Source organism: Numenius arquata, chromosome Z (genome assembly GCF_964106895.1).
Source record: "Numenius arquata chromosome Z, bNumArq3.hap1.1, whole genome shotgun sequence".
Taxonomy (NCBI): domain Eukaryota; kingdom Metazoa; phylum Chordata; class Aves; order Charadriiformes; family Scolopacidae; genus Numenius; species Numenius arquata.
Genome location: NC_133616.1, coordinates 71,436,960 through 71,509,048, shown reverse-complemented (window position 1 = coordinate 71,509,048; position 72,089 = coordinate 71,436,960). Strand labels below are relative to the sequence as shown.

At 41.6% G+C, this 72,089-nt stretch overlaps 1 protein-coding gene across 1 annotated transcript; it reads left to right on the top strand.

The window, feature by feature from the left end:
- Nucleotides 1-31,668: 31,668 nt before the first annotated feature.
- MTAP (methylthioadenosine phosphorylase) lies at nucleotides 31,669-66,686 on the top strand. The gene is made up of 8 exons (XM_074166267.1): nucleotides 31,669-31,715; nucleotides 37,578-37,664; nucleotides 43,764-43,822; nucleotides 47,020-47,187; nucleotides 54,741-54,843; nucleotides 58,348-58,587; nucleotides 59,126-59,248; nucleotides 65,730-66,686. Exons 1-8 carry the CDS (start codon nucleotides 31,689-31,691, stop codon nucleotides 65,766-65,768), a joined length of 846 nt encoding a protein of 281 aa, XP_074022368.1. The 5' UTR covers nucleotides 31,669-31,688; the 3' UTR covers nucleotides 65,769-66,686.
- The last annotated feature ends 5,403 nt before the right edge of the window (nucleotides 66,687-72,089 follow it).

Here is a 72,089-nt window from a genome sequence, read left to right as displayed (position 1 = left end):
ATTTGTCTTTGGAAAATGTTAGATTTTAAATCAGCTTCCAGCATTTTCCTGAATTTCCAGGAAATATACTGATTTCCATGTGGGTATGACCACATGAAAAGAACCAATACCAAAACTCCTTCTAAAGTATTCAAAGCTGCAAATCAGGCTGAGTGTAGTACATGATTCTTAATAATAAGGAATATTGATAAATTCAAAACATAAGTTCTTGTAAAAACAAAATGTAATTCTATTTTTAGAGCAGTTTTTAAGGAGTTTCTCTCAGGCTTTCTATTTTACTTAAGAACAGACCTGGATTTCTTGTTTAAATGGGATAAGTTCCCTGGATTTAATTCACTGTTTTTCTGCTTGAATGTTGCAAATTTTTTGCAGGTTTCTAGTGTTATTATCATTAAAGAAAATCAATAATTCTGACAGATGTTATGTGACATATCTTTTGTGACACCACTGGGGTACTAATAAGAAGAGAAAAAAAAATCAACATGGCTCACATTTGAGCTAAAATTGAATTTTCATTACAGAAATATTTTTACATGTCCGAATACAGATCGGTGTGTTGTCTGCTGGTTCCTACCATCCAGTTTCCCAGTTAGCTGATGGAAAAGCTAAGAACAGGTAGCACAGAGAATATACAGTTTCTGTAGTTTCCCAGAAACTTTCTCTTTGCTCTAGTGCTTTGGCTTCATAGTTCCTTTGTCTGATTTGTGGCTGACTCCTTGAACACTCGGGCTGTTCAGAAATTGCCTAGGTAGCCACAGTTGGAGCTTAACACATCCTTAGAAATGTGACTAGAATTTCAGTTGTATTTATTTAGCTTCCAGTTGGTAGCATGCTCCTCGATGAGTTGCTGAACATGGGCTAAGCAGTCTTTATGTTAATAAATACTTGTGAAAAAATGTTGCCTCCTTTTTTTACGGGGTATTAAATAATTTGAATTAAAAAGCAGACAAACCAGGTCTAGAGTGAGTGCATGCTTGAAATGCTTAAGAGCCCACCTTTTCCATGGGGACTTCAGTCAGTTAACCTTTTCCCAGCAGTGGGATTTCAGTTCTGTGGGAGGGGGTTTCTGCAGATTTTTCAGTTTTCAGAAAAGTTTTTCAGAGGCAATACTGCTACGGGCTGTAGAGGTTCGAGGCTGACAGATCCTCAGCCTTGCAGCTGTTGGGGTGCTGCGTTGATTTTCACACCCTGCTCAGAGACATTTAGCACCTCCCCTTCACAACTATGTTAGGTCAGGGTCCTTAACCCTATTTCTCTAGTCTGGAGAGAAGTTAAAGTGAGCGTTTTCATACCTGTGTTTCTGTGTTGTATTGGGGCTGCTCTTATTTGGCTGCTCTAACATGTCTCGATGGCATCAATGACCAGCTGAAGCTCAGGAGTAATGGGTTAGCAGTGCCTGGATATGCCTCTCCTCCATGCCTGTTCCCCTGGCAGTCTATACCTGTGGTACCCAAGCTGAATTAAGTATGGTGCAGAGACCTTAGACTGGAAGCCCATGTGTTATGATTGAGAAAGCCACAACAATTTATTATTATTCTATCAGTTATTCTATCGCCCCATGACCCCTCCCCACTTGGGAAGTGGAGTTGGGAAAAAACAAGGAAACTTGGGGGTTGAAATATAAACAGATTTAATAGAATAAGACTAAATAATTAACACTAATAACAATAAAGAACCACTATCAACCCTGATACCAATATAATATACACAAGGATTATACTTAGCCCATTCTATCAGTAGAAGCTGTGCACTCACAGCAGTGGACAGCAAACGTGGAACACTGCAAGCACTACGGCTTTAGGAAGAAGGGAAGGGCTCAGGGGTCTGGCACTAAGGCAAGAAGTTCTCAGGATCGCAGCTGTCAAGGGAGAGAGAGAGAGCTCCTCAGCAAACTTTCTAATTTATATTGAATGTGACATTCACGGTATGAAATAAAGCCATTGGCCAGCCTGGGTTGAGTCTCTGGGTCTCATTCCTCCTCATCCCTGCACCTGGCAAGGCTTAAAACACCGAGACCTTGAAACCTGCACACCATAGCTGGCTATAAAGTAAATATTTTCACAAAATCAGACACTAGAGTCTTCTAAAAGTGTGGTTTTCCCAAACATTAGAAGAGAAATTAATCCTGTGGTGCTCAGACTAGGTTAGCTTCAATAGCCATTCTGAAGGCTTTACAGCTTTGCATTCTCTTTATGCTTCCTCTACTGGAGGTAAATGACAAGGATAAAATCTGCAACACTGACTTCATGTCTCAATGTCTCCAGTAAGTTTACAAGAAAGGTGACATGAAGACATGCCAGCAAGAAGTCGTTAAGATATCGCCATCATGGAAAACCCCAAGAACCTTGAATCATGACAGAATTATGAGTATACAAGGCTTTGCATAAGACATAACACTTTATTATCCATTTTCAAACTTGTCTTATCTGAAAGTGTTCAAGTGTGGTACCATGCCCTGAAAAAAAATCTCTCCCAACTATCTCTGAAATTGGTAGGGTTAATATGAAGATGGCAGGATTAACTACATCAAACAATCTCCTGTTTTGTATGAACAGTGATAACTCCTAAGTTCTACTGTACTAAGTACCACATCTTTATTAGACATGACCTGACCAGACTTGCTCTCCTATTGTAGCTCAAGATTAAAGCATTTCTTACCACCACATTTTTTTAACTAATCCTCTCTCTGGCGGACTCATAACAGCTGTTAAATAACTAGATATTTAGCTAAAGATGAACTGAACCTATAAATTTAAACATGATATAATAACCAACTCCTCTATGCATAGCAAACTGCTTCTGTCACCATTTGAATACTTTGTGCTGACCTCACTGTCTGCATCTGATTGAACTGATCTAATGTCGTGACAAAGGATGATAACAATGGTGACTAGATATTTCTGATGCATTATGGAGGAGGAGAGAGACCACATAGGAGTGCGAAGCTTTGCGTGGGGGGAGACGGAAAGGTTGACATAACGTTTTTGAAACATCTGAAAGGTTGGTTGGAGTTTGTTCCTGACTTTTTCAACAGTAGCATGTGCAAAAGTTCATATGCCTTGTTTTTACTTATTTTCTTTACCCCTTTGCCAGTTATCTGGTAGTCTCTTTTTCCTCCCACATGACCGTGCAATGAAGTCATAGCCTTGTTATGGATGTAACGGTACATTCAACATTTTTCTCTGCCTTCTTCTTCTGCCTTATTAACTGTAACACTCACTGGTGCTCCTGCAGCAGTCCATCCTCTGTAGACTGTAGTGTCTCACAAGCATTTACTTTTTCTGATGGGAGAGGCTGAGACAAAGAGAAGCAAAAGGACTTGTCCAAACTCATGTAGGACAAATCCAGTCTTTATACTCACAGCTCCCTCCTGCCTTATATCACATGGACCCCCCATGCCTCTTTTTCACAGTGAAGAGACAACACATGCACATAAAGCTTTTATTAAAAGAAGCCTTTTTTCCCCTCGTGTTGGCAAAAGTAACTTGCTTCTTTTTTTACATTCTTTCTTTGTTCAATTTGCATTGGTCCTAAAGTCCCCATTTAAATAAAACCTTTGTAGTGATGTTTTAAAATAAATCATCTATTGTTAGAATTAAGGAAATGTGAATTTGTTCCATGTGAACAAGTTTCACAAAAACCAAAGTACAGTGGCAATTTTAAAGATTACAGGCACATTCCTGAAACCTTTTAAATACACGCTCAGCTTTAAGCTTGTGAAAAATGCCTTAGGACTTAAGGTTAGTGATGTGAGTAATGTGTCGTCTTGGTGCAGACCTGAATTCATAATATAGTAATTCATACCCAGAAGTGAAAATGCTTGTTTTTGTTCTTCCTGAAGTAAACACGGGAGCACCAGTGCTTGTGAGCACTAGTGGTTAAAACTTCAGGAGATCTGGGTTCCTTCTGTTCTGAGTTACATTTGTACTGTCAGGGAGCCTAAGCAAGCTTAGTTGTTCTGTACTCTGTGCAAATATGGGATCAAATAATAACCTTTTTAAGAGATAATAAAGCAAGGCAATTACACAGAAGCAGCTATCATATAACTAGTGTGAGACAGGTGACAGTACATCTTATTGATGTGGTTTGCTGATCTCCCCTGAGTATAAAAGGCAATGAAAGAGAAAGTCTGAAGATGTTCACCTGAAAATGAAATGGAGCAAACTCTGGCACCGTGAACTGCAGTATGACAGATACTCTGCAATATCAATCACCTTATCAATACAAAAAGAGAGAGAAAATGTAGAGACTGGAACATGAAGAAGTGACAAGACAGTGACAAGACAGTGACAAGAAGTCACCTGTATTTGATGAGAAAGAAGAAGAGAGAAGCAGTGCTGTGGGACCAAAATTGAGGTTGTCTAAGCTGCCATGTAAGAAAGCAGAAGCAAATAGGAATAGAAAGGGTTGATCTAAGGCCCTGCTTGCCAAAGTCAGGGATGATAATGTTGTGATGAAGGTGTGGGAATTGGAGAGTGGAAGAAATGAAATATGTCATTTGGAATGGCTGTATCTTTGAGAAACAGAAAACATTGCACGTGCCCAAGACTTAAAAGAGCAGACACCGAGTCTGTCAATTCAGTATTACAGACTGAGTCTGTGTGGCAAGTAAGTGTGAAGAAAGGAAAGTGAGGAAAGCCTGCCAAGACAGAAGGATGGCTCAAAAACCATGTTGAACTTAAGCCAACAGCCAGTCATACAGAAAGAGATGTGAGAGAGAGAGGACAAGACTTCATTTTTGAGAATGAAACTGACCTGGAGTTGTCTGTGGTTGCCTTGTCTCTCTCATGTAGCCTTGTCTTTGTATAACCTTGAGGGTTAAATAGGAAAACCTCTTATAAGATTAAAAAAAAAAAAAAAAAAATCTACAGACTGCTAATCAGCCCAAGTGGTCCCAATCAGACATAGCAACCTTTTACTCATTTGAGGACATATGTGTGAAGTAACCCAATCCAGGAACCCAGTGACAACAAGCATAAGGTGCTCAGTGACGTTTTAACCAGGGAAAGATTAACCTGAAGTGCTACTGGAAGCAAAACTGCTTAACATGAGATGTGGTCTCATGCTGATACCAGTGGGGCAGTGACCATACATGGGGTCTTCTATTAGCCATCAGGAGAAATGAGTAGCCCATACAGTATGGTGTTCAAGGGCTTCTGGAAGAAGCAGAACAGTTTTCTTACAGTCATAAGTCTTCCCATCTTTTGCCCTCTCCCTCTCCACTCCTTCATGTACTGCCAAGTATTCCCTCTTTAAACAGATCCACATCTCTGCCCCAGACTCAGTTCCTGTCATCAGCTTTACTTATCTGCAATCATCATGCTATTGAAATCACACTCTCAGGGGCACCAGGTAAAATGTACAAACAAGGTTTTGTTCAAAATAAGTTTTACAGCCAGATACACATCCAGATGGCTTATAAACACAGGCTTGAAAAGAGGTATTTTTCAGCCCATTAGTGCCTCACACTTTTGCTGTACACAGCAGCTGTGCTGTGTATTATGGACACTTGTGGTTTTGGAAGATCTAATGTAGCTAGGTTATTGACATCAGAAACACAGGAGCATGGACTGCCTCAGTGGTCTCAGCCAAGCTCCACACTGCCCCCCACTCGCCTCCAGGCGAGTGACCACCATGCAGGAGGTGGTGTTTCCTCTGGCTCCTGGTCTCCCCTCCACCCTCCATTTGGAGAATTCAGGACCCTGCCCCAGACATAAAGCCATGGAAAAACAAATGCAAGTTTTTTATTTTAAACTTCGTTATAGATCAAATTCACACAGATTTGAGAGGTCGGGACTACCTCCAGTCTCCCTTCTCCAAGCCATGCCCCTTTGTGCACCCACCAAACTGCATTTTCTACCTGTTCCCAGCAGACACACAGGAGCATTATACACTATGGACATACATCTGCTGATGAGAGAGCCAGGTAAGTGGACAGAGGCAGGAGCAACCTGGGCACATGCATGAACTTGTTGTGAAGGTGAAGTGCTGTTAATTTTTCTTCAGAAAAGAAAATCTAACACTCATCTTCCTTCTCCCTGGAGGACTTCCTCCCAAGAGAGCCAGTAAATATTGGCAGGCAGCAAGGTGGGAAGGGAATACGTCATGGGCTGAAGAAACCAGAGGACATTGATGGACATCAGTAGACAGCAAACCACAGCACAAGCTGCACCCCTGTAGCATGTCCAGCTCCCAGAAGTGTTTCTAGCCCTTTCTCTGTGTTAAGCTAGTGTCCAGAAGGTCCAGTACTGGAGAATAAGAAAAGGAAAGAAATACACTTCAATTCCTGGCTCCTGCCCTAGGCTATGCCAGTGGCTGAGAAATATCGTTATTGGGGAGTGGGTGGTTTTGAGGAAGAAAATGTCTGTGGATGTGCCATGCATGATACTGCAAACCAGCTGATCACGACATAGTTTTTGAGCCCATGCATACAGACATAACCCCGCACATACAGATGATTGTTTTGGTCTGTGTGCATTGACACAGACACACATATATACCGATGTGTGTACACGTGGCTATGAGGTACTCTTAGGAGGAATATGAAGCAAACTTTTTAAATGCAGGAGGATATATATTTTGGCCTCTGCTCCTGTCGCCCACTCTACTTATCTGTACCTATCATTCTATTGGTATAATTCACTCCAAAGTAGCCCTGATACTTCCTCTGAACTGGAAATACGTATATGTCCAGGATAAGCAGGATATAGAATTTAAGTCAATTCCAGTTACTAAATCTAATCCAGCTGATAAATGCAATTACTGATGGTTTTAATTTATGATATACAATGGTGATGAACTGCTGCATAAATAAAGATCACAGAAATTTAGACATACCTGGAACAAGACACTTGGCAAACGTGCAGTCGTATTGGGTTTTATGTGATGTACGTTTTGTAAAGTCAGAGGAGACTTTCTAATGCTTTCAATATTCAAGAGAAGAACCCAGTATCACCAATTCATAGACCCTCAACCATTTCAATTTGAAAATAACCTTTTTACAAATCAGAAGGCCCTTACCGCTGCTTTTAAATACTTTGGCTTAGCTTCTCTTTATGGTATGCCCTAGCTACTTTTGCTACTCTTGCAGTGCCAAGCACCACTGAAGTTGATGGTTTCCTGGAAGGAAGAAGATATGGCCATAGTATTGCTGTGCCCTAGCAGTGCTTGGCTGGGCAACTGGGACATCCCTTGGAAAGTCAGATGTAGAGAGGTGAAGCCACCCTCTGTTTTGTAGCTGCTGTTGGTAATGCCAAGCCTCCTTTCCCTTGCTGTAGACGGAGCTTGGATATGGGTGAGGAGCCAGGCCTTTTCTTAAGGTTGCCAGGGTTCATAATAAAGACTAAATGAGTTCTATACATGCAAAAATATTTGCAAGATGAAACAGTAATTATACCTAAATGTTTGTGGTTTGATTAACTTTTTAATCTGTCTGGCAGGGATAGACATAATATCCAGCTCCATATGGCTCGAAACCTTTCTTTCTCTGGTTTGATGGGGGGTTTTCCCTCCTTTTTTTTTCTTCTGTAGGCAGACTGCTGTTCTGTTTTATATTTTCTAGATTCCTGTGTATTTGTTTTCAGCTTCCTTTGTCTCTGGGTGAGAATTCTTCAGATGGGATTTTCTACAATTGCAGCATCTGGTGCGTTTTTATTTTTGTCTTAATTTTTGTATTGTTTACATGAAGAGTAAAAGCCATAAGCACGTGCAGCTTAACTGAGTGTTCTCTGAGGAACTGATGGGACTATCTAACTGTTAATAGGACATCTTCTGCATCCAGGAGAAGTGCAAAGGAACACTTTCTAAGTCAATGGTTTCCATGTTTGCCATGAAATAGACTTTTCTCAAACACTTAAAACTGTCAGGAAATTTTGCCTCCTCCTTATTTTATCATTTAAGAGGAGACGACAACATCCTCAAATGTCAGATTGCCTCTTCTGTATGAAAGGCAGAGAATGAGGGGTTACTCATATTTTCAGCACCTCACCACAGTATGATTATGTTGAAGATGGAGCCAAAATTTCATGCCAAGTCTCAGAGATTTGGTTGTGGAACAAATCAAATGCTGGCATTACTCTATGAAACAGTCTGTGGTTAGCCTTGCCAATCCCTTTCCTTCTGATCTGTGTCAGTACTGGAATGGAAATGGTTTCATCCAGATGTCTTCGACCTTTAATATCTCTCAGGGAAGTGGAAAACTCAGAAAAAGCAGTGCTGTTGCTGGAGTCAGAACTGCACATTGGCATTAAAAAGTCTCAGTCTGCTACCTGGTGAGCTATGCTACAAGGCTAATGTATCAGCCCCCAGATAGCTACCCCAGAAAGTGGTTGGGTTAAGAGTCATTTAGTCAAGCCACTGGGACTGCTAAAACTTCTACCTGGCACAGAGAAAATTTTCCGTATCATTGCAAATTTTTAAGTTATCTTTATGCATCAAGAGGCTCTCTTCATAGATTAGAGCAAATAACACACCTGTCCAGAGAAGAGGTATTTGAGCATTGTGTTCACTTCAGTATTTGCAACTCCTCCACCAAAACAGGTTTCTCTAGTTACTTAGAATTAATTCATAAATTTAACATGCCATGAAACAAAACAGTAGGTCCATCCCTGGTATTAATAGCACACCTTCTTCTATTAGTCTTTTCACTTCATAATTATTATTTTTTTCTAGTTTGATGATTTTACATCTCCCTTCTTAGAACACCTGGGGCATTTTGGAAAGACAGACCTTGTTTACAAACCATCTGCCCATCCTGATATGTTGAAATGTCACTGTGAATGCTGACACAGTAAAGGGGATATGATTTACAGATGCCTCTGGGGGTGGGTGGAGAAGGCACAGGCAGAAATTTTTACACAACTTGTCCTGGAAATTAACTATGTAGTAGGGGTAGCAAGAGGAGGTCTGGTGGCAGGAAGCCAGGAGAATGCAGAATTATTACCCAGCAAGAAAAGAGACTGTGACTATGTCAGATCTATAAAATGATGTTTAATAGCATGTGTAGTGTGATAGTTTATAAAACTGTAATATATAAACATAATAACGCAAGCATAACAATAGTGGTTACAGTTATGGTTTAACAGTATTCAGCTGTAAGATACCTATAAGATAGCTATGATGATGGCAGTGGCTAACTACAACAAGCTTAGCAGCATGCAGTCATGGAAGAGTTAGCAGTACACTGCTATGGTTATGATGGCTGCTCCCAAATCCCTGGATTCGTCAGGCACTGCAAGGTCTGCAAGGCACTTCTTTTGTTCCTGAGCATTCACATTGACAGCACGGGGCCTCAAGCTGTCGCACATGGTCAGGGTGATCTGAAGAAAAGGATGGCCACCATAGCAGCTGAAGCTCATGACCCAGTGTCATCAATGCCAGTGCCCTTCTGCTGACCCCACCCTTGTCATCCTTGGGTTGTTCATTTAGCTGCTTAGGACACCATGACCTATAGCCCTCTAGGCTTCATTTCCTCCATTTTCTGGACAGATTCATCATTCCTGAGTCACTTACTGAGCTGATCCAAGAGTGACCAGTCACAGCACCCTTCCTATTACTGTGTCTTCATCCTGCAGCTCTTCCCCAGGGGAGTTCATTCCCTGAAACCAACTCAGAGGTGAAAGCTGCTTTCCTCATTGCCCTAGGTGTCTTAACCATGCCATTATTGCACTTTTTGTCCTATGTTCTACAAATAATGTTAAATTAGCAGAATGCTAAATCTCTTCATAACAATGCATGTCAGTGATTTCATTGTAGTCTTACAAATACGTTAAGGCTTTATAGTTAGGTTGGGCCAATGGTACATTGGTATATTAGTCTTTCACCATGAACAGTGCTAAATCTATTTGTGATGTTTGTTATGTAATATAGAGGAAGTTACATTAAGGCCTTATGGTGGCTCAGTGGTCCCCTCTCCCTGCTTTGGAGTGAGATGCCTACCGCCATTGGGTTTCCTCTTACAAATTCATACAAGGATTGTTCCTTTGCTTTGTTTCTTCATCTGTATCATTTGCAATTTACAAAGTTTGTATCATCTTATGTGCTATGTTCATTTATGCATGGTTCATTTAAAGTGGGCTGAGTTTCTTCTTTCCTAAGTAAGACACAGACCTGATCCCCCTTAAGTGGTAGCTGCAGAATTTCTTAGTCTGTACTTCAGTCTCTTCATCACAATGTATTTTTGTCCCATTACACTGCCCATCAAATGCTGAAAATTATTTTCAGCAGGTCTGAAGGAAGAAGAGGGCCTGTCTTAGGACTCTTGAGGAAAACATACTTTGAATAAGTTTTGTTACAGAGTGTTATCCCAGTGATATGATTTATAAAACACTCAAAGCTTTGGGAGATTTTCAAATCAACCATAATATTTGCATGTGCAAATTCACCAGTCAAGGTTGGAAGCATGAAAAGATGACTAAGTAGGTTACCTCTGCCCTAATGTGTGCACTATACAGAGCTGGGCACATGTCCAAGCCACTCATTTGTTCCTGTTGTTCTTATGCAAGCTAACAGTGTATTTGCTATAAATTGCCATCAGTTGGGATTTGCTGAGTTGTGGCTAAACAGGGCAAAACATCTACAACAGAGTCATGACACACCAGCTGGGTTTTGTTATGACAGGAAACGATTATTATTGAAGGTTGTGGGAAGGAGGGCCCAGGATGCAGGACCCCTGTCCCTGTCACCCCTTCAGGACACAGCTTGATTGAATTCACTGGTGTTTATCTTCCCCCTCACTCTACCTGAACCCAGCAAAGCCCATGGGACTTCAGGACTCATTTCACCTACTTTTAGGTGGTGTCTTGTATGCACATATTAATGTTCTGTAACAAGAGAACATGTATATGGTAGCACTCAGGTATTACATCATGTCTTATTGCTCTGAGATTTGTTGTACCTGACCATCCAGCATTCCCATATTATTTTTCTTGTTCTTCCCAGACTCTGGAAATTAGTATTTTTCCGAGTTGTAGTTAATAACTATCACTGTGTGAAGCTAAATACAATTTCTAGGAGACTAGCTGCATATTTGGTACCTACTAAAATTTATGGCATACATTGTATCTAATATGGCATTCCTAGATATATGCATATAAAGACATTTGGTGGCTGTTTGGGGTTTTTTTCTCACTAGTATTTCTAATGAATCTGTAAGATAAAGAACTGTGAGTTTCCCCCAAAACGAACTGCTTTCTTTCCCACCCCATTTCTCCAGAAACTGGAAATTGCATGTTTGGTCCATACAGAAGCTGTAATTTAGCTGCCCCATAGCTGCCATCACCTCTGAGCCACGTTCCCAGTGTAGGAGTACAGCTTGGATGACTGCCTCCCTCTGTTGCCTAGCTGTTTTTTGATTATCTCTCCTATCCCTTATTACACAAACTTTCCCCCCCACACCTCTGGGAAGTTGACTCATTAAAAAAATTTGGTTAAAAAGAATGATCAGACGAAAAATAAAATTATAAGAAAAAGGAAAGTAAACTTAACATACAGAAGAGTAGATTGTTAATCTTATCCTGAAATATTTTCTTGATTAGATTTTGAACTGCACATAAGCTTCAAACATTTGTTGGTTTAATAAGGTGCATTTAACGGAAGTAGAAACTTTTTTCCAAAATAATGGATTTTGAGCTTCTTTTTTTTTTTTTCCTTTTCAGTTATAGAGTATCATAACATAACTGTGTTTTATTTACACTTTTGTAGAAATGTCTCCCTGCCACAATAATTTCTTCTTGGGTACACTGGCAATTCCATAGTGTTGAGTACGTAAGTTAATACATGAGTTATGTGTCCACTTGGCACAAAAGACATTAGCAGGTTATCAATCATTTGCAGGCACGTACTGCTACGTACTGTTGTTTTGGTCACAACAACCCCAAGCAACGCTACAGGCTTGAGGCTGAGTGGCTGGAAAGCTGCCCGGCAGAAAAGGACCTGGGAGTGTTAGTGGACAGCCGGCTTAACATGAGCCAGCAGTGTGCCCAGGTGGCCAAGAAGGCCAACGGCATCCTGGCCTGTATCAGGAATAGCGCGGCCAGCAGGAGCAGGGAAGTCATCGTGCCTCTGTACTCGGCACTGGTGAGGCCTCACCTCGAGTACTGTGTTCAGTTTTGGGCCCCTCACTACAGGAAAGACATTGAAGTGCTGGAGCGTGTCCAGAGGAGAGCCACCAAGCTGGTGAGGGCTCTAGAGAACAAGTCCTATGAGGAGAGGCTGAGGGAACTGGGCATGTTTAGTTTGGAGAAGAGGAGGCTGAGGGGGGACCTCATTGCCCTCTACAACTACCTGAAAGGAAACTGTAGAGAGGCAGGGGTTGGCCTCTTCTCCCAAGGGAATAATGACAGGACCAGAGGAAATGGTATGAAGCTGCAGCAAGGGAGGTTTAGATTAGATATTAGGAAGAATTACTTTACTGAAAGAGTGGTCAAGCACTGGAACGGCCTGCCCAGGGAGGTGGTGGAGTCACCATCCCTGGAGGTATTTAAGAAACATGTAGACATGGCTCTTCAGGGCATGCTCTAGTGCCCGGGATTGTTGGTTTGTGGTGGGGTGTTGTGTGTGAGATTATGGGTGTGGGGTTTAGTTGGTGGGTGCTGCTTTTTTTTTTTTTTTTTTTTTTTTTTCTGGTGTGGGGTTTTTTTTTCTTTTTTGTTGTTGTTGCGTTTTTGTTTTGTTTTGTTTTTGTGTGGGTTTGTGTGTGTGGTTTTTTTTCTTTTTTTTTTTTTTTTTTTTTTTAATGTGGTTGGACTCGATGATCTCAAAGGTCCCTTCCAACCACTAAGATTCTGTGATTCTGTGATTCTGTGATTCTGTAATTTAGTCTTAACATTTATGCCAGCATTACCAGAATGAGCTGTCACAGAGCATTGGTCACTTTTTTTGCATTACTTTGGTGGTAGAGGAAGTGGAACTTCTGGGAACTATAGAAAATCCAAAGCCATGTTAGTGGTCATGTCAGTTCAAATTCTGTAGCATGCCTCTTCACAACTGCACTCCTCCTGGATAACAACCTTTTTCTTTTGGTGCCTTAGAGAAGACATGACCAATTTAGTGTACTGGCTCTCACACCTGAATTGACTGGGTTTTTTTAAAAGGTTTTCTACTGGTGTTTTTTATCCAGTCATTTACCAGACTCAATAACCTGACCTCCAAGCTGTCAATAAACTGGATATCAACAGTAGACTGTCTCCCTTTTACCAATTTGTAAATAGGTCTTCACCTATAATTTTAAGACTTCAGTCATAAAGTCCTGTTAACAAATCTCAGTAGTAACAACCATTTAGCTGTGTCACGTATGAAGAATTCCAACTCCTTCATATTTTCTTGAGCTTTATGCATTAATACAGAGGTAATTTATATTAATAGCACATTTTGCTTGCATTAGTTTTGCAGTTCAGTTATGATGATATTCTTATTTTTCCTTCACAGATCTCAGGCTCCAATGATGCAATGAAATGTTTGCTGCCTGGAAGATCCCTTCCAGATTTGAACACAAAAGTGATCAGAGTACCAATTGGTAATTATTGGGTGAATGTTTCAAGAAATGTTTTCCAGATACATAGGATCATATAGGAACTTGTGTTAAGTGTTAAATAATAGTTCTTTCTTATGGTGGATAGCTTAGTTACAGGTAATAATTCATATTTAAAAGTAGTGTGACTTGCTGTAATCCAACTATGTTCTTCCTGTATATAAGCAGGATTTCAACAGGTAATCCTGAATAATATACTGCTCTTTTTTCTGCAGGTTTGGTTCTTATTATACAATACAATACAATACCAGTTTAGGGCTGTTACAAGAGTGTAAGTACTTTCTGTAAAAAATCAAAAAGGTATGGGTCAGACTACTTTGAGGAAAAGCCAGGTTAGGGCAGCAAATGAGTCCATACGATACCACTGGCACTGTACTAATTCCTTAAAGGCATTTTTTCCAATTGTAAAGCATGCTGCCAGTTACTGATTCCCCTCCAGTGTACAAAGGCACTAATTACATGTGCAGTACTTGTCAAACTTCCCACTCTGCATTAGCCAAATGCATTTCATCAGGAGTTTCCCAGTGAAATCCAAAAAAAGAATCTGTGAAATTACAGAATCAAAAGCAATTTTTTGGAATTGGCCTGTAAGGAGAGAAAACAAGTACATAATGTTGGACCTGAGCGGTTGGTGTTTTTCAGCTTGTGCTTTGGTAATCAAAGCAAACGCTCAGATCAATAAAACATCATGTAATACATGAGTACCACCAAGCTCTATCACTCGCAATTCATAGCAGTGCTTTGAAGCTATTTAGGAAGTTAATTTATACATTTCTAAGCACAAGAACAGTTATAACCAACTCATTTAACAGGGTTTAGGCCTTTCCCCCCCCCCCCCCCATTTTAAAGGTCTAAAACCCTTAAGATCCCATTAATTCACACGCTAAGCCTAACAGAGTCAGCAGCCTATTGCTATGGCAATATATCAAGATCCTGGTTTTGGAGAGCTTATAGTGGGATGAGAAGTTGTTTGTCTTATTGCTAGAAGTGGCAGCTGACAAAGGAGAGGTGACTTTGTAGTGTGGTCTCTGTCTGCTTGACAGTGAACTTCCAGTTGCCAAACCATTTTACATGTGCTTCACCTTATTTTTCCACTAACGCAGCAGGACTCAAACCACCAACTTAAAGAGTTGAAAAGGTCTTTCTGCCACTCTCTCAAGTACTGTGTTTCAGTAAGGAATGCCATTACTTTTGTAAAGTGAGAGAGGATTTTTCAAATGTCTTCATCCTTGCCCATTCTCCCCATTCATTTTGTTTGCTGACTATCACGCTTGAGTGTGGACACCAAATCCTTAATCTGCTTGACAATTTGCATTGAATGTTTGGTTCTCAAGTAGTTCTGAATGATATTCATCAACGACAAAAGGGTTTATTTTAAGTTCAGGCATTTTATAGTTTTTGGGGGGAGGGAGAGGGGAGTTATATAGGGATTTTTTTCTCCAATTTTGCATGAATACATATTGCTTGAACTGGGGCTGTTTGATTCCACACATAACTTTGAGTGCTGAAGCTAATGCAACTATATCCATACCTAAAGATCAATATGGATGTAATACTCATGCTGACTCAGTCATATAAAACAATCATCTGGACAAGGAGGCAAAAAATAATTTATTTCCCATGTTTGTTACCAGTCTTATTTCAAAATCCTTGACAAGTGCCAAACATTTCAGAAAAAAACTAGCACATCTAATCTGAATCTTGTAGGTGTTCATTATTTCAGAGATTTCAAGAATAATTTTTACAGTGACTAGGCTTGAAGAAAAGTAATGTAAGGCATATGTGTGCAATTTAAGCTGCACAAGAGGTCAATGAAGAAATGATTCAGCTTCTAATTTGAAGTAATAACATTCGCATCCGCTGCTTATGATATCAAATCAAAGGAACTCACAAGAAGTGATGATTGTTTTCAGTAATACAGCATTTTTAAATTAATACTACTAATGGATGCTTAGCAAATCTGGTGGGTTGAGCTCAGTGCCAAAAGACTGGGAAGGAGAAGTACTTCCAAGTTACAGAAATTATTAAGATTTGGAGAAGCAGATCCTGAATGATTTTGCTAATCATTCCTCTTGTAGTAAAATTTTCTTCGATGTTGGATATCTTCAGCTCAAAGGCAAAAAAGCGTGGTTCTTCTTCACACCAACTTTCCATTCTACAAGCAGTTGATGGACCGTATTAAAAAGCTTCATGTAATATTGTTGCTCTTTGCCCACACAAATCTAGTCTATTATTAAGAATGGTCTCTCTGTCTCCATTATACATGCATGAGACCAAATTATGCACTAAAGAAATAGCCTGAAACCTCTTTACCACAAGTCTTTACCATGGCATTTATACTGTGTTTATGTGGACAGAAGTCTGTTTTAAGTTCTTTACACCACCTATTTCCCTTAATGCATCATTTGATTCTTCGCATATGGGAATTGAGCTGCAGATGTTTATAGCCCAATCGTGTTTCTTAAAAGAATGGAAGTTACATGCTATATTTGTTTGAATAAATGAGAAATTAATTATATTTATTGGGAGGATTTGGGGTTTGTGTCTGTTTGATAAACTATCATACTAGCATAAAGAATAGAGTCAAGCAATAGCAGCCTTCTAATATCTGAAGGGAGCCTACAGGAGAGCTGGAGATGGACTCTTTGTCAGGAAATGTAGTGACAGGACAAAGAGTAATGGTTTTAAATTGGAAGAGGGGAGATTAGATATTAGGAGGAAATTCTTTACTGTGAGGGTGGTGAGGCACTGGAACAGGTTGCCCAGGGAAGCTGTGGCTGTGGCTGTGGCTGCCCCATCCCTGGAAGTGTTTAAGGCCAGGCTGGATGGGGCTTTGAGCAACCTGCTCTAGTGGAGATGTCTCTGCCCATGGCAGGAGGGTTGGAACTAGATGATCTTTAAGGTCCCTTCCAACTCTAACCATTCTATGATTCTGTGATTCTATGACACCAAGCTGTGTGGTGCAGTCAACATGTTGGAGGGAAGGGATGCCATCCAGAGGGACCAGGACAGGCTTGAGAGGTGGTCCCGTGCAAACTTCATGAAGTTCAGCCAAGCCAAGTGCAGGGTCCTGCACCTGGGACATGGCAATCCCAGGCACAAATACAGGTTGGGCAGAAAATGGCTGGAGAGCAGCCCTGAGGAGAAGGACTTGGGAGTGCTCATGGATGAGACACTCAATATGAGCCAGCAATGCACACCCACAGCCCAGAAAGCCAACCGCATCCTGGGCTGCATCAAGAGAAGTGTGGCCAGCAGGTTGAGGGAGGTGATTCTGCCCCTCTTCTGTGCTCTTGTGAGACCTCACCTGGAGTACTGTGTCCAGTTCTGGAGCCCTCAACACAGGAAGGATGTGGACCTCTTGGAACAGGTCCAGCGAAGGGCCATGAAAATGATCAGAGGACTGGAGCACCTCTCCTATGCCAACAGCGTGAGAGAGTTGGGGTTGTTCAGCCTGGAGAACAGAAGTCTCCCGGTGGACCTTATAATGGCCTTCCGGTACCTGAAGGGGGCTTACAGGAGAGATGGGGAGGGACTCTTTATCAGGGAGTGGAGCAATAGGACAAGCGGTAATGGTTTCAAACTGAAAGAGGGGAGATTTGGATTAGACATTAGGAAGAAATTCTTTACTGTGAGGGTGGTCTCACAGTTGCCCAGGGAAGTTGTGGATGCCCCATCCCTGGAGGTGTTGATGACCAGGCTGGATGGGGCTTTGGGCAACCTGGTCTAGTGGGAGGTGTCCCTGCCCATTGCAGGGGGGTTGGAACTCAATGATCTTTAAGGCCCCTTCCAAATCTAACTATTCTGTGATTCTATGATTCTATGAAATAATGCCAGGTAAGTTTGCTGAATGCTTGTCAGGCAGCAAGTTTTTTATTTAGACTCAATATGACCAAACATCAATACAGTATTAACACAGAATGATGAAGTTACAGGAAATGGTTCCAGTGAACAATCCAAACTGAAATATATTCCAGTACATAATTTCTTGGAGAAAGCTTGCTGCACATATGTATTTGCCACTGTACTGGAAGTAGAGGAAGGCACACTGATATCAAATAGTTACCAGATGACTCAGGTTTTTCTCTGAGTTTCTTGGGGTTTTACCTTTTTTTTTCCTTTTTTTCCAGAAATCTCAAAATAAAGGTGGAAGAATTCATCAGGCAAATTGGGAAGACAGAGTAATATGGACAAAAGAGAAGAATGAGAAGAATATAGGAATATATCATTTAATCTTTACAGAATCACAGAATCACAGAATCTTCCAGGTTGGAAGGGACCTTCAAGATCATCTTGTCCAACCGTCAACCTAACTGACAAAAATAAACACCCACAAAACAACAAAATGCCACACCATCACTAAACCATGTCTCCCAGCACCACGTCAACCTGTCTTTTGAACACTTCCAGGGATGGTGCCTCAACCACCTCCCTAGGCAGCCCATTCCAATGTCTGATAACCCTTTCAGTGAAAAAATTTTTCCTAATATCCAGCCTGAACCTCCCCTGGCGCAACTTGAGGCCGTTTCCTCTAGTGCTGTCACCCGTGACCTGGGAGAAGAGACCGACCCCCGCCTCTCTACACCCTCCTTTCAGGGAGCTGTAGAGAGCAATAAGGTCTCCCCTCAGCCTCCTTTTCTCCAGGCTAAATAACCCCAGCTCCCTCAGCCTCTCCTCATAAGACTTGTGCTCCAGACCCCTCACCAGCCTTGTTGCTCTTCTCTGGACCCACTCCAGCACCTCGATGTCTTTTTTGTGGTGAGGGGCCCAAAACTGGACACAGTACTCGAGGCGGGGCCTCACCAGTGCCGAGTACCTCCCAAGTCCTACTCGCCACACTGTTCCTGATACAGGCCAGGATGCTGTTGGCCTTCTTGGCCACCTGGGCACACTGCTGGCTCATGTTCAGCCAACACCCCCCAGGTCCTTTTCTGCCAGGCAGCTTTCCAGCCACTCTGCCCCAAGCCTGTAGTGCTGCCTGGGGTTGTTGTGACCCAAGTGGAGGATCCAGCACTTCGCCTTGTTGAACCTCATCCCATTGGTCTCAGCCCATTGATCCAGCCTGTCCATATCCCTCTGCAAAGCCTTTCTACCCTCCAGCAGGTCGACACTCGCACCCAACTTAGTGTCATCTGCGAACTTACTGAGGGTGCACTCAATCCCCTCGTCCAGATCATTGATAAAGATGTTAAAGAGAACGGGTCCCAGTACCGAGCCCTGGGGGACACCACTTGTGACTGGACACCAACCAATTAAAGAGAAGGGAAAAAGTACAAAAAGGAATAAAACATGCTATTTTTAAAAAAAGTAACAGGGTAAATTTGCACTCCTTGTGCCCAAGGATACATTTTTTTCTCCAAGTGCTTCTTAGCTTGTTGTTTAAATCAATAAGAAATGAGATTTCCATTTCCTTTCATGTTGTCCAGTCATTACACCCTGCAGAGATGAAAAAGATTACCAGCGTTGAGAAACGGTAAAGAGAATTCAAACTGGAAGCACCTCTCTAAAATTGAACCTGACCCAACATGTCCATGCTCTCAAAGCAGTTATCCTTATTCTTAATGATGAGCATGCATGGACTGTTGCTGACTTCAGCTTAATGCATTTTAACTCAGTTGCACACTTATAATTGAGTTTTAAAAATATATCTTTGTACCTACTTGCTTCTTTGGCCAGAATGTAACTAACTAAAAAATAAAAGCACTCATCTGAGTAGCAGAAACACTGAAGTTTGGTTTCCAGTACATTTCAGGAGGATTTTCTGTTTGACAATAAAAGGACAGGGTTTTAGCCTTTTCCTTTGGAAGAGAAGTTAGGAAAGAGATTATTAACTGGCTCTCTGTGTTCTGCCCAGTCACATCTTTTCACCGATCTTAAAGGAACCAGTATCTTTGAAGCTTCCCTCCCCCTTGGATTGGATTGACATTGGACAATAGTGTCAAAAGTTAAGGGGGAGGGGAGCAGTGAGAAAAGAGTGTGCAGATACACATAGAGGCGGAAGGGCTGAATATGTCCAAATTGTCCCCAGGAAAATCCTCTAAAACAACTATGTGAAGCTTAAGCATTACCTAAAGTTTTTCTACCCTTATCTCTCTCTTTACTCTTCTTTGTAGAGGAATGTCAAGGCTGAAAGCTCCTAAATGGCTACATTTGTCTATAGGGATCACAAGCTTCTTTCTTTTCTCCCTCTGTACATGGTGCAAAGATCCTTCCACAGGGAACCAACGTTTGCTCTATTTCCATAGGCCTTGTCATCTTCTGTTGTGGTCCAGGACATCAGAGCACATACAATGCAGAGCATCAACTCATGGCAAGAATATTTTGTTTGCTGTCTTTTCAGGTCCTTACTGACTTAGACAGATAACTAAATAGAAATTTCCCTCAACAAGAATATCAACTTAAAAATAGGTTAGATAATCAGGCCAAAGTAGCTAGACATATTAGCTGTGTATTCTAGTTTGGTGCTTGGTTTTTTTCTTTCCATAGATGTTGTTCTCTGTGTCTTATATAAAAGGCTACTAGGAGCTTACTTCACTGAAAAGTCTATGACACAGCTGTTAATAATACCAAACATAAAGGAGCATTTACTGCTGGCTTTCAGATGGGTTTGGAGTTATTCTGTTCCCACTGAGTCAGTAGCTCTTTGCCAAGAGCTTTTGAAATCCCCCACTTCTCTCCTGCCATTTTTATAAGCTAGCACTTTTTTCACAATAGTAAGCATCCCATTCAGACCATCAGTATGTACACCCCCACAGGACAGCACTGCATCCTGCCTGCTCACACATCAATTTATATTTATTTCATTATTATGCCACTCTTTCTTTATTCTCCCAGTAAACCTTCCTTTCCGCAATTCAAATGAGTCATGGGATCATGCACTCTGTTGTAATGTAAGTAGTTTTCCTACATACTGGTTGAAAATGGATTCCTTAGAGCCCCACCAAAGGCAGTGGCTTTAAGTACTTTCTAAATAGCGCATAGAGAATTACTTCTTTAGATGTCTCTTCTTTTAGCAGCTGAACTGCCCCAGCTCCATCGTGCATCCTCCAGAAATATTTTTGTCTTTTAGCTTCTATGTAAACCCATAAAATACGTTATATCCTGTTTCAGGACTGCTAAGAAATGCTTTTCAGCCATGTGGTCTCTCAGACTGTACAGCTCTTAATTTTGCAAAAATCCCAATCACAGGCCCGCTGCGAACATCCCCACAGGGGCCTGCAGTATGTCTATGCAGTGCATTGTTTCCTCTAGCCCTCTGCTTTTTCTTCGTGGCAGGACTATCAACACATGAAGCTTCTTTATGGCTGCAGGGTTTTACACTGGTAACAGCTTTTGGCAGTTTGCTAAAGCTTGTTAAGCTCAAATGATTTTGATAATGCATTATAGTAACAAGACAAATCAGTTACCACAGCATAACCCTTCCCCTTTCTTCATCCAAAGATTTATATTAATTGCTTAGAAAAAGAAGATGATCTTGTTAAATAAATCTACTCTATTAAATCAGAAAACAGGGCAAAAAAGATATTTTAGCAGCACAGTGGTGATTCTACAGGGCTCACAAACCTGTTAAACAGTTCATTATACCCATGCGGTTTTTTATGCTCCTAAAATTATTCCCATTTCATTTAATTGAGGCTGATTAATGCTGGAGACAGTCATGGTCTTCTGTTGCTTTCCTCTGCTTTTCCAACTGTTTGAGAATTCTCTGAAGCCATTAAAATTTAAATCTGTTCTTATGTATTATCCTGAGGAAAGCTGAGAAAGCTCTGGAAAAGTTCTTTTCTTAAGCAGGGAGGAGTGCAGGTTGAACTGTTAGGAGGGTGAAGGGACCATGAGTACATCACAGTTCATGTACAACATGGCATCCATGTTGTACATCCATGGCAACATCAGGCCGAATTTTTAATGTAAATGAGCTCAAAACTAGGATTTGGACCACTACAACTTGCCATTGCTTGAGGAAGCTCATTGACAGTAACTTAGTCTGGCTCAGTGGAAGAAGTATGGGATTGGGAGTCAGGAGACCTGAGTTCTGTTTCTGTATTTTTATTGCTCAAGTAGCTTCAGTTGCTTCTGTTTGTGTCTCATGTCCTCTCTGCCTGTTTGGACCTGCGTAAGCAGAAAGCTCTTTGGAGAAGAGACCACCTCTATACGCACTGTGCAGTTGCAAAGCACTGCCCTCACAAATTAATAGCACTTTTGCTTGTACACATTGAAGATTTTTCCTTGCAAAGGTACCCTGGTGGCTACAGCAAGGTATAATTTCAGAAGAGAGACACCCTGCACAATAATACTCTTGTTAGTCATGTTCTAGTTATTATAGCAGCTAAAAAAACAGCAGCAAAGGATGTTGATCCCAGGACCTGTGATTTTTGCCTTATAGCTATCTCTTAGATCTTGCTTAGAGGCAAATAGTGGAAATTAGATAGACTTTTCTTCATAGAAGAAGAAAAGTAGCCACTACATAGACTGTAGCCACCAAATTTCAGCTTCTGAAAACTCATTCTGTCACATGAGCATCTGATGGAGACTCCTTGTCACAACCAAGGAGTTGTTTTCCTTGTGCCTGAGTCTGGGTGAGGCTCAGATGCTCAGATGCCTGAGACATCAGTGATGTCTTAGGATGCATCTCTGTGTTCCCTCAAGCACCAGAGAATTCTCCTGAGAAAGGCTTTTTGGGGAATTCTTACCCTTCTCTATGCACATGTGACCATGGCAGAATTATTGACTACTATTGCATTGCCTTCCTGCTCGAGTTTGCCAAAAGCCTCAACCTGTAGCAGGGACAACACAGAAGTTCCTCCATGAGTTCTGGGTGATGTCTCTCTTGGCATTTGGGATACTTTGATCTCATTACAAGGTGTGCAGCTCTCCCTATTAACTGATCACCTACATAGAGACCTGAGCACAAGCTGAGGTTTTCAGTATTTCAACACCCTGACCTCCTTCTTTATCAAGCCTTTAGCCTATCATCTGTAAGAAACTTTCCCATCTCATTTGGGTGATGTTAGGAGAAATATTTTTAAAAGATTGCATGTTTCCCAACTACAATAAGATGGATGCCATACACATAATGCATACTAGTAGACATGAACTCTTTTTTTCAAAGTATTGTCCCTTTACTAAGCTGCAAAGTAATATGTCCTTTGATTTAGGGGTTTTATTTTACTCCTCTTACTACATTGTGTTAGTCACCTTCATTAGCTTCACTCCAATAATTTTACAATCATTACAGAATTAAATTCTTTTTTAAGTTGTCTCCTTCTTGGCTCAAGCCTCTTTTATTATTTTGGAAGATGGCAATATAAAGAAGACATATAAAACTCCTCTTTTGCAGGTAACGTGCATGGGCCTAATTTTTAATTGCTATTTAAAGCTGGATGATGAGTTAGAAGACGAAATATGCATCAAGGCTTAACCAGTGCTGCCACACAGGCTGCATTAGCAAAGAAGCCACTTATAGAAGGTAAAGAGCTATTCCACTGCTAGAGTTAAATCACATTGCTGAAGGACACAACCTGTACCTGCAATGAACTCACCTGAAAGAGCGATGCGGGTTTTATTTGGCACAGTGTAGCCAGATGTTGGCTAGAAACACCAAGAAAACCCAGAATGAAGCATTAAATGCCCACGTACCTATTCACCTTCAGAGAGGACCTGCCAGACCAGGGGTCTAACTGTAGAGGAGCAAGGCTGTGAGCCCACTCAATGGGAGCAGGCAGAGGCACGAATGAGGTGAAGATCTGGCCCCATTCCTGCTACTCACCATCCACAGCAATGCTGTGTGGGATGGGCATGTAATAACTGAAGGATGCTTTAGGCCAGCAGTAAGTCCCTGCACGCCTGGGGCTGGGAGGAAGCGGGGAGGCAGCCTGCGTCAGACGCCTCTGAGTCACCCTGCCACCCCCGGCCAGTCCCCCAGGCTGCAGTTTGCAATCGCCAGCACCTAACTTGTAGTCATCAAAGTCATAGAGAAGGGGTGCCCAGGCAGAGCCAAGGAAGGCACCTGAAGTCAAGAGGCAATCAAAGTGGAGTTACGAGTAAACAACACTCAGCTGGTGCTTGAATAACTGCACCTCAACATAAACCAATGGACAATTCATGCCAGTCTTCTCCATTCTTCCCCTTTTAACATTTGTGTGATGGATGCAGAGCTAAGCTGATGTGTATGTTAAAAAAAAATGCTGGAAGCAGAAGCATGTAGATGAGCAAGTTCCAGCAGAGCCACGTGTGGAGGCAGCTCATACTGTAGCCACCTAGATTAATTTTATAAGCACTTGTATGCACCGGTGATATGGATGCACTCACATTCCTCATGCACAAAAACTAATTAACTGGTATGGGGGCAGTATTAGGGAGAAGCACACACCTTTAATTCTAACAGACCAGTGCAGCTGTTAATTGAAATACCTTCTCTAATAATTTCCTACATGATATGGGGTTCCCTTTTCTCTGTGGCATCACTGAGGATAATGGGGACTTTGAGGTCGTACACCACAATCGGGAAGAAAAGCATGACTCCTTAATAACAGTAAGGATTTTATTTCCTGAAATAACTTTTGTCAGTAAAGTCAAATGTCAAGGTTCTGGACCCGGCTATCTTATCTTGTAGTAGATTTTATATACCTGATCTCATACAGCATGTGTTTCTTTGCATGGAAGCTTTCCAAAAGGCTACATCAGTAAATTACCTGTAAGCTGAAATTTCTCCTCCTTTCACCTGCAATTGGCAGAGTTGCTCTGTCTGCGGACTGTGCAATCTTCACCTCATTAAGGTTATTTAGTGCTCAAGGACCCCATCGCAGCTTTGAAGCTGATGAGATCAGCTTCTTGATGGTTCCTCCTGGAGAAGGTATCACGCTAGGGAAGGGATTTCTCTGGTGCTTGTGCGTTGCTAAAATGGTCCCTTGAAGATACTTCCATTTGTTGCAAATGAAGGACAAGCCAAACTGTTCATTTTGCAAAGGGGTGGACCAACGTTAAGTGTTACAGTCCCACAGCAGCATCAGTGTAAAGACAGCCATCTTCACTTCAGCTACTTATAAAAGGTTCCTTGAACTTCCTCGGTTAGCCTTTGGCTGGCACGCTTTGGAAAGTTCACAGGCCTTTCTGCTCAAGGGAGCTGTAGAAACAATAAATTCTAGGTAGTGGGTCACAATAAACAGCTGGAAACTTAGGTCTTCAAATATTCCTGAATGTGATTTCACTGAATTTCACTGAATTTCACTGAATTTTTTTAGAGTTGGAAGGGACCGTATAGATCATCTAGTCCAACTCCCCTGCCGAAGCAGGATTGCTTAGAGAATGCTACTCAGGACTGCATCCAGGCGGGTCTTGAAAATCTCCAAAGAAGGGGACTCCACAACCTCCTTGGGCAGCCTGTTCCAGGGCTCTGTCACCCTCACCGTGAAGAAATTCTTTCTCATATTTGAGTGGAACCTCTTATGTTCCAACTTGTGCCCGTTGCCCCTTGTCCTGTCACTGGGAACCACTGAAAAGAGTCTGGCTCCCTCCTCCTTCAACCCACCCTTGAGATACTTATAGGCATTAATAAGGTCTCCCCTCAGCCTTCTCTTCTCCAGACTAAAGAGTCCCAGCTCTCTTAGCCTTTCTTCATAAGGGAGATGCTCCAATCCCTTAATCATCTTTGTTGCCCTTCGCTGGACTCTTTCCAGTAGTTCCCTATCCCTCTTGAATTGGGGAGCCCAGAACTGGATGCAGTATTCCAGTTGTGGCCTCACCAGTGCAGAGTAGAGGGGGAGAATGACTTCCCTCGACCTACTAGCCACACTCTTCCCTATGCAGCCCAGGATTCTGTTGGCCTTCCTGGCCACAAGAGCACATTGCTTGCTCATTGTCATTTTGCTGTCTACCAGGACTCCCAGATCTTTCTCTTTGGCGCTTGGCTCCAGCAGGTCCACGCCTAACCTGTATTGGTGCCTGACATTCTTCTTGCCCAGGTGTAGCACCTTACACTTTTCCCTGTTGAACCTCATGAGGTTCTTCCTTGCCCAGCTCTCCAGCCTGTCCAGGTCTCTCTGGATGGCAGCACGGCCCTCCGGGGTGTCAGCCACCCCACCCAACTTGGTATCATCAGCAAACTTACTGAGGAAACACTCTGTCCCCTCCAGGTCACTGATGAATATGTTGAACAGGACTGGACCAAGTATTGACCCCTGGGGGACACCACTGGTTACAGGCCTCCATCTTGAACCTGTTCCATTAACCATTACCCTCTGGGTCCTGTCACACAACCAGTTCTCAGTCCACCTCACTGTCCCCTCATCCAGCCCACACTTCCTTAGTTTTCCAATGAGGATGTTACGGGAGACAGTGTCAAAAGCCTTGCTGAAGTCAAGGTAGATGACATCTGCTGCCCTCCCCTCATCCAGCCAACCAGTTATGGCATCATAGAAAGCTATCAGATTGGTCAAGCATGATTTACCCTTGGTAAACCCATGTTGCCCACTTCCAATAACCCCCTGCTCTTCAACTTGTTTGGAGATGACATCTAGAATGAGTCTCTCCATTACCTTCCCAGGGACGGAGGTGAGACTAACTGGTCTGTAGTTCCCAGGGTCCTCCTTCTTGCCCTTTTTGAAGACTGGTGTGATGTTGGCCTTCCTCCAGTCTTCTGGCACCTCTCCTGTTCTCCATGACTTTTCAAATATGATAGAGAGTGGCCCAGCGATAACTTCTGCTAGCTCTCTCAGCACTCGTGGGTGTATCCCATCTGGGCCCATGGACTTATGAATGTCCAGTTTGGCCAAGTGGTCCCGAACCTGGTCCTCTTCTACTGAAGAAAAAACTTCCTCTCTCCATACCCTCCCCCTGGCCTCCAAGGCCAGAGGTTCATGAGGGGCAGCCTTAGCAGTGAAGACTGAAGAAAAGAAGGCATTCAGCAACTCCGCCTTCTCCATGTCTTCCACCACTAGGGTGCCTATCTCATTCCTCAGTGGGCCCACATTATCCCTAATCTTCCTTTTTCTGTTTACATACTGGAAAAAACCCTTTTTGTTGTTCTTAACCGTAGTGGCCAAGATGAGTTCAGCTTGAGCCTTGGCCCTTCTAATTTTCCCCCTGCATATCTTCACTGCTTCCTGGTATTTCTCCTTGCCTACCAGGCCCTTTTTCCAAAGATCATAAACCTTCTTTTTGTTCCTGAGCTTGGATGCTTCCACACAGTAGCCTTGAACTTTATTTATGCTTAAAATATACTTGTCCTAACACCAAACACAGAAATTCATTTTGCTCTGAAGTCAGTTGAAATCTTAAATTATTACTCTGGGGAGAGGGTCCAACAAATAGTTTCCAGTATACAGGAGAAAACATAAAACTTACATGGAATGCGCAAGAACAAGCTAGTTTCATGGCAAGAGCATACAGTTAATAGGGACTTCCTCTTTGGGCCAAGCCGTGGCTGATATAGAAGGACACAGAGGATGCTCTGCTTTTAACATGTGTGCAGTAATCTATCACTATTGAAGCAAGTTTCGTTAATTTTTTAGGACAGAAAGGACAAAGTCTACAAGCAGTACCGCATAACGGGAAACTCTTGACACTGAGATTTGTACGAATGAATGCAAAAGGCAAACGCGACTTGACTGAGCATTTATTTTCCCCTCTCTTCAATGCGAATGTTGTTTCTTTGAAGTAACATTAGCAAAAGCAATTCAGAGCCCAGATACGTCTACACAGCGCTGTTATTGCTTTACAGCAACCTTTGTTGTAGCAAAAAAAAAAATAGCAAGACCTTTTGCCTTGATACAGTGCTTTTCATCTTCAAAGCATTTTCACAAATACACTCTAGCTAATATGAACATCCCTTTAACATAGTTAAAGTTGATTATCATCACAACTATGAACTTACAGGAGGGACAGGGTTTAAATTACTTAAATGCACAAAAGCATTTGATGTCGTAAGAGGGATTAAAACTCAAGGGTCACTATGTGTTAATTATCTGCCCACAACACTAGACCCTCTTCTCCTAACCTTGGTTTGCACCGTGAAGAATTATCTTCTTATACATAGGCTGTTTTCTATATTTAACTAAATAATATGCTATTTGTGTAATTAAAGTGCTTCTTACACAAACAAGAATGCTTCAGTTCATTTGGCCAAGATTTCTCAGCTCTGTCAGGCACAAGGCCGAAACTGTTAGGTACTTGCAGGGACCTTAAACTGTCAAACCTTGCCATCAGCACTTCCCAGGAGGAGACGGTCTTCAGGAATTGACTACCGCGCACTTTCACCACAATTCTCTCGAGGCATGAAAAAATGACACTCCACAACTAAGTCGGAAGGGCCTTAATCTGGTGTATAAATGACTTGTTTTCATCTAAAGGTTCTTTTGTATTTTTTGGGTGGAAAAAATGGGCCAAAGAAACATAGCCCGTGAGACAGCCACCTGAAATACTGAGAAGTCAAAGCAGAGAGACTCCAAGTCATGGCACATTTACTCTATTTTTGAAAAAGTTAAATGAAATTCCACTAAATTATTAATTTTTATTCAGATAAATCAATTTACATTCAATCATTTAGAATATGAAATACAAAGTGCACCCTCTGGGAAAATACAAAGCCATTATTTTATTTCAAGGATTTCTATAATGTCAGAATTGGAATTGTGAACTGAAATTGCAACCTCTCTGGTAATTCTTTAAATTACCAGAAAAAGTGTCTTTTTAATAGTGATATTCACCCATGTTCACGATGTTTTCCTAAATGTTATGGTCGTGGTTTTGCTGGGGTGGTGTTTGTTTCCAATTTCAAATGGCTGCTGTGGAAAGCTGATTACTCACAACGATAAGTGCTGCGTTAAGAATTTTTAGATTATGGTTTACTGATGAACAGTCACAGAAACAGATTCCATCTCTCAGTCCTGTAACAGGATTTTAATTTTAAACTATTCAAAACTGAGTTACCAAAAGGATATTGTCTACAGAAATTAAAGCATTTAAAAATGTTTGTTTCACAAAGCAGTATTTCTTACATCTTATTGAACAGTTAAATCATTTTCAAGACTTTAATGCATGTATAGCTTGACCTAGGTTATAATCTGGTGTGAGTAATGGGAATTCACTAGCTGTTGATATACAGTGAGCTCACTCGAAGAACTGCGAAATTTCATACTGATACAGGTTTTCCTTACTGTTTAACTGCTAAATTGAAATTAGCATGGTATTAAATTTGAAAAGGTGGTTCTTCATCTTCTTTTTCTGAGTATAAGCTGTCCACCCACTGTCTGAAACCTGACAAAACAGTGTCCCAGACTTGACATCTTTGGAAACCCCATCTAATGAAGCTTCTTTGGAGCTTCCAGCTCAATATTTCTTGAAGTATCCGTGTCATTAACAATTCACCTTGAACAGGCTTTTCTGCTTGCTGTTCTGTGTTCAGATTTACTCTGGATATAAACAGAGCTTTACATAGAGTAATACCCCTACAAAACACATATAGTACAGAGTCCATAAGCACGAAGCTGGAAAGGTGGTACCTCTCTGGACAGAGACACTATCAAACTCCCATAGCAACAGCCTGTGCAGGAACAGCTAGCTCAAGTTTTAAACCAGAGTAAGAAAGGACTCTTTTAAGGTGTGGTCCCCAAGAGTTCAAATAGTGAGTATTTCCCCACTATTTAAATGAAGTAAGCTCTCATATTAAAAAAGAAGCAAAAAATAGAACCAATAGAAAAGCAAACAGATTGCAAATAGTTGTGGTAAAAGATGAATGCTGCAACACAACTGACACGGCTTTTTATAAGGATTTCAACAGAAGAAAACTGTAGTAGAATTGAATAGAAAGAATTGCCAAAAATTATTCTCTAGAACATTCTGCACCCCGAAAGCAGAATCATAGAAGGTATACCTTCAATAGAAAGGCCAACCTAGAATGAGAAAAATTGGATAAATTTCAGTCTTAATATGGCATTATGGCTATACTGCCCCCCACTTCAGAAGTTAACACATAATTTCACTCATGTCCTTCTTTCTCCCTTCTCCCTTAAAAACTAAGATTTTCTAAAGTCCATTTCTCATCAGTATAGTCTCACATTTTGAATTGCAGTGAGAGACTTCAGCCTCTGTGACAAACATTCCAGCTGTGTATGAAGATCTGTGTATGAAGCTCTCTAACATACACTGAAGACAAGAGGATAAAGTGTTTCAAGCTGCACAGAGAGCAAGTTCCTGTGCTGAAACGCAATTTCAGCACTAGCTGCTACTACCTTATCAGGAATATCCTTTTTCTGGTGTACAATGAACTGCCTCACAGATCTCAGATTTTTCAGCTGTGATAAACCGTGATGAATCTGAGTCAGCATTTACTGGTATGTCACTGACGGGTGATGTTTTTTAACAGACAGGTAGCACTGAGCGGCACATGAGAATGGCACATCTGAATAGCTGAGGTCTCTCTGATAGATGAAGTCGCTTTAAAGAAAATCTACTACAAATACTTAAAAAAATAAGTACTTCCAATTAACAAGATACTGGCTATTTTTGAAAGCTCTACATTTGATACTTGTATCTATCTACAGTAATAAAATACATAAATGTATCAAAACTACTGCTGTTTCTCAAAATGTAAGATCATGCTAAACAAATGTTCTACTTAAATGCATGGACTTGTGGTAACAAGAAAAATACCACAAATAGGAAAATTGTAATTATTAATACATAGTGTTTACTTATTCATATCACTTAAAGGTATATTTAGCTTGCAGAGCTAAACGTACATACTTTCTATACAAGTTTACTCCAGAAAGAAAATATTATTTTTTTTCCAAACCATGCTCCAGTTTGTTCTCAGAATCATTCTTGAATATGGAAAAGATCAACCTTAATTTAAATCATACTAAACCTCGACATGAACTGCTTTTTAATTGAAAATAAACATCTTCCACTTAGTCACAAATTATAAATTAGGATTTTCACATAGCTTAGAGCTGGAATTTTGGTCTCATTTTGCCATTTCTGGCAATCCAGGACTAATCAGCATTTTTTTCTTGATGCCACTGTTTTATAGGGTGTTCCAGGGATTTTGTGGTGCTGTTTAGTTCCACGCTTTGCTGACAAATTGAGGCGGGGAGTGGGTGGGGGGGAGAGTCAAATAAACCACAGTTTCTTCAGGAATTCAGTAGGTGGTCTGCCTGAAATACTGACCATCTCAAAGTCAGTTTTCAGAAAGACGGAGCCAATGCTTAGCATTTTTAGCACACACTTACATATTCGAGTAGATAAAATATTTCTATCATACCACGACATTTGCGGAATACTGTTTTGTGGAAGCGCAGCATAACTTGGGAAAGGATTTACAGACCACCAGCTGCAGCATCGCTCCGTTTACAGGCAGTCGGTGAAGGCTCCCGGAGAGTCGCACGTGAACGTTGCAGCTCACAAATACTAAAAAGAAAGCAGAATGGGTACCCTGGCTGTGATTTCAGGAGGCATTTAAACATGGCAGCATTCTCACTGACTTAACAGACATACTGTCAAGATGAAAGCTTCCAAAAAAAAGTATTAAAACCTTCACTAAGGGTACCTGTCAAGGATGTAATAACATTTCGGGGCTTGCATGTCACAGCGATGTTTCAAAAGCAGGATGGAGATGTTCTGACGAGGTCACCAGCGAAGTGTAGGAACAGCGTATTAACAGAAGCACTCAGAAACAACGGGGTGGCAACATCCATCCACTTCTGGAGAGGAGATATCCTGTGGGGGGGAAAAAAAAACAGGGGGGGAAAACAAGCAGTTATGTCGCATGCTGTGACACAAAATGACGACAAACCAGATTTTACTCTAAGGAGCTGTTCTGCGTCGAGCGTTCGGAATCGTTCCCAGCTGTGGACTGGCATTACGCAGAACGGCCAGTACCGGCCTCGGGCCCGGGGAGAGCGGAGGCCGGCGGGCGCCCCCGGCCTCTCCCACCCGGGCGGCGGGCACGGACCTGCTGGGCCTCCCCTGGCCTCCTCGGGCCAGAGGTGTCGGGGAGAGGACTCCCCTCAGCGCGGGCGGGCGCTGCCACCTAGCGAGGAGCGAGGAGCGCCGGCCGGCGACGGGGCCGGGGCTGAGGGCCCCGCCGGGCAGCGGGGGCGAGCCGGCAGGGGCGGGGCCGGGCCACACGCGGCGCCACCGCCTCTTTCTCGCCCTTCTCGCCAACATGGCCGCTGCCGCCGCGGCCGTGAAGGTAAGCGTGTGCCTGCGCCGCCGCCGCGGGTTGGGAAGGAAGCGGCGGTGGCCTCCCGCCTCCCCTCCGCTCCGCCCGGCGGGAGCCGCCCCGCCGGCCCTCAGCGGTGCCAGGCGGGAGAGGGGCCGGCAGGGCGGGCGGCGCCGGGCCGAGTGTTCCCCTCAAGGCCGCCGCCTCGTCCGCTCGGGGCCTTTCCACCGGCTCTCCCGCGGCCCGCCCGGAAGAGATGAATTTTTAATTCTTTTTTAAAACGTGGAAGCTGGGGACCTCTGCTTCCCAGGGTTTCCGGCCCGGCGGCGTGTGGGAGCTGTCAGTGAGAGGAGCTGGGGCGGGTGCGTGTCTGTGGCGGGGTGCACAGGCCCCGCTGCAGCCGCACCAGTCAGCCGGGACACAAGTTTCACCTGAGACTTGTCTGCCCCATGTGCTTAAAAAAAATGGCAGGCCAAGGTGCCGGCCTGCGTCTGAGGGTGAGCAGGCCAGTGAGGCTGAAACTGCGGGTTTGTGTTCTGACCGAAACACGAATTCGTTTTCTGAGGTGAAACAACTCTCCCCCTTGTTTTGGTGTGTAGAAATCAGTTATAAGCTGTCTTTATTTTACAGAGATAGGTTTATTCTCTTTAACCGTGAATTTTATGTAGCTTACAGTTTATCTCCTTGTAAGTGAAAGTCTTTTTAATGCCATCGTTTTCCTTTTCACATTATTCTCAAATAGAAGTGAGGAATACAGATGTATTTGTTGGTTTTTAGTTTGCACAAAGACTCATAGCTGATAATGACAGTGCTTAACATGTGCGAGTGTTTAAGGCTCTCAGGTGGACAAGCGTAGACTGTTGCTGCAATGATACTTCTATGTCTTGTGCCAAACAGCAGGTGCAGAAAGGCATACACTGAAGTGTGATCATCATGTGGACTCCCACAGAGATATGCTGTTGATTTTGTAGTTACTGGTGTGATAACTTTTTGTTAGCTTTCACTTTTGTTGCTTTTCATCCCAGTGTTTGAGATAGACTGTGCCATAGTAAAATGCTTCATGTTTCAATCCACCACAATGACATTTTAATTGATATTTAATTCCAGATAACCTTAACTACAGCTCCAGTAATTTTTACAGGTTATGTCCTTCGTGTCTCTTTGTAGGATGCAAAATTGGAATGGAGCATACAGTCTTGCATCTCTCCATTCTTGAGGTCACTCCTAGATGTGACTGTCTCTGCCTTTTGAGGAAAGGTGAGACTTTCCTCCCTGAGTCAACTCCTCTCTGCCATCCCTTGCCTTCAGTGCCCAGGCTGCTTGCCACAATGCTTGTGGAAGTAGACCTCGGCTCCCTTGGCAGCGAATCTCCCCACTGAGCCTAGAGCAGCTGCATTCCTTTGTGGTAATTCACTAGAAGGTCTGTAGAGCAGAACTTTAAGTAGGACCAGATTTTTGGGTCTCCAGGCCCGAGACGTGGCTGATGTTCCTGGAGATTATGTAAACTGGAGGAAAAATAATTCTCTTGCAGGGAGGTCAAATTATTTTTAGGGTTGGAGATGCCATCTCCAAGTTGGCATTACACGGTTGGAGAAGATGCTGCTTGAACAAATCTCTGCTGGCTGAACTTTCCTTCCACTGTAGAGGCTCTCCCGTGAATTACAGTGGGCCCAGCGTTTCTCTAGCCAGTGTTGCTTAAGGTGGCTTGAAGGTTGACCAAACTGCTGCTGAGGTGTTTTGCAGGGGGGAAGAAGGCAAAAGCAAATTCAAGGTAGTCTAGCTCTTCCATGCTCTGGGTTCTTCACCCTGGGTGCTATGAACATTTTGCCAGCTGGTTGCACTGCTGCCATTTCTGACAGCGTGGCTGTCGGTGTAAAACCCTCTCTGGGGCTGAGCTGTGCAGCACCAGCATGTGCTGATGCCACTGCAGGAGGAGAAGTCTGGAGCATAAGAGTAAATCTGAAAGCAAGGTCCCCAGGCCTATGCCTGAGTAGACCAAGCTCTGTGCTGCCTCAGGTCAGGTGTGCTGCTTGCTGGTACAGGAATGGTCTGCTGCAGTTCTGGATCTGTGTGTTCATAAGGACCTTAAGCATTGCAGTTCCAAAATAACTTTTATGTCATGTTGCTGTTATCTCCAGCATTGCACCATTTTCCTCAGTCCCAGTGGTGGTCTTTGCACTTTGCCAGACATAAAAATTGAGGCAGATAAGCACTCCGTTCTGAATATTCTCAATTGTAGGTCATAGGGCACTAATAAAAAAAGCTTTATACCAAACTAAAACTAGTTAAGTTACTGAAGTAACCATTTTTTTCCTAGATGTAAAAAAAAAAAAAGCACCATTTTGATCCTGGCTTCTGTTAATGTAGTAATCTTCCATGTTTACAGAATATGTGCATTAAAATGTTAAAGGTGGTCTTTTGTTATTTTTTACGATTGCTCCTGTTCCATACTTCTTACATGTTTCTTAAGGCAAAAAATCATTCATCTTAAAATTTATGTAGTTTTCAGGATTTTCATGAACAATCTAACAATCTGAACGTTTGTGATAAATGAGTAACATGGGAACAGACCCATCAATACTACTGCGAACAACGATCTAGGTCTTCCCTAATGCTTGAGTTGGAGGGTTGGAGTTTGTGGATTTTTACTGGTATTTTCCTTTGCACTACTCGTCGTACTCCACAAGGGGGTAGCAGTAGGAGAAATAGGAGAGCTGTTAAAACTACTTCAGCGCATCAGCATTTGCACCATCTGGTGTGGAAAGCTTTCCCAGAGAAGTATTTGATGTGTAAGGAAGACCACAGAGCCTCTGCTTGTTGAAGCGAAATGCTTTATGTGCCAGCTATAATATGGTGGTTGAACAAATGACGTCTCTATGAATGTGAAAGTTAACAAAAATCTAGAATGAGAGACGGGTGGGTGTTGTGGAAGGGGGGTGTTGTACATTGAAGTCTGGAGGTTTTACTTGAGAAATTTTCTGTCTTTACTGCATAGTTCCACCATTTTTTATTATTTTTAGTGTGTCATGCCAGAATGGCTCAATATTTTTTTTTCAATGTTAAGCAACTCAGCCATGATATGAATTCTTCAACTTAAAAGTGAGACAAACTTTGCAACATCTGGTTGCATTGGAGGGAAAAAAAAAAAAAGCAGTAGCATTTTCTCTGTGTGTGATAAATGGTGACTTTATTTTTAAATACCATTACTAAGCTTGAGGTTGTGAAAGGCCTGACAGTACCCATTCCATTCAATGAGCTAGAAGTATTCTGAGATCAAGAGAAAACTTGACTTGGTTGAAAATGGAATTGTCCCTAGAAAGACAAAACCAAGATACTTTCCAATGAAGAGCTAGAAACAGGAACATTCAGATACATTTTCTTTAGCTGGAGTTTGAAATCACAGGTGAGTTTAGTCTCAGAGAGATTATATGTTTCAAATTACCTTTTTCTTTCTTTCCGCTTTTTTAAAAAGAACTAGGACAGATGAACAATGAGCCAGAATACAAAATCGGTGATTACTGAAGCATGATAGATAGGTGGCAGCCACTTTATGGTTCTTCACTACAAGTTGTATCAAACACAACATAGGACTTTTAGCCTGATTTCTTAAGGAAATGAATATATTTTATTCAAGTGGCCCTTTGCTTTGCCCTCGCTTTTCCGTTTCCATTATGTTTTGAAGTTTTGTAAAAATTTGGGGGAAAAAGAAAAGATTTCATTAAAAAAGCAAAAGTCTGTTAAGTTTATACTTAGGGAAAGGCTGTGAGTTGAATAAAACCTGACACCGGTGGGCCTACACAGAAGACAGAAGGAACTATACGCCAGTCATCCTCACCTCTGTGCCTGGCAAGATCATGGAGCAGATCCTCCTGGAATCTCGGCTAAGGCACATAGAAAATAAGGAGGTGATTGGAGACAGCCAACATGGCTTCACCAAGGGCAAATCATGCCTGACAAATTTGGTGGCCTTTTACAATACTGCCACAGACTTGGTGGACAAGGGCAGAGCAACAGACGTCATCTACCTGGACTTACGCAAAGCATTTGACACTGTCCCGCACAACATCCTGGTCTCAAAATTGGAAAGTCACGGGTTCGATGGAAGGACCACTCGTGGATAAGGAACTGGCTGAATGGCCGCACTCAAAGGGTTGTGGTCAATGGTTCAATGTCCAATTGGCGGCCAGTGACGAGTGGAGTTCCTCAGGTGTTGGTACTGGGACAGTGCTGTTGAACATCATTGTCGGAGACATGGACAGTGGGATAGAGTGCACACTCAGCAAGTTTGCCAACGACACCAAGCTCGGTGGCGCGGTCGACACGCTGGAGGGAAGGGATACCATCCAGGGGGACCTGGACAGGCTTGAGAGGTGGGCTTGTGCAAATCGCATGAAGTTCAGCCAGGCCAAGTGCAGGGTCCTGCACCTGGGACATGGCAATCGCAGGCACAAATACAGGTTGGGCGGAGAATGGCTGGAGAGCAGCCCTGAGGAGAAGGACTTGGGGTGTTGGTGGATGAGAAGCTCAACATGAGCCAGCAATGTGCACTGGCAGCCCAGAAAGCCAACCGCATCCTGGGCTGCATCAAGAGAAGTGTGGCCAGCAGGTCATGGGAGGTGTTTCTGCCCCTCTACTCTGCGCTCGTGAGACCCCACCTGGAGTACTGTGTCCAGCTTTGGAGTCCTCAACACAGGAAGGACATGGACCTGTTGGAACGGGTCCAACAGAGGGCCACGAAGATGATCAGAGGGCTGGAGCACCTCTCCTATGAAGACAGGCTGAGAGAGCTGGGGTTGTTCAGCCTGGAGAAGAGAAGGCTCCGGGGAGACCTCATAGCAGTCTTCCAATATCTCAAGGGAGCCTACAGGAGAGCCGGAGAGGGACTCTTTGTCAGGAAATATAGTGACAGGACAAGGGGTAATGGGTTTAAATTGGAAGAGGAGAGATTTAGATTAGATATTAGGAGGAAATTCTTTACTGTGAGGGTGGTGAGGCACTGGAACAGGTTGCCCAGGGAAGCTGTGACTGCCCCATCCCTGGAAGTGTTTAAGGCCAGGCTGGATGGGGCTTTGAGCAACCTGCTCTAGTGGGAGGTGTCCCTGCCCATGGCAGAGGGGTTGGAACTTGATGATCTTTAAGGTCCCCTCCAACTCTAACCATTCTATGATTCTAAGACAGTCACCCAGCTGCAGGCAAAGTTTGAACGAGCACTTATACCTTCTTAGGTACCAAACGACCTAATTGTGAATACGTGAAGAAATTCAGCAGTGCTCACAGCAGGTGAAATTGTCAGCAGATTCTTTTTATTTCTGTTGTGAAGATGCTGTTGTGCTATCCCCCTTTTCAGAAGCTGTACAAAGACTACTTACAGAAACAGCAAAGTGCTTAGATTTTGGCAAGTCAACACAAAAAACTTCTCTAATTTTTTGAAAAAAGGTTTTCATTATTTTCTATATATAATACTATATAGTAATGTCTGATATTCAGTATGGCAGTCTTGTTCGTGTGAACAAGAAGCCTTTGCTATAATACGCTTTATATAGGTATTTCTCACTCATACAAGGCATTCCCAAATAACAGCCTTCATTTTTGTATCAGGAATAAATGGTGAATTGGCACATCTGTATGCATTTTCCATAGCTTTTTTAATTTGGTATCTTTAAAGAGCAGAATCATAGTGTAAGAAATTGGTAAGTTAAATACAGTTGTTTAAAATCAGTCATTTGAAATTTCCTTTCTGGGAAACTGTGCTGGGCATATTATGTTTTCTTGATGTAGTTTACCCCCATCTCAAGCAGAAAATACATTTTGTAGCTGCCTAGTTAGCTTTTCAGACATGCTGTTAAACGGAGTGTGATCTCAAGAAGACTAATATGTACTTTCCTGTCTAAGATTGGCATTATTGGTGGAACTGGCCTGGATGATCCAGATATCTTGGAAGGAAGAACGGAAAAATATGTTGATACTCCTTATGGCAAGGTGTGTATAACCTTTTTTTTTTTTTATTACTGAGATTTGTTGTTGATTTTAAATATGTTTGTATGCTTTAAGAATTTTTAGACTCTTATATGAATGCATGAAGGAGGTATTGTCACAAGACTGTTCCCTTTTCGTTGCTATGTATTGTGTGATTCTTAGTTTGTAGAAACAAGGTGATACAAAGATGATGTGCAAAGGAGACACTACCTCTTCTCCTTTGTAGATTGGATGAATTTACAAACTCAGTCCTGAATTTGCAGTCAAGAGGGATAAACTCTCTCTTTCAAATTTGTGCAGTTGTGTAACCTGTAGTGTATGTCAGATTGCTCCAGGAACCTTTCTGAATTACAGAAAACTGTCTTTTGAGGTATATGGGCCACAATTTTTCCTGTAACCACTGAATTACGTTTTACATACCAGTGCTGTCATAACAGTTGTGCTTATAACCACATAATTTGAAACTGGTCTGAAAACAAAGCTCTGAAAATGGTTTTGGGGCACAGGTGTTCTTGACCAATACTCCTTCAGACTGCTTCAGCCCTTTTCCTCAGCGAAAGGGAGCGGAGGCTAGGGGTGTTGCTATGTACACAGTGCCAAGTGTGTTGTGAGGGACAACTCCTGCCCCAAAGCATTTATAGTAGGAACAGGCAAGACAAATTATGTGAGAGCTTAATAGGCAGGAGATCAAGGAGAAGGCTTCTAGTGTCGTAAGACCAGGGGAGTCTGGCATCTGGCAGGAGGCAGCAAGAGCCATTTTAGGGGTAGAAACTTGCCAGAAAGCTCAGCGCTGTAGCGTGTGTTTGAAAATCTGAATCCGTGCCTCCATGCAAAATGGTTTAAGAGGAAAGTAAGAGTGTAAAGAGCAAGTGGAGTTTGTGTGCACACCATTTAAGAAGGGGAAGGAGGTAAAGATTAAGGGAGGAGAAAACATAACCAGAAAAATATGTTTGACTTTTCCACTATCCTTCAAAATCTGTTAACAAACTGCAAGAGCATGAAGGGAACTTGCCTCCTCCATTTTCTGTACCCTGCTCTCCAAATGGTAGCCAGTGCTGGTCTGAAGTAGAATCCACTGGCTAAACCAAACCAGTAGGTGGCCTACTGAGAAAAGTAGGAGTACCTGCAGGATGGCTTCCGCACAGGGGAGTGGAAAAATCTTCCTCAATCCTGTACCTTTGGTCATTGTGGAAGGCTTTTTAAATTTTATTTAGGAAGCATTTCTTAGCTATTGTCTTTTTTTCTGTGTTCTTCACAAAATGCAACATGAATAGGGGAAAATAAATCTTGGTTGCCTGTTGTGGTTTGTGAGAAACTTTGATCAATGGACTGGCTGTGTCTGAGCTTGTGTATTACGTATTTAGCATAGGCTCAACTTTAAGGAAAAGCTTGTGAATATTCTGTCTTTGTGTATGGGGCGGAGGTATAACTGAAATATCATGGTAGGAACCCAAGTGTGGATTCTAGGTACTGTGGTGAGCTGCGCTGGGGCTGTTGAGCTCACCTGGATGGAAAACTGCAACTTTGTGGGACTTCTGTATCTGTGAAAGGGAGCACAGCCCGACTGAGCTTTTTTCCTTACCCCTGCTTGCCTGTCTTTCTTCTCACTGCTACAATTCTGAACTCCTAAGAACTCAAGCCATCGGTCTGATGGCTGTTTCATGTACATTCGTTCCTGTATAGAATCACACTAACTTCAGTGTTTGAATGAAGTTTTCATCCTCATGGAGCAACTGGTGGATCAGCCTTAGTGGTAAGATGTGCAGGGCTTAGACCACAGGTTACGGTGGCATAAAGTGCATCGAGTGTGTTGAGTTGGTGAACTTCAATTGAAGTAGAAAAAAAACTCACAAATTTAACTGGTGTCATTAGGTGGATCAATGTTTGCTTATTTTGCTGCTGAGACTTTAGCATTAAGGAAGGAGGTGTTTCACAGCCTGCCTCTCTCATTTTAGAATAACAGAGATGAGAGAAGCAGCTGTTGCTGAATGCAAAAGGGCAAATGAGAATTTTTTTTTAAGTGTGTTTGGAAAAGTTTAGAAGTTTGTGGTTTATGTTAGTATATTTTCCTAAAGGTGTGTCTTGTTCTTGATTGTTACTGAAATAAAACCAAATTGGGATTTTTCTGCCATAATGATGTTTTTTCATAGAGCTGTGACATCAGTGGAGAGCGAATCTGCCTGAAATTTTAAGAGGTAAAGAGCTTAATCTAAATGAACTGTTCAGACCTGTGTGGTCTTTCAATTGTGAATTAGAGATGAGATTAGATTAGAGAGAATTAGAGATGCAACATTAAGCCTATTTAGTTCAAGCGAAACTAGGAAGAATGAAAATGAATGTCTGAATGCCAAAAGGAAAATGAAAGGCATAGTTAAAAAATGTATGTCAATTTTGTTCTATCCTGAGTAAATGCAAAGTATACAATTTTACTTCCCTTAAATACTGGGTTTTAATGTTAAGTTTCTTGGCAAGAACATAGCCAGAAGACTTTTAGCTGAAAACCTTTCTGGTGGTGACGTCCCTTGGCACTTTTGACATTCGGCAACAGCAAAATAGACATTTCTTTAATGCTGTTTCTTTACTTTTAGAAGCAGAATAATAGCTTACATTTTATTTGTATAGAGTCCTTGAGTTGTTTTCTGCTTTGGCCTTCTTGAATCGTAAGAATCATTTAATAACAAAACTTACATCATTAGGAATATCGTGTGGGGATATTTTTTTCATGTGAAATATGGAAAAGTTTAAAGGAAACTTGTATGAAACTACTGGCATTGGTCCTCCCATGATCTTTCAAGTTACATTAGTAATGCTAGTGAAAATGCAGTACATTAGTGTTTCATGGGTCTTTTTAAAATAAACACGCTTTCCAGCCTTCTTTTCTCTCTTGTCTGTTTCCACCGTTTTCATTGCATAAAAAATTTTGTTTTCTATGGAAAATACCCTAAAACCTCTTGGCATACCACCTCTAGATATGGAAAATATTGTTCTCTTATAGGATAAGAAGATAGCTTGCAACAGCATTTGTCTTCATCATTGAATTTTGAAACTATTAATAAAACTTTGTTCAGTTAGATTGTTTTACTTTCTGGATAACAGAACTTGGTTCAGAGTAATTTTTCCCCAAATCAGAAAAATATCTTCCTGTTCTAGAAAACCATTTTAGGTGCTCCCCTCTTTTTTTGGTGATAGGTATATCTGGCAAGAAAAGCAGGGAGAGGGTTCCACCTTGCAAATGAGCATTTCGTTGCTTGCATCAGGAAAATCAGACCATGTGACATAATACTTAAGCTCCTCTTCTGCCTCCCCGAAACAATTTCCGTCATTTGGTTCCTAAACTAGATAACAGGTTAAATGAAGGCTGGGGAGCCTATGAGATACTTCTCTATGTCGAGTTTTCCCTATGTTTTTGTTTTGCTTGTTAATTCTACTTTGTGTTCCAGCTTTTTTCTGAGGTGAGACTTGCAAAATTAATTTTTTCTTAGTCTCACATTAACAATACTTTGTGCTTATTTATGTCATTTATGTTGCAGACAAAGGGGATTTATTTCAGTTGTTTGTTACGGTCATATTGTAGGGTTAACTGAGTGGGGTTCTTTGCTTCCTTTTCTGTTTTGCAACACTGAGTAACATATATCTGACTTGGATTGTGTGGAAGGGGGAAGTAGTTAAATATGTATATGAATTATTAAGGTTTGAGAACTTTTTGTTTGGCCTTTTATTAAATTCTGCTTTAAAAATACTGTATCAGAGCTTTAAATTCAGATTGTGCAATTGGAAGTTTTTATTGTTTTATCAGGGTTTCAAAGCCCCTGACCACAACTGCGATAATAGTAGAGAGGTGCAGCACTGGAAAAAACTTGTGGGAGAAAGAGAGCGGAACGGAAGCACACGCTAGCTCTGTTAACATGGTTAACACATAGTTTGAAATTTCTGTCTTTCACTTCCTTGTAGCTTTACACACACTAATTTATCCTTAATTCCTCTCTTTTAATGAGCCATGATGCAGTATCTGCAAATTCTTTTCTTAAACTGTCAGTTCATCATTTAGGAGTGCACTCTTTGTTCCAAATCTTTCTTTTTCTCTGCCATGTTTCTAGCAGTCATGCACAAGAAAGGTGTTCAGGCAGTCATCTGGAAGACGTCCTGAATGTGTTCTGTGGAAATCTGTGTAAAGATGGCAAGTGGTCCTGTTACACGGCCACCCTGAAGCCTTTGAAGTTACTAGGGTGGCAGCAGATAAGGAAGGAAAACTTGGCTGCTGCAACTAGATTTTGAAGCCTGTTAAATTTAAAAGCCGTTGCATTTTTGCTGCATCAGCAGTGTATGCCAGAATTCAGGGGAGTTCTGTGGTGGGGGAGAATATCAAATAGCAGTTAGATTGAACCTTTCTACCCCAAATTTTTTGGAAATTGATATAAACTTGAATCTATTGCTTGCAATAAACTTGAATCTGTCACTTGTAAAGCAAAGGGTCCAGTCTTGAACTTCTTGGTCTTTTCATTTTGATAGGAGAAAAGGAATTTTGGTTTAAGTTCTCCTTAATTTTTAAGAGTGTTTTGGTGTCCTGCTCTGAGCTAAGGTGCATGCTTATTACTTCACACAGCAAATGTGTGCTTTCTAAACAAAACCCAAAAAGCAAAACCCCAAATGCTAATTATTGTGAACCTTCATTGTTATGGAATGTTGCAATATCAAAATGCCTTGGCAACTGGACAGCAAGGCTTTTGCCCTGTGTGAAATTTCACTCTTAAAGCCATGTCTGGTTCAGAAGAGCATATGTAAAGTAAGGTAAACATTTAAGTGTCAATAGGTTAATATTAAATTGAGACTTTTTAAAAAAAAAGTCAGAATACACTACAATTCTAAAAATAAATTTTCTGGAACATTCCCTTAAAAAAAAAAAAAGAGGCAAATCTGTGGCTGGCAGAATTTAAACCTAGGTGATGGATTAAATTATAGTGCTTTGAAGAGATTATATGTTAAAAATGATGAAAAAGAGCTGCGCAATAGAGGGTAGAAAGTGGTGATTTTATAAGAAATCAGTGTCTCTAAAATACAGTTGTGGAACTCATTACTTTATTCTAGATCTCTGCAAATTTTCAAGTATGTAATAGAATTAACGGCTGTAAAACTAAATGCTAATTGAAATCTCATGGCTAGCATTAAAATACAAATAAAAGTATATCAGGTAGCAGGCAACAGAACGCTTCTAAATGCAAACGTGTGCGTCCTTTCAGACACTTGCAAACTTGTGATCCGTAAATAAATCATAATTTTTTTAATAGATATTTCAGTATTAAATCCCAGGGCAAGGAGGAGAGATTGGCAGAGTGGCTTCCACCCTAATTATAGTTTCTTCTACACTGCAAAGTGAAATGCATGCAGTTCTGAATTGGGCAGGAGAAGCAACACATCCAACTTCACTGCTGTTCAGTACAAGTGCAGATTAGCATCTGATTAAACAGAGGCCTGCTTCTGTTGCTAGTACCAGAAGTTCTCTGTCGTATCACAGTTCACTCCCCAAAAGCGGGACTCCCGGCAGCAGGAAGGTTTGGGGGGAGTAAAGGGTGGGTTGGAGGAGCGTAGAACATGAGTGTGAGCTAGGGGGTCATGGTAGAAGGGGGACAGAGCAGCGAATGGCGGCTGTTATGGAGATGGACAGATTACATGTGATTTCTGTTGGGAGGAAACTTTCAGTAGGGCACCTGCTTAGCAAAAACAAGCTACAAAGGAGAGAGTGAGATCAGCTGGCCAATTTAAGGGCAACATGTATGTGCTTTTTTCGTGTTTGTGCAGCACTGTTTGAAAGAATACTGTTTCAAAGTATATAAAGTATTTAAGGTATTACTGCTTCAAACCCTAAAGTAAGGAGTTGCAATATTAATGTCATTAAGAACACAGAAAAATTGTGATAATCCACTTCCTGTTCCAGACTCTTTTACTAATCTGCCGTATCAAATTACAGAGCTGAGCTGAAGAAAATGTGAGACTACGGTGGTAACCAGTATTTCCTTTCATAACTATCCTGCTTATTTTTAAGTAGCTGTTAAGGTTTCTAATGTGATTGTCACTGTAACTCATTCTTATTTGCTTGTTTTGCAGCCATCGGATGCTTTGATATTGGGAAAGATAAAAAATGTGGACTGTGTGCTGTTGGCAAGGTAAATGAGCATCTTAAGCGGGTTTATATTATGTGTCTTGAAGTTTTCTCAATATTTTTTTCTTTTTACATTAGGTTAACTGCACTTTTACTCTGACTTCATTTTGCTCTGTGTAGTTGTTAGCAAAGTCCAACAGAAGTCTGGGGTTTTTCCTGAACAAATTTGATGCTGCAGGGAGTCAGGGTATTAAAAATATCATCTAGGTTAGGAAAGAGATATCTAGTGGGGGGTGCTGCCGCAGTAAGAACAGCAACCTGCAAGGCTGCCTGCTCAGGTAGTAGGTGGGTGGTGCCTGATAACCTCAGTAATCTGTCTGCTCCCTGTGTTCGCAAATTTCCTTTGTGATCCTTGTAAATTGCCTGTTTACAGGTGAACTGTATCTCTGGAACCACTGTAGACTCTTCCAAATCATTCCCTTTGATTATTGAGTCTTCTGGCGCTTTCTTTTATTGCTTAGGAGGCTGCATCCCCTGTAGTTCTCCCTGCCTGGGTCATTTTTATTTAGATATCTCTTACAATACTCAGAAGAGACTCTGGAAGTGTGGAAATTTCACACTAATGTAACCGTGGATGTCTAGGACCAGTGTGCTACTAGATTAAACATAAGAATACTAACACAGTTCTTAGCATCCGGACAGCATGGGCAGAGCCAGGTGCTGATAACAGGGTCCATCAGCAGTCCCAGACAAGTCAAGGTGATGAATCAAGTCCAGGATCCATCCAAGGAGTCCAGGCAGGAGCAGTAGGAGGTGGGACCAGAGAAAGGGTTGGAGACAAAGCTGCAGAGTGTGTCCGAAGTCCACCAGAAAACAGGTCTGGAGACAAATTACAGCATAGGTCTGAAGGCTATCCAGGAGACGGGGCTGGGGACAGGTGCACCTGTGACACGGCTCAAGCCAGGAGTGAAGGCTGGGACCTGAGCTTGGAGTGGGAGCACCTTGGCTCACGGGCACCAACTGTTTGGGTGGAGGCCCAGGGCGAGGCTGCCCAGGGCAATTACGATCCAGTGGTGCACTCAGGGCCCCAAATCTTTTCATGACAGTATTTTTTTGTTAAGTTGCAGACTGTTAACCATCTCTGCAACTACACTCCTGACTGTGGTTTTATTTGTCTTATCTTTCATGGACTTTGCTCATGTATCTTACTACACCTGGACAACATTTTTCACATTTTCTCAAATGAAATGCTAAGCCAAGATCTCATAGCAGTGCTGCGTCAAAGTAGGCCTTGGGCTACAGGTGGCTGAACAACTCAGATGTGGTTTGCATCCTCACTGGGATTTATGGCCATTCCCATACAGTCCATGTGAGTTTACTTTTGGGGCTAACTGCAACTTCACTTTATGTTTTGGGAAAAATAACAAACTTGCTTGTGAATGCCAGACTAAAAAAAAAAAGGGCATGTATATTCTAGAAGAGGATCATGACAACAACTGCAGCATTAAACAATAGATCTACATGCATAGTAACTTATCAGAAATGCTAAAGACAACGTGGAAATCCTGCCTGACAGTCCTTGGTCATGTTTTGTTCGACTCCTAGTTCTTAAGTTCTTAATCAAGTTCTTAAGACCTTTTGGTCTCTGTGAAAGAATCAATTAGGAAATGAAGTTCCTTCTTTCCTCTAACATGGTTGAAAATAATATTCAAGTGTGTGCTGCCACACAGCAAGACCTGGGCATGCTGGAGAGTTGGGCAGAGAGGAACCTGATGAAATTCAACAAGGGCAAGTGTAGGGTGCTGCACCTGGGGAGGAATAACCCCATGCACCAGCACAGGTTGGGGGCTGACCTGCTGGAGGGCAGCTCTATGGAAAAAGACCTGGGAGTCCTGGTGACAACAGGATGACCATGAGCCAGCAATGTGCCCTTGTGGCCAAGAAGGCCAATGGCACCCTGGGGTGCATCAAGAAGAGTGTGACCAGCAGGTCGAGGGAGGCTATCCTGCCCCTCACCCCTTGGTGAAGCCGCATCTGGAGGACTGTGTCCGGTTCTGGGCTCCCCACTTCAAGTAAGGACAGGGAACTTCTAGAGAGGGTACAGCAAAGAGCTACAAAGATGATTAGGGGACTAGAACGTCTCTCCTATGAGGAAAGGCTGAGGGACTTGGGTCTTTTTAGTCTAGAGAAGAGAAGGCTGAGGGGGGATCTGATTAATGCTTATAAATACTTAAAGGGTGGGTGTCAAGAGGATGGGGCCAGTCTTTTTTTCAGTGGTCCCCAGTGACAGGACAAGAGGAAACGGGCACAAACTTGAACATAGTAAGTTCCATCTAAACATGAGGAGGAACTTCTTTACTCTGAGGGTGGCAGAGCACTGGAACAGGCTGCCCAGAGAGGTGGTGGAGTCTCTGTCTCTGGAGACATTCAAAACCCGCCTGGACATGTTCCTGTGCAACCTGCTGCAGTTGGACCTGCTTTGGCAGGGGGGTTGGACTAGATGATCTCCAGAGGTCCCTACCAACCCCATGTCATTCTGTGATTCTGTTTAATCACTATGTGAGTGATGTAGCTCTGTAGAGATGATGGAGATAACACAAAAGCTTGTGCTTCTAAGACTAAGTATTTCCTGTCTTGGTGAAAAAGTATACTTCAACAGTGTGAAGTCATTCTTACAATTTATTAAAGCTGTCAGGTCATTTTAAGATCAAAGAGAAAAATGTGATGATTCTTCTGTTTTCTTTGGAAAGGTGACAGATTACAACAGTGTGTTCTTTGTGTTTTTAATTTCCTGTGATGTGCCACTCTTTTCTGGAAGTACAAACAGTGCTTCTGAGCAGAAAATTGGTAGAGTTTTATATAAATCTTACAAATTTGTTGTAGTGTATGGAAGATTTAATTTGCTGCAGCTGGGTTTTCAAACTCTATGGAACTGACTTTCAAAATTCAGAGAAAGAATGCTTTTTGTATTCTTGAAGCTGCCAAAGTATATTTGGATTGTATTTTCAAGATTCTTTTCATTAGTCTTGAACTTAAAAAATTTGCATTTAAAAAGAAAACTGCACTGCTACTTCTTAAATCAAATGCTGAGAGAACCTTAATGCAGTTAGGAAAACAAGCTACACTGAAAGTGGCTGAAATATCAGTCCCACTTCCAACGTTGTTAGGGAAATTACATTTCCTGGAATTCTCTTCATCTGGGAGAAGGAAGGCAATTTCAGTCTGATTTATTTTGCTCTCTTGCAACATGTGTCTTTGCAGACATGGAAGGCATCATACAATTATGCCATCGAATGTCAATTACCGTGCCAATATTTGGGCATTAAAAGAAGAAAATTGTTCACATGTATTAGTGACTACAGCCTGTGGTTCATTACGAGAAGAAATACAACCTGGTGATCTTGTCATAATTGACCAGTTCATTGACAGGTGAGTAACATTTGTTTTTAATTATGTTCTTAGTTTTGGGGGAGAAAAAAGGGGACAAGTGTGGTTAAATCATATAATAACATGTTAAATTAAGTTCTTGTGAAATGAGGTGATAGCCTCAGTTCCTATGGCAAAAAGTAAGATTCATACAAGAAGACAAGATAGGAAAAAGGAATGAGATTATAAAGTCAACTCTAGCAGACATAGAAGAAATACCAGGCTTTCAGCTGTATCATTCTTTCAGAAGAGTCTTCTGAAGAGATCTCCTATTCTCAGATGTGGGGGATGATAAGAGCACAGGCCATTCTAAGAAGAATCCCAAAGGAGATGCAGAGGTGCAAGAAAGCATAGTAGGAGCCGGGTAGGGAAATACATGCAGTAATAACGAGTCTCTACAGAAGAGAGATCAAATGGAACTCAGTGGGAAAAGAGAGGAGGTTGTTTTGAAACAAGGATTGATGCTAACATTTTTTTATTTGCTTAGAATCATAAGGAATTAATTTTTTTCCAAAGTTCGTGTACTCCAGTCAGTCCTCCCCCCCTTGATTACGTGATATTTAGAAAAATTAAAGCAAACGGGGGGGGAGGGGAGGAGTAGAGGGGAGGAGGAAGGGAGAAAGGCTGCATTTAAAGATCACCAACTACACCAAGTATTTAAAAAATACAGTGGCACATTTTAAGATTTATATTTATTATTAATACTTATAGACATACTATATTTGGAAGTCTTATTTGGATATTCCACACAATTTTAAGTGTTCGGAATGGTTTATGCAGCTCCTTTGTGCTTTTGGGGGGCTGCTGGCAATATTTCAATGCCAACTGAACACGTATGCCTATGTTTGTTTGCTGCAGTGCAGTACTGTTTGAGTTTTGACTTACTGACAGTTTTTGAGTGTGTCACTGAACTGCTTTTTCTTGTAAGAGAGTATGTTTTAAGTACAGTGTATCTAAATGACTAAGTAATCTGCAGGAGCAAGCCCCATGTAAACTGCTTCCTGTTATACTAGAGTTGATTTATGGGTGGAGAGCAGCTGTATTGCTGACAATGGGTTTTTTTGGTTTTTTTTTCAAGTCTAACAGTATTTAGGCTGATCACTTTGTTTATACAGATTAAATCGTAATCGTCCTTATTCTGCCAGTAGTACTTGGAAATAAGTAATTTTAGTATTGATATTGATGTATCTAGGAAAGATATTAATCATAATTGAGTACATGGTTTGGATGACTGCAAGTAAAGCACCAGTTACTTTGACAGCATTATCTTCTAGCAGACTCCTAGGTAGATGAGGGGAGCCTAACCATGCAAAACTGTGAATTGCAAGTCTTGTAAGAAGTAGCCTCTGGCCCAGAAGAAACAGTTGGAATGATTGCAGAGTTATTATCTGCTACAGATGAGGGGTGGAAGTATGGAGAAACTAACTCTTCCAGAGGTCAGGCAGAAAGACATTAACAGAGCCAGAAAATGAACCAGATATAAAATCTGAGACCATCTTTCATCCAAAATGTCATTATCAAAATTAGCCATTCATTTTGAAGCTACCTAATCTCCTCATGCAGTTTTAAATTTCCCAGCACTTGCCAGTCTGCATCATAACTTCTGAACCAGAGGGGAAGTAATCAGCTTGGTTAAGTTTGAGTTTTAAGAACCTGTCCCTTTCCAAAAAAAAAACCATTATAGAACAAATCTATATTTCTCTGATGTGAAGATGAGTGAGAGGACAGGGATCATTTACATTGCAGCAAAGAAGGCTAATCGTATTATTTTGGGCTGCATGACTAGGACTGTTTCCAGCAGGTCGAGGGAGGTGATCCTTCTTCCCTTCTGCTCAGCACTGATGAGGCCACACTTGGAATGCTATGTCCAGTGCTGGGCTCCCCAGTGCAAGAGGGACAAGGACATACTGGAGTGAGTCCAGCCATGGACCATGAAGATGCTGAAGGGATTAGTGCATGTCTCCTATGAGGAAAGGCTGAAGGAACAGGAACTGTTCAGCCTGGAGAACAGCAGGCTCAGGGGGGATCTCATCAAGGTATATAAATACTTGAAGTGAGGGTGCAAAGAAAATGGAACCAGGCTGTGTCCAGTGGTATCCAATGACAGGACAGGAGGCAGTGGGCACACACTGAAATGCAGGAGGTTCCCTCTGAACATCAGGAAACCCTTTTTCACTGTGAGGGTGACCAAGCACTGGCACAGGTTGCCCAAGAGAAGTGGTGGAGTCTCCATCCTTGGAGATACTCAAAAGCCACCTGGACATGGTCTTGGGCAACCAGTTCTTTGTGGCCCTGCTTAAGCAAGGGGGTTGGGCCAGATGACCTCAAGAGGTCCCTTCTAACCTCAACCATTCTGTGATTCTCTGATCTATGCTTTCACTTAGAGTTTATTCAGGTGATCACCAGTAGTAATGGCATAGCCCATATATGAGCAGTGTTTAATTCGAGCAAGTAAGTTTTTGTTTTGAGGTAGAAGACTGGGAACTTGTGGAGACTTGTTTCATGGCTTCGGGAAACCAAGAAGCTTCTCACAACGCACGTGAGAATGTTTCAGTGTGGAAAACAACATATAATATGAATTTTAAAATCATTACTGGCTTGCCCTTTAATTCAGAAAACTGTTAAGTCATAATAGTCTCTTTCATTTGACAATTTGATATCTGGGATGTCTTTTTCCCTGATGATCTTTGCCAGTGGGTATTACACTGATGGTTCTTTGGAGGTAGGGTCTGCATTTTTGCCTTTCACAGGGGTATATCTGTAAAAGTGATTGCACTATTTATCATAAATCATTATGAAAACAATGCTGCTGACGGGAAGATATTTTCATGTGACAAAACAGATTAATTGCCCTGCAAAATCTGAAAAAATGCAAATTTCTGAAATACCTTCTAATGAAGGATCAGATCCTACAAACAAACTACGTCAGCAGAGTTGGAAAGAAGGTACTGGTTAAAGCTGCAAAAACAGCCACTTAATTTTCATGAAAGGTGCCCTGGCTTCTATATAGTGATTAACTGATTGCAGGCACTACATAGGAAAGAGGCTTGGGTCTAGGTTGGAAGGATTTACTCAAGCTGCCATTAAAATCAATGCCTTCTAGGTGACCAGGTACCTTCTGGTACCTGGGCTTTAGTTCTCAGTAGACATTTGCTGCAATGTGAATGATCCCTATCTCATCATTATTCTCTTTTTAGGTACAAAGCAAGAAAAATGAATAGTGAATGGGAATAGGAGAAGGGCTAGAATTGAGCATAAAGCTGTAGGTAGCAATTGTAGTTTGCTGCAGTTGGGGTCATGCACACTGTGGCATTAACGACAGGATCTCAGTATATGGAGTTGTGTAGGACTTCTGTCTAGTTTATGGCGTAGGTTTGGCATAGGTTTAGTGGGGAACACTGAATAGGTGTAATTGGAACTATATAGCATTTCCAGACTTTTGAGAGCTTAATTCTGTGGATCATTAACACTCGTAGTAAATTATTTTGTATATAGAGTCTCTGCTTTCTTCATGCTTACAGACTAGTGTGTGTATTTAAACAGTAAAAGATACATTTTGTTAAGTACCAAAATATTTACATGGTGTTCTCCGTACTTCCAAATCCAAAAGTAACCACAGGTACTGTTATGGGCTACAACAGTTGTTCTCTTCTTTGAAACACAAAAAAAAGAAAAAAATCTGGAAGAATTTTTTTCTCTTTGGCTCCTGCTAGTTTATTATAGTGCTGTTAGTCAACTGGATAGATAAGACAGATTAGGGTTTTTTTAATACTTTCTGTTTGGTTTGCTGCTGATGTTTGCTAGGAAAAAAAGACTAAGAGGGTAACTACTTACTTAGATGACTCAGCTCAGTCAGGAAGATGCAGAAAATAGCTTCATGAAAGAAATCCTGTAACAGCTGCCAACTTTATTGTTTGAATTTATTGTGTCACATACACCACTACAATTATTAGAGTGTTGTTACACTCTGAAAAATTTTTTGTGGGACAATTTTTCAGTGTCCCTGAAGAGGCAGAGCATGCTGAGACTCCTTTTTATACAGCAGATGTTGTTAAATTACTAATAGCTTGTTGATAATTCAACACTACTGGAAGACAAGGGAAAGTGATGATGCAAGTGGTAGAGGACTGTTTGTCACAGATGGAAGTGATTGGTTTGTTCACTTACTTGAGTTGGATTTTGCTCCCTAGCATCAGTCATAGTCAGCATTGCCAGAAAACCTTGTGTTACTGTGAAGAAATGAAAATGAAGGAGCAAAAGCCACCTCACTGTCTGATTAAAAGTGTGGCTTTTTCTGCATATTAGGAACATGTGGGAAATACATAAGTTTCTACATATGGGAAATAAAAACTGTGGGGAAACCTTCAAAATTGCAGTACGTGCAGCTTTGAACCTGAAACAGCGGTAAGGGCAAGGCAGGCATGGCAAAACTGTGCAACAGTGCAAAGGTTTGATCTATGAGTACCACTCAATCCTGAACTTGGTACGCAATCAGTTATGCATAAAAACATACATGCCCCTTTTCCAGGGAAACAATTTCCTATTCTCCTCTACTGCCATCCAACATTTGGCACAGAAGCAGCATGAGGGTCCAGTGGGAGTTCCCCACAAAGTCCTGCAGAGGTCAGGTGTGTGTTGGATTGACCTTGGCTGGATGCCCAGGTGCCCACCAAGCCCCTCTATCACTCCCCTCCTCAGCAGGACACAGTGGGGAAAAAATAAGATGGAAAAAGACCTCGTGGATCAAGATAAAGGCAGTTTAATGAAGCAAAGGCAAAGGCTGCGCACAGAAGCAAGGGAAAACAGAAGATTTATTCTCTACTTTGCATCAGCAGGCGATGTTCTGCCATTTCCTGGGAAGTAGGGCTTCAGTACGTGTAGTGGTTGCTCCAAAAGACAAACAAAGACAAATGCCCCCCTTTCCCCTCCTTTTTCTTAGCTTTTATTGCTGAGCAGACATCGTGTGGTATGGAATATCCCTTTGTTCAGTTTGGGTTAGATGTTCTGGCTACGTCCCTTTCCAAGATCTTGCCCACCCCCAGCCTACTGGTGATGGGGGAATGTTGGAGAGACAGCCCTGATGCTGTGCGAGCGCTGCTCAGCAGTAGCCAAAGCACTGGTCTGTTATCAGCACGTTTCCAGCTACCAATGCAAAGCACAGTACTATGAGGGCTGCTGTGGGGAAAATTAACTCCTCCTCACCAGACCCAGTACAGGTGGCCAGCGGGAGCTATGCAGCCCTAGCTCTTACTTAGCTGCTTGCTCATGGTTATCAGTCCAATGCTTTCAGGTGCTGCTTCTGATCTCCCCCACTGGGAAGATCTCTGTACTTTCCCTTTGTGCTATGCTCAATCCTTCTGGATTGTGCGCTTCTACTAGAAGTAGTGTGGCTAGTTTCTAGGCAGGCACTTGGTGACTTCTTCCTGTTTTAATGTAAACAATCAGGCAATTGTATAACATTCAGCCATTCTCTGTTGTTAAGCAGGCTTGCTGTCCTTCTGATGGAGGTCATGCGAACTTCTGCACATTTAAAACTGTGAGATCAAGGAGTCTTTGAAGAGTAGCTGTTGAGTTCCTTATTTCTTGTTTCCTGCTGGCTCCATAAGGAGTCACTCAGGGTACATGCAGAAGGTCTCGAAACTCCTGTAATGAGAGGAACCTTAGGCAGGTACTGTCCTTGCTCTCCGGCTCTTGGTCTTTGTGAGAGTAAGACAAGGAAAGCATCTATGATTCTGTAACATCTGTTCTCTCTACAAGGGATACAGAGAAACAGTCTTGAGCAGTGGTGACAATTAGGTGCTGCTGCCCTGTACCCTGTGGACAGGTGAGTGGGACAGATCAGAATGGCCAGCTCCTGGCTTGAGTAGTAGGGCTACAGAAAAGAGGAGAGCCTAAAAGGCTGTACCAGCCATCACTTCATAGATAGCAAGAATCAGAGATTGGTTCAAATCTGCCTTTATTCTTACCTTAGGGTAAGAATAAGCAATTTACGGACTTATCAGCTGAATTACAGCCCACGTTGAATCGCTGTGGCCTTTACAGAGTTGCAGCCTTCCATGCAGAAGAGAAATTGATGCTCTCTTGAGTGCAAACATATGTGGTCCATTGCTAAGAGCAGTCATAGGTCTTACTGTTGTTACTTATTCCCATGCAGGTTGTATGTATGGTGCTAAACATAGTACGACTTCTTTATTGGGCCATGTAGTGATGTGGCCATTATCTCCTAAGAAGGCAGGGTATCTGAAAGTCAGAGATTAATATTTGTATATATGCTATCTTTCCTCAGGGCTTTTCTGAGTAAAAAGGCCTGACTAACAACATCTGAAATACTATAGTGCAGGAAAGGGATTCTGACTTTTCCCATTTCCTGCAATTCTAAATAATTCATTAGCAGACACTGAAAAAAAGTGTGTAAAATCAGATACATTCTGTTTGCAGTTCTTCAGTATACTGTAAAGGAAAAATTAATGTTTCAACTGATGTTAACAACTGTGTCCCGTTTTGCGTATGTTTTTAATTAATGATCTGTCTTCCTGGTTTATAATCTCATGCTTAAAGGTACCCTATTGATTCCCCCCCTTTTTTTTTTCCTTTTTCAAATCTACTCTAACATGTAACTTGTATTTAAAACCTTCTTTTAAATATTTGCTGGTGATTTGGGTGGGGAACCATTGTGAGCAGTATTACCAGCAGAAATTTTGTATTTTAACTGTGGATTGAATTTGGCTGTTGCCTTACTTTTCCCCTATAAAGTATAATATGTGACACTGGGAGGAAGAAGGAAATGTCTCAAAAGAATTTTGTTTCATAGGGTTTTCACCATCCAGTTGACTGAATTAGCTTGAGGCAGTGCATTTGAAAGTAAAGAGATAGTGGGTAACAATTCCAGTAGTTGTCAAAATGGCATGCTGGATAGTAATTCCTGCACGTTTGACAGTTTCCATGCAAGAAAACAGTTTCTCAATTAAGAGAAGTGAGGAAAAGGATTCTTCTACTTGCAAGCTTCCAATGCATCTGTGTAATCTTTCTGAGAATATGTAGACATCCCATTCCAGGATTTTATCTGGTTCAATTCACACCTCTTTTGTTCAGGAAGCTGTTCTTATAAATTCCCATCCTTTCAGTGTAGGAATGCAATGATATGAACAAGCTCTATTTTGACTAGCTTTGTGGTAATTCAGATTTGATCCCTCCCCTTCCTGAAAGCTTACTGTGTTCTTTTTTTCCGAGATTACTTGCCAGACTATTAAACTTAGCTGATTTTTGTAGTATAATGTGTCCATCTGTATCATTTAAGAACAAATCAGCATTTCAGTATCTTGTTAACAATAGATTTTCTCTGATCAATTGACAGTGCTTTACTGGAATAATGGTTTTATACTCTTGAGCTCAATTCTGAAAGGTTTGTACAATGGGATTACAGGTAGTCATTAATATCACACTGATATTTTGATTCCCTTGAAGGAATGCTATGGTTTTGGATTTGTGTCGATTTCTTGCCTTCTCTTCTGTTTTCTCCTTGTTTTTATCTCTGAGCATGTTTTCTGCTTTTCTAGGACGACTAAAAGACACTGTACTTTATACGAGGGGCTACACTCCGCTGTTGCAGGAGTATGTCATGTTCCAATGGCAGAGCCATTCTGCACCAAAACCAGAGAGGTTAGTGAATTCTGTAATAGTATTTAGAAATGTTATTTATTTTCATGGCATTTGTTCATGATATAGTAGTCTAATTATGCATTCTTAGAATATGGAGACAATCTGCACCTATTTATTCCTGTTTCTCAGGTATGTCATGGTTTCAAGGAAAAGTGTAACATTGGGAAGGCATGGGAAGTAAAAGATCCTGTGTCTGTAGGAGCTGTCTTCCTAAGGGAGGTATGCAGAAGATGTCAGTTAGCAACCTAGATTCCCCCAGAACTTTAATAACAGGATAAAAGATCTTTATTTATCAGGTAACAAGCCAAGAAAGCAACAAAGTGGAAAAGCAGGAAGATAGAATGAGTAATTAGTTCCTTTTTGTTCCGAATAAAACTGCAACTATAGTAGAGGCACTCTACATACTTAATACAAATAATTAAATAAAAAGTGCTTTAGCATTCACAGAAATTACAATATTGCTTTTGTGCGTTGTAGCAGTGGGTGGTGGTAGAGAGTCAAGGCTTAGTTTAAAGGATGTTAAACATAGAAACAAGCCAAATTACAGTAGCCTTATATTCTTAACTGTTGCTCTTAGTTTTGTCACTTCAAGGTATTCAGGCTTCCAAACCACTTACACTAAGCAGTGTGAAACAGTGCTCTGTTTTTCAACACTCTTATAATCTTCTGGGAGTGTATCTGTGATTTAAATATGTCACCTTAGCATATTGTTAGACTGGAGGAAAAGGGAAGGTTGAAGATTGAACTGCGCATTTTGTGGTGTTGTGGAATGCTCTGATCAGGGAGCTATGTTCTGCAGGGGTACAGGAACACCTACAGAGTTAGTGGCATCCATCCAAGAGGCTTGTTCTCTGTAGAGTCAATTACTACACTGAACAGCACAAAGTTGAATTGGGAAGCATGTGGCCCAGACTGTACCCAGAGCATGTATAAATATTTGTACTACTGAGCTATTCTGCTCGTCACCAATTCACTTCAGTGTCGTCATAGGGTATTTTTATTAATTGGCCAGGCACTGTGTGGTTTTGAGGTATGAACCAGCAGGTCCACAGCACTGTTAGTAGAATGATACTTCAGCGCACTAGGAATCAAGGTGGTTTGCAATTTTAGATCTCATGAGGAAACAAACCACTATATATTATACGTATGCATGCTTTTGCCCTTCTTCCATTGAACAGCAAATGAGGCAAAGTACTTCAAGCAACAAGAGCTCTTACCAAAGATCAGTTGGCATATAGTTGCTTACTGACTTTGAGCATTATGTCATGTGACAACAGATAAAAGGAATATAAAAAGCACACTTTCTGAAACGGATTAAAAACAGTGTTATTAAAACCAGTATTATTACAGTGTAATAATAACCAGTTAATGGTTATTATTACATAATTACCATTATGTTTGGTAGTACTTCAGACTGTGTCTCTTTCTCAGTTTTTTAAAAAAGGTAAGTAGATATGCATAAGCCATTTCCCGAGGTTGCAGGAAACATATGCCAAGGCTAGTTTTCTTTCGATTGTTAAGTAGCTAGAGACAATGTTCTTTGAATATTATATTCTTTGAAAAGCTAACAGAGAAGTGCTCCTTCTGAAACAGAGAAAAAACATTTAGGTACTTCCCAGTCTTACGTGATCATTATCTCATTAGCCTATGTGTTCTAATCAGCCTAACAGATGTTTTGAAGAACATGTGCATTTGAGGTCTTAGCGAGGCTGAAAAGGGATACTTTCACTTCATTTGAAAATAACAGATAAAAGTGACTTAAACTTTTTTCCTGGAACTATCCCTGAAAATTGTTGAGGTCATTTCAGCCCAGTTTATCCTAATTCAGGGGAAATTCATACACAAATGCAATAATAATAAAGCCAAAACTATTATTGTAGTAGACTAGTTAAGGAATTTTGCATGAAACTTTATATTATGTATGTGCAAATGTGTGAAAATACTCTGGTTTATTTGGTTTACACACTGTAAATTAAATGAGAATTTGAAAGAAGTTTATATTTTCTCCGACTGCAAACTTTTGAATAACTTGCCTTGGTTATTACTGCCTTCAGAAACTGGGGTTTACTGCAACATCTTAGAGAGTAAGGTTGGAACTTTGTAAAGAGTTTCAGGGAAATACTGCTCAACTGTGGCTTAAGTCAAATCACAATTGAAGTTGTCTATTGATTTATGAACAACATGTAATTAACTGGCAATCAGTGAATCATACATTCAGAATTAATATCAGCAATAAACGACAATATTAGGTGTAGTTAATATTACATTAACTTACAGCACGTTAATAAACTCCTACAAATTTGTAAGTGCCCTTCTGTGGCAAATTCCCAGAAGCTCTGTTTTACCCTTACACACGTATAGACATAGTCGCATGCACGAATACCCTTCCCCAGCACACATGGGTTACGTGCACACCTGCCCTCTTCTGGGCATGCAGGTTTACCTGTTCACACGCATCTGCAGTGGGAGGTGTGGGTGTTCAAGCTCTATGTGTACTTGGGCTGCTCCTCACAGTCCACTGATCCTACGTGGGCACCCCACAGGTCACCTCAAGGTGTCACTGCTGGTTGCACCTGTCTATGACAGGTCCACCAACCAGCAGGAGGGCAGGCTTCTCACAACGTTTTGCAGAAAGGCTGCTCCACCTGGCCTGTGTGAAGGTCATGATGCTGACAAGGCAGCTTCTGGTTGTGTCAGACTAAGTGTTCACTGCTGCTGTGTTATGGCCTCTCCTGTCCTGTCACAATTCTTCATGCTGCTTTTATACTTCTTTTCAAGCTTTTCTGTTGATGGTCATTTTAAACAGATATAATCATAGTTACTTTCCCCTTGCTACTCAGGACAGTTATGGGTGTCCTAGTCCTCTTTACACATGCTGGTACACTCTACTGTATCAACTGGTGTTGGCCAGACCATTTACCAAGAGTCATGATGGTTCTGCCATATACAAGGTCCTAGTTGGGTCTGTAAAATCTAATGTGAAGTACAGGGTATATGCAAAGTGTACAGCTCAGTCACTGGCATGGGAAAATGTGGTAGTAATTTCTCTGCAGATTCCCAGGGTACTCTTTAAAGTATATGCTTGTAAAGTTTTGCTTTCAAAAAGTTAATTTCCTATTGCTGTTCTTACCAGCTTAACTCCACCATGTGGTAATATAGTGTTCAGTGGAGCATTTTCACCATTCTGTTCTCAATGTAAGCACAGCCTAAATATTGTTCCAGTTTCTTGATCTGCATTGAAAACAGTAATACAACTGATACTAACAAAATCAGGTGAATCAGATTCATTGAATGAATCAAGATCATTCCTGTTAGCAGGACTTAATTTCTCTTGCTGGGTAAGGAAACAGAAGCTGATCTGTGGTTTTGGACAGCTGAAGCCATATGAAGCTTGACTGCTTTGTATAAAGTTAATTTCTTTTGTATGTAATTTTTTTGATGGGATGTAAAAGCAATGCACCAGGGGAATTATTTCTTTTTTCCTGATACTTGCGTGTTTCACAGGTTCTTATTGAGACTGCCAGGAAGCTTGGCCTCCAGTGTCATTCCAAGGGGACAATGATCACAATTGAAGGCCCACGTTTCAGTTCTCGAGCAGAAAGCTTGATGTTTCGCAGCTGGGGAGCTGATGTTATCAACATGACCACAGTGCCTGAAGTGGTTCTCGCAAAAGAAGCTGGAATGAGTTATGCTAGTGTTGCCATGGCAACAGATTATGACTGCTGGAAGGAACATGAAGCAGCAGTGAGTGAAACTTTTTTTTCTCTGGGTATTGTCCTGAGGGAGCTGGGTGAGAACCTGTAGGTTTTGATAAGAGATCACATACTGAACTAAATCTGTTCTTACTTACATCAGTATCAGGGAGCTATTCTGGATGAATGATTGTGAAAGTAAGAACAGAATCAATTGTTGCTACCTCATTGTTTTTTATAAACTTGCCTCACTACTAGCAAACCTTTTGTTTCCTCTTCTCTGAAACAGAAGGCCTTCGTGTGCGAAGCTCATCAGCTCTGTGTATGAGCTTGTCTTCCCATAACTGGTCTGGTGTTTTTTCTTTTGCAGCTCTGTTGAAAATGATGTATCTGCTTTGGTTGTCCTATTTGTGTAAAATATAATCAGACACACACTCACAGAAGAAAGGTTTTATTGACTAAAATGATGGTGGCATTTTAAGGCTTCATCTTTTCACGTAGAGATGTATGAGTTAAATTAATTTATTTGAGTATTTAAAATGCATGCCATCCAAATTGAGAGATATCACTCAATTTTCTTGTATTTCTAGGTTTCAGTGGATAAAGTTTTAAGGACACTGAAAATGAATGCAGATAAGGCTACTAGCTTACTCCTTACTGCTATACCTCAGATAGGTTCCATGGAATGGACCGACACCCTGCACACCTTGAGAGTAAGTACATACATGAGGCTGATGAGTACTGGGGACAGTGTACACATACATACACATAACTTCTTAGAGTAGATGCTTCAACAAAGCAAATCTGTTCAAGATGGGCAAACAAATTCATTAAGACTATAACAAGCTTTATGGCAAAGATCTAGCTTCAGTTTTACAAGTGTTACAAAAGGTAAAAAAATTAAGGACATCTATATGTGGTTGGTGAAGTGTTATCCTTCGTAGCACAGGTAAGATACAAATCTAAGTGAGTATCCAAATGAAAAATCTACTCTTTAATATGTAGAAGGAGAGAAGTCTGTTACAAGATAAGGGTAATACCCCAATTGAAATTATGAGAATTGTGTTGTCCCACAGGTTTAAGATCTACAGTGCATGAAAAAACAAACATGGAAAAAAAAAACATTCCAAAATATATTGCTGAGGGAATTTTTAGGCAGGATTTTTTTTAGATGGGAGTTTATTTGCATGTTTTACATCACCTCTATTTCACAGGTATGCTTGATTCATTTCTGGCTGGAGCACAGAGGGAAAGAAAAAATATAGTTTGGATGTCTATCCAACTTCTCAGCAAGCTTTTTGTGACAAATAGGCATTTCCAAGAGTACAGGAGCATGAAGTGCGAGAGGAGGTGAGGATCACATTAAGATAGTGTGGGAGACAGGGAAAGAGAATTGGAATGTGAAAGACAAAAAGCAGACAGAAATGAGCCGCAAGGATCTCTGTTAGTGGAAGCAGCAGTCTGAAAAGGAGAAAGCCTGTTGAGAAAACTTTCAAGAGTCCAGTCTCTTGATACCTCTCTTCAGTTCTTTATTTTTTCTGAAAATCACTGTGTTGACTAAAATTTGAACATATAAGAAAAATGATCACAGACATAAGTCATGTCTTCATGTACCTGAAATTGTATCCCTGAAATTGAACTACCAACAGAATGGTATATGCTGTAAAAATCTTTTATGCCTTCTGATTGGGATCAAATTCTCAGTTTTGTTTCCAATATGGTTGTCTTGTCAGTGACTCTTAACTGTAGTTTAGTCAGTATCCTGAAGGAAAGCAAAATTCACCCCAGACACTTTTAAGCATACTTGACCAGGTCAGGTTTGTGGAGGTCCAACCCAAATACTTGAAGTGAGTCTTTTGCTGATTCTTCTCTAGAAAACCTACCTTTTATTAGGAGGTCTTGGATTCCTCAGTCGGTTCTCTGAAACAGCTATTTTAATGTCCCCTTTATAAATTTTTGAGAGGTAACTGATTTGTCCCTTTCCCCTTTGCAGTCTTTAGGAAGTTGTGTCATGGATGGGTAAGGGAGATGACAGAACCAGTACTCCTTTTCCCCTCTAATACACAGAAGACATTTTCAGAGGAGTGGGCCACACTTTCCATTTCACAGAATCATGGAATTGTCACAGTTGGAAGGGGCCTCTGGAGATCATCTAGTCCAATTCCCCTGCTACACCAGGATTGCATAGAGCACATTACTCAGGACTGCATCCAGGCAGGTCTTGAGAATCTCCAGAGAAGGGGACTCCACGACCTCCCTCAGCAGCCTGCTCCAGTGCTCTGTCACCCTCAACGTAAAGAAGTTCTTTCATTTGATACAGGTGCCTGGCTATACCAAAAAAAAACAAAAACCAAAACACCCAAAAAACAGAGTTTGAACAAATAATCTAAAAAAAAAAAAAAAAGAGAGCTAGATATTGCCACGTATATAATGCTCTTTAGGTACTGAGGGGTCTCTCGCCAGTTCTGGCAGGTGTCCTTCAGTAAGCAGGGTCCTGTTGCTTTCCCTTGCATGATTGTCTTGGTTATTCATCAGGAGTGAAAGAGCAGGTGACTGGAAAGAGCTGGCACAAAGTTTGCAGGGTTCCCCTTTAACGAATGCTAACCCTTCTTTCAGTTTGTTGTCAGCTGTTTAGAACACCAATTCCATTGCTTCCTCCAGCTCAGCCCCAGAACTACTGTTTGCTGAAAGAGGAAGATATAATGCACTAGAGGAAGGGTCGCTCCATTCTAGTGTAGCTTCTTAACACTCTTTCCCTTAAGCATCTGCTACTGCCTGGTATCCGTGATGAATATTGAGATAGTTTCCCTTCGGCTTGGCAATTCTCATGTGTTTATGCTCTTTGCTGATAGGAGCTGGTTTGAGTGATGGTATAGTGGGAGAGGGAGTTGATCTGAAGGCATTAGAAGAACTGGAAACAGGAACAAGGTATTGCCAGTGGGACTTGAGATTTTATGTCAGGAGAGTAGTAGTCACAATTGTTTCTGATTTAACACAACCAAATACTCTGGAAAAGTGACAGGAAAGTCTGAGGTTTTGGAGGCTTCCTCTGATTTTACTTAGGAAGGGCAGGAAAGGCTAAAAATCTTTCTGTTTGAAGCATTAAATGGTGGTAAAGTATATGAAAGATTGGTCCTAGGCTTCTTTGTTAGTGAATAAGGAGAGAGGCAATTATGCCATACAGCAAAGAGAAATAAATATGTGCCTCTGTACTAGTGTGTGGTTGAACCATAAAGATTTCTAAAAGACTGTTCTCTTTGTAGATATGAAGTGTTCTTCTGTGTATTTTAATCCAGGAATTTTGAAGGTCAGATGATGGGGTTTTTTGAACTGATCTTTTTTGGAGGCACCTTTTCCTAGAGCTCAAAGGCAGCAGCTCTTGCATGCCCTGTGGTAAGGAACGCAGACGAGAAGGGAGCTGAGCAAGACTGCAGCTGGAACTCTGCGATCAGTGTCGATGTAAAGCCGTGCCATTCTGCATCCAGGCCGCAGCTGGGCATCACAAATGGGCGTTTGCCAGTGTCTGGTGTTTGGGGAAGCATGTGAAACCATAAAACCAAGGACACAACTTTTCCTCTCTGAGCTCTGTTATCTGGCTGCTCTGACTGGAGGAACTTCACCAAGCAGGAGAAAGTATGCTGCCAGTCTGTTTGCCCAGCTGCATTTACCTGTCTCCTCCCATGGAGGTATGCATCCCACCCACACATATGCGGTAATGTCATCTCTGAGTCTCACAGTAGTCTTTAGGAAACCCTGGACTATTGAAGCAAAAATGTTGAAGGGCTGGTTTTCTGCTAAAGGATAGGCTGCCTGCCATCTGTTCCTTTTCATGTGTTTTTTTCATCTGAGATATGCCAGTGAGTTTAGGTGTAGTTTGAATGTTAATATTTTTTAACTGCCTGAGATGTCTTTAGGCCAGTATGTCCTGGCTCTGTTGCTGTAAAAAGAGGTAATTCTCCAGGCTCAGGTTACATGAACTTGAAAAAAAAAGTTCGGAGCCAACTTTTCTGCAGGCATAGCATCTTCCTTCTTGTCATTTTGAGGCGTGGCCAGGGTACAAAGCCCTTACTCTTTCAGGACAGGGTGTAACCACATTTTATTTATGTCATAGATCAGGAAACACAGATGATGTTATTGATCACAGTGGTCCGAGTGATTTCTGGCTGGTGTCAGGGAAATTTCTGGATAGAATGAGACAACCATGGATGATGTAGAGCTGGATCTTCTGGTCACTGAGAAGAGTTGTTTAGTGAGGTGATAATCACTGTCGGTTGTTGCTGTAATGCTCATGAAATAGTGATGTTCAGCATCCTCTGGGGAGCAAGGAAGGCAAGTAGCAGAGTACAGATGCTGGAGTTCAGGTGAGCATACTTGGGCTTAACCAGTGAAGTAGTAGGTATCATCTCATGGGAGGCAGATCTGAAGAGGCAAGGAGCTCCAGAAAGCTGGAAGGACTTTAAGGACAGCATTCTCCAAGCACAGGAGTGATCTACAGAAAGACCAGTCAGGCGACTGGCTTGACTGAACAGGAAATGGCTCCAGTGCAAAAATGCAGCATTCAACGACTGGAAGCAGGGACAAGCTACAAAGAAGGAATCCAGAAGCAAGAGCAGGCATGTAGGGGCGGTTTCAAGTTTGGCTATAATTGACAGTAGGACATCACAAGCAACAAGAACTTCAGCCACTGCATTGGTATCAAAAGCTGATCGAGTAAAACATTGGCTCATTGCTGAATGAAGTAAACAAATCAGTGACAGCAATTTCAAAAGGGAACTAATATAGTAGATTTTTTTTTTTTATACTTGTTAGGAAAAGTATTGGCGAGAGAGGAAAAACTGTCTTGTTGAAAAGAATTTTAACTCATAACAACTGGGAACTGAGCTCTGTATCTTTATTACAGTAAGATTCGATACCATGAGAATCAGGAGACAACCTGTACTGGGATGATAAAAGGAATGTCATGTTAGAATTGATTTTTCTTAAAGCATGGGTGTAAGAAAATCAGCTTGTGGTAAGGTGTCAGAGCTTCTGTGAATGCTGCTAAGATAAACTTCTGGACTCTGAGGATATTAACTGCCTTTTTTGAACTTCTGTACTAGCCTATGTGAAACGATATTTGTCAGACCTCTGATACAAGAAATAATTTTGTACTTTTATAAGCAATCTGTGGTAAGTGAACACTGTGGGATAGTTTAGATTGGGTGAGGTATCTATAGATATGTTTCAGCACACTTCATCATTGGCATACTTGGACTTTAACATGTTTGGGAGCTAGCAAGTTGAAGGGGCGTAAAGGTTAACATTTTTCAGTCATTTTTTCTAGTCTGTCACAAACTTAAACTAACATTTATAATTTATGTATGTAGAGCTGATCTTGTAAATATGCTTGAGTCATTTTTTCCCTCAAAAAATGTCTCAAGTCAAATCAGTGAACATACTTGTGTGACTAGAGTGAATTGGCTCAGGTGAATAAGGTGAAGGGGGAAAATTCATCAAGGTTTCACATCATCTGTAGTTGCAGTGATCTTCATACTGTCCTTGCAGGTTGAGGACCTCTTAAGAAAGCTGAGATTGAAGTGTTTCTCAGGCCCTACCCTTGTATGTGGGTGATGTCAAAGTTGCCTGTCCCTCCATAACATGAGTAGCAGTCAGTGCACCTTTAGAGAAAGGTTTCTATTCTTGATAGCTGTTCTTCAGAACTGATGAAGAAGCACGTAGAAATCACTTTTATTTAAGGAACTTCATTTTCAGAGCATTATGATTATGTTTGTGAAGACCTTGCTATCAATGTGGTGCATGTAAGCCAGTATGCTAGCCTTAAAAACGAAAAGCAAGCTGCACAATTTTTCATTTGAAGGTTGTAAGCGTAAAAGTCCTTAATTTATAGTGTTTCTGCAATACAATTGTGTGGTGGGTTGACCCAGGCTAGATGCCAGGTGCCCACCAAAGCCACTCTATTGCTGCCTCTCCTCAGCTGGAGAGGGGGAGAAAAATAAGACTAAAGGTTCGTGGGTCAAGATAAGGACAGGGATATCCTCAGCAATTACTGCCATGGGCAAAACAGACTTGACTCAGGGAAATTAATTCAATTTATTGCGAAGCAAATCAGAGTAAGATAGTGAGAAAACCAAATCTTAAAAAACACTTTCCCCCCCACCCCTCCCTTCTTCTGGGGCTTAACTTCACTCCTGAGTTCTCTGCCTCCTCGCCACAAGTGGCACAGGGGGACAGGGAGTGGGGGTTGCAGTCAGTTCATCACACATTGTCTCTGCCACTCCTTCCTCCTTATTCTCTTTCCCTGCTCCAGCATGGGCTTCCTCTCATGAGAGGCAGTCCTCCGTGAACTTCTCAAACATGCATTCTTCCCACGGGCTACAGTTCTTCATGAACTGCTCCAGCATGGGTCCTTCCACGGGGTCACAGGTCCTTCCGGGAGCCTGCTCCAGCACAGGCTTTCCATGAGATCACAGCCTTCTTCAGGACATCCACCTGCTCCTGCATGGAGTCCTCCACAGGTTGCAGGTGGATGTTTGCTCCACCATGGACCCCCATGGGCTGCAGAGGGACAGCCTGCCTCACCATGGTCTTCGCCACAGGCTGCAGGGAAATCTCTGCTCTAGCACCTGGAGCACCTCCTCCCTCTCCTTCACTGACCTTGGTGTCTGCAGAGTTGCTGTGCTCACATAGTCTCACTCCTCTCTCTGGCTGCAGTTGCTGTTGCACAGGTTTTTTTTCCCCCTTCTTAAACATGTTCTCACAGAGGCACTACCACCATCACTGGTGGGTTTGGCCTTCGCCAGCAGTGGGTCTGTCTTGGAGCTGGCTGGGGGCAGCTCTACTGGACACGGAGGAGGCTCCTAGCAGCTTTTCACAGAGGCCATCCCTGTAGGCCCTCCACTACCAAAACCTTGTCACACAAACCCAATACAGGTTGTTGTTCTCAATACCAGTAAGTCTGTTACATAGTTTTAAAAAGTTGTAATGAGAAGTTGTTGAACTGTTGTAGGATATGCCCTCCCTGTAATTCTTCAAACACTTGTGGTGTTGGACGAAGTTGGAGATGGTGTGCACATGGAAAGGGTTACACCTGTTTGTAAGCCAAATGGAAGCTGTGTCATCTGCCTTTACGTTGAAAAGTAATTCTGCTCTGCATTGGCAGAGGAAGCATTCATCTACTTTGGCTTTTTATTTCAGACAACAGTGCAGTGTTCGGTCATCCTGCCAAAGCAGTAACCACCTGGATGGGCCTTGAAGTTTGGGTGCTTACAAGGAAGAGAGGATCATTTTCGAACTTCCAGAGATTATAACATCTTCAAAAATTGTTACAAGCATAAAAGAATGGAGTAAGCATTGACCAATGATAACGGATAAGGCAGCTTTTCATAATCTTTATCGTGCTTGATAGTGTATAGGATGACTAAAATTAGATTTTGAGTATGTTTTAAACTTGGAATAGCTTTATTGTCAAGCTGGGTCAGACAGTGGCCGAAGAAAAAGGTCAGTAGTGAGTTGTCATCCTCTATTCAGTGATACCGTTTAGGTGATGAAAGAAAGGAAAGGCTAGGTAATACTCTACTGCAGTTTCATAAAATAAGATCTAAGAAAGCAGGTTCACAAGTATGCTATTTGCTTTGCTGTTTCTGCCTCTCATCTTTTCCTTCAACAAAGGCAGGCAAATGGTTACATTTCACTTCAGAAAATTTCAAAATAAAGTTATACTATTTTTATACATTATCCATATTTTTTTTATTTCAGTGGGGTTTTTTTTAAAAAAAGTGGGTTTTGTTTATGTGCTAGAAGACGTGGTTTAGTAATTGTTGGCTCTTTCATAGCAGCAGTTGTGTAATGAATTAATGTTCTCATTTTTAAAAATTTACCTAATGCCTATGCCAAATTTGTGCCTGAAACTGTACTTACGTGACTTACAGAACTGTACAGAAAAGTCCTTTACTGCCAGTGTTCTGAACACTCTGCTGGCCTTTTGCCGCTTTGTTGGTCTGAAGAACTCTGGGTTTAGTTGGTGTTTTAAGTGATGAACATGCTTGAGTGCTTTGAATGTATACATTTCATTTTTTAATACAGTCTGACTTCAATAAAATAATCTGCTGTTTCTTGTCTAGTAAATAAAATGAATGAAACCTATGCTTCTCCAAACTGTGTGGAAATTGTGGGGGTTTTATTTACTTCTAGTCATCAGTGAGTAAATTTTGTTTGTCTGACAATGACTTTTGCCATTCACGGAACAGGCTGGTGGTGATACCTTGTAAACACTACTTTTAGAAAATATTGTGCTGCTTAGAACTGCAGGTTCTAAGTACCTGAAAAAACAGGGATTGCTGGGACAGAAGTAAATCAGAATGCTGTCCGAGCCAATCAAGGGAAAGATAAGAAACATGAAAGCTATGCATTCTCACAATAATGTAAAAAAAAAAAAAAAGTAAAACAAAAATCCAAAGAACAACAGAAAGAAAGCAGGTGCATAAGCTTTTTAACTTGCTAGTCTTGCTGTGTTAGACACCCTGCTGTGAAAACCTTTAGATTTGGACATATCTTCCCTTGCAAAACCAGTACAGATGCTTTTCAGATACTGGGGAAAATAGTTTAACCAACTTTCCACATTTTGGGTGTTTTTTTAAAGAACTTAGATTGCGGGAGCAAGAGCCTGAGGCTTGACAAGAAGGCGGCTACAGATCCAGCATGTCTTTTACTGCCTTTAGTATCTAGCCAAATTAAATGGCTGACCTTAAAAATGGTTTTCATTGTTGTTATCTTTGCCCCCTAGACATTTTTAGTGAAATGGATTGGAGCCATGAAGTTCATATTTGGGTGTTCTAAGAGAAAGTTGTATCTGGTTTGTTTTCAGTCCCCCTTGGTTTCTTTTTTTTTTTTTCACATTCCTTAGTGAATTACAAAGATAATTGTTGTGTTAATTTTCTTTTTTTATATACTGAGTATTTACTCAGTATATATGTCACAGGGCAGTATGCCATAGAGCAGACCCATAGTTAGTGTTTTTTCTTATACATTGCTGGTGAAATTCTTCATCCTCTTGTGCAAGGCTAGATGATAATGCTAGGTAAGGATAGACAATTGGCTTGGATGCCCTCGTCCACAGAGTTACAGTCAATAGCTCAATGTCCAAATGGAAACCAGTAGCAAGTGGTGTCCCTCAAGGGCCTGTACTGGGACCAATACTATGTAATATCGTCATCAATAATACAAGGTAATGGGATTGAGTTTGCAGGTGACACCAAGCTGAATGGTGTGGTTGACGCACCTGAGGGACAGGATGCCATCCAAAGGGACCTGGACAAGCTTGAGAAATGTGCCAATGTGAACCTCATGAGGTTCAACAAGGCCAAGTGCCATGTCCTGCACCTGGGTCAGGGCAACCCTGGGGCATCAAGACAGTCTGGGGGATGAAGGGAGGGAGAGCAGCCCTGAGGGGAAGGACTTGTGGGTGTTGGTTTTGATGAGCAGGTCAAGGGAGGTGATTCTGCCCCTCTGCTGTGGTGAGACCCCACCTGGATTACTGTGTCCAGCTGTGGAGCCCTCAGCACAGGAAGGACATGGACCTGTTGGGGAGGGTCTAGAGGAGGACCACAAAGATGATCAAAGGGCTGGAGCACCTCTCCTGTAAGGACAGGCTGAGAGAGTTGGGGTTGTTCTGGAGCCTGGAGAAGAGAAGGCTTTGGGGAGACCTTATTGTGGCCTTTTAGTACTTAAAGAGGGCTCATGAGAAAGATGGAGGGAGACTTTTCACCAGGGCCTGTAGTGATAGGCTAAGGGGCAACAGTTTTAAACTGAAGGATGGTAGATATGGGTTGGACCTAAGAAATTTTTTACTGTGAGGCTGGTGAGACACTGGCACAGGTTGCCCAGAGGGGTTGTGGGTGCCCCATCCCTGGAAGTGTTCAAAGTCAGGTTGGACAGGGCTTTGATCAACCTGATGTAGTGCCAGATGTCCGTGTCCATGACAGGAGGGACTTGGACTATGTGAGCTTTGAAGGTCCCTTCCAGCCCCAAGCTTTCTATGATACCTATTTGCTCTGTCAACACAGGCCTGGTATCGGAAGGTGCCTCGTGCAGCATTAACATAAAGTCAGTAACATTTTAAACTCATCATTTAAATACTGACTATTTCAACACAGGTTCTTAAATAGGGAGCACTGAAGCAAATGAAGCATCTTCTCTGTGAGCAAGTGGCATGTCTCGTGTAGGATGAGTTAGAACCATGGAAAGCCTAGTAAAGTATTAGCTAATGGAATTCAACCTTACGTTTTTCAAGCCTGCTTCTCATTCTCCAGTGGAATTCTCCTAAACTCACGGGCTGATTTGTGTGGCTTGAATGCTTTCAAGGCTTTTGGGGGAAAGAGATCACCCCTAGAGCTAAAGAACAGGCCAGTCTCTCATGCTCCTAAACAGGCTTTGCCTTGGTGGAATAGCGAAATGCAGCTGGGAAACAGTGGGTACGTTAGAAATAAATGCTGAAAACCTAATTTTCTTCCCTGTGTATGCAGAGGGGAGACTGCATGGAAGTGGGTGATTGTAAACAGCACAGAGGCACAAAGCAGGAGGCATGCCAGTATTAGCCAAGGACTGGGAAATACGGAATCAGTAGCCAGTCAATTCCTGGTAAAATATTCTGCTGGGCTCCAGAGGAAATGGCACAGCCTGGAACTGCATGAAATGCCCAGATCCACACAGACCGCAAGCAGAAGTGCCGCTACAGAGTAAGTTCAACATGCAAATAACAAATGCAAGAGGAAGACATACACCCACTCGCAGGAGCTTTTGTCCAGCTGTCCCTGCGGTGGCATTTGTTAGGAGTTCTGCTTCATCTCAGTGTGCATGTCTCAGGCGGCAGATCTCCTTCCGCTTTGACTGAAGAGACTTGTGGATCTGGGCTTGGCAGCATTCAGACCCAAACAACCCTGGTCTATATTCCAAGCCAGCAGCCCACACTTACTGTATCACAAGCATTTGCTCTCTCTGACTGTGCAGATGCAGTTGTGTCTCCTGTCCTGCCTCTCACTGACTGATTGGATGTTGTATTTTGCTTACCCCAGCTATCCAAGACTGTCAAAGTCCTTTTCTCTTTGAGATCTCCATTTATTTTGCTCAGAGCATCCTCTGGTGTGTGTGTTAGCAGAGTAACATACTGGTGCCGAGGCAATATTGCAGGTTCAAACATGGCACAAACTAGACCATGAGGCAGATTTACCCTTTTTCTCCCTCTCCTGTTTCCTCTAAATCACTCTGTGCAGCATAACATTGATCTGTCTTGCTAATGTGACACTGCCCACTCATATCTCATTTTCACTTAGTTAACGCTTCATGCTATTTAACATCATCCAAAGCATCTCTCAGCACAGGTGGCATGTGACATCAGAAGTTAGTTGTTATATTAGTATTCAAAACACACCCGAGAGCAGTTGGGGTTCCCGGAACTGTAACCAGTAAGTGAGTATCTTGTTTATTGAAACCAGCTGAGTATCAGTAAGGGGAGAAATTAATTCAGGAGGTGCTCAGCACTGGGCGGGATCTGCCCTCTAAGACGGAAACTCTGGCTTAACTGTTTTAACGACTGCTTCCTCTCCCCACTGTCATTGCAGTACTGACTGAAGAAGGACAGTGCAAGAGAATTGGAATTAACATTTAATCGCTCTTTTGCAAAAGTTTGCAGTTGTTTATTTAGATAATTGTAAAGTTCTCCACCACCTTTGCGATGAATTGGCTTTGGCAATTTGTGGTGCAAAACCATGCGTGACTGTACATGTTTGGAAATATATTTTCTGTCTGAACATCAGGGTGTCATAGAGGAGGCCCAGCTCCATGGATTTAGGAGATTACAAAGATTTCCATCTAGAATTATTCACAAGTATTGTTGGGATTTTTTCACCTCCCTAAACTGCATCTGATGTGCTGATGGGGCTGCTGTTCCCCCTCTCTCCTGCTCCTCCTTCCTGCTTGATTTTGTTCTCGCTGCAATGCATGTCAAACTCCTCTTTGTTCACAGAACCAGGGGAAAAAAAAAAAAAGAAAAAAAGTGGTAGTCCCTTCCCCAAAATGGAACAGCTTCCACCATGTTAGCAAGTTAAAGCAAGTCATGAAGGAGTGCAATGTGGCATCAGCACAGTGGGGCTGCATGGCCAGCCAAGGGGCAGGAGGAAAGGGCTTTTCCTTACAGCACCTGTGAAAAACGAGGTCTGCCAGTTGCTCCAGAACTGCATTCCAAAAGAAAAGCAATTTAGTTCTGAACAGTCTTGAACTCATTCTGGAATTGACCCTATTTCTACAGAGGAAACTTTAGGCTGAAAAAAAATCAAACTTTGGATTGTCTGTTTTCAGATTTGGATTGTCTGTAAATTTACAAGAATTCACTAATTCTTGTAAATGAACAATAAAGTCATTGTTCAATAGCCCATTTCCTAACGTACAACTGGCCATCTGGATCTTCTGATCTTTGTTAAAATATATGGGAGAAAATAACACTAGTTTGGTGCTTTTATGAGAGAGAGTAAATAGGTTCTGTGTAGGTAAGAAAGCCCACACTGGACTTGGTATCAGTATTTTCTATTGCCTTTTGATTTTATTCTCACGACACCAAGCAGTAAGGAATAACATTATTGCTGTTGTGATGACCACTGAATAAATAACCTGCTTCCAGAAACTTTTAGGCTATGAATCTTCTGACTCAGTCTTCTACTCAGGACAGAGCAAGATAAATGTCTTATGGTTTCAGTAATAATAACAGAACACAGAATTATTTAAATTCATGTGGAATAAACCCAAGTGGAATCCAGAAGTTTCTCCATTTTATTTAATTAACGTCATCTATTTTTTCCATGACTATGTAAACTGGGATTTTCTAGAAATTTTTGTTGACTGACATAGAATGTGAAAATAACTTCTGCATATAATTTTTGTGAACGGGGTTGCTGGACTGGTGTGTTTGCAGGATGTTCTTTTTGGATACATACACCTCTCAGTGATTTCAAACCTACCGCCTTAGGGCAGGCATTCCTCATGGAATCAGGCTTATTCTGCGCAGTATTTAGCACAAAATTATTTAGCTTGATATTTGGTGAAACAGTTTACCTTGCTACCAGTGAGCAGAACTGCATGAACCTTTACTGAAAACAACCACCGAAGGAGCACATATGCAAATGAAGTACATTCATAAATTGTGATAGCTTGTGTGCTTCTATACAGCTGTAGAAAAGAAATGGGCGATGCAAACCTGTAGAATAGCTTGATGACCCCAGTGTTGAATAGCATTGCTTAAGGGAACAATATGAGTTTAAAAAACAGTGGTTTCTATGTACACTTTGAAAAGAGAAAAAAAAAGTGAAGTTTGGGCATAATGTTCAATCCCCAGATTCAGCAATGTATGGAACCGAGAATAATGCCTATAGTAAGTGAAATGTATCTTAGAGGACACATGAAGTCTGTCCAGTTGTTTGGTTTCCTACAGGATGGTTCCTTTAGCACAGAGAAAGATGTTTGATCTCATGGAAATCTTTTAATTTGACCTTAGAATCTGTGTTTTAT

What these genes read in the sequence shown, in the direction of transcription:
- MTAP (XM_074166267.1), top strand. Translation starts at nt 31,689, where the DNA reads ATGGCCGCTGCCGCCGCGGCCGTGAAG. An exon ending in GACTGTGTGCTGTTGGCAAG is followed by an intron (nt 43,823 to 47,019) that starts GTAAATGAGCAT and finishes GTGTCTTTGCAG; the next exon opens with ACATGGAAGGCATCATACAA. An exon ending in TCTGCACCAAAACCAGAGAG is followed by an intron (nt 54,844 to 58,347) that starts GTTAGTGAATTC and finishes CGTGTTTCACAG; the next exon opens with GTTCTTATTGAGACTGCCAG.